General features: G+C 42.8%; 1 protein-coding gene across 4 annotated transcripts; it reads right to left on the reverse strand.

Annotated features, from left to right (window-relative positions):
* Positions 1-249: 249 nt before the first annotated feature.
* LOC132826608 (uncharacterized) lies at positions 250-45,658 on the reverse strand. Of its 4 annotated transcripts, none has more exons than XM_060842589.1 (12): positions 45,588-45,658; positions 38,830-39,222; positions 37,282-37,629; positions 34,838-34,936; positions 30,628-30,667; positions 18,134-18,195; positions 14,041-14,088; positions 13,912-13,947; positions 10,058-10,111; positions 9,914-9,949; positions 6,015-6,034; positions 250-1,355 (listed from the first exon to the last, which is right to left on the reverse strand). In XM_060842589.1, the coding sequence occupies exons 1-12, from the start codon at positions 45,649-45,651 to the stop codon at positions 1,347-1,349; spliced, it is 1,209 nt and encodes a 402-aa protein (XP_060698572.1). In that variant the 5' UTR covers positions 45,652-45,658; the 3' UTR covers positions 250-1,346. The 4 variants fall into 4 exon arrangements, with proteins under 4 accessions (XP_060698572.1, XP_060698564.1, XP_060698557.1 ...); XM_060842581.1 differs by having other exon boundaries at positions 5,985-6,034; XM_060842574.1 differs by having other exon boundaries at positions 9,914-9,970.
* Positions 45,659-72,089: the final 26,431 nt, after the last annotated feature.

The raw sequence follows: 72,089 nt of genomic DNA on the forward strand, positions 1-72,089 counted from the left end.
TGCAGCGGAGGCATTGCATAGATCAGGGTCTCCTGGCTGTGACGTGCCTGAAGCATGGACTCTTCGCAGGGCTGTTGTCGCTGGTCCTGGAGCAGTAACTACCCTGCAAAATCTCTAGATCTGTGTCTGAAGACCCCCACCCCGTTCAGAAGATGAACTCTATTTATTTAATTTCATTTTATTCTTCTTGTAACTGAAAATGGCACATAATTATGGTAACAAAACACTTTTGACTGTATCTTTCCAGATATATATGATGATAAATAACTCAAGTAACTTGCAAAAGTGGTGTTCCCATCCAATTGTTGTCTTTGTTCTCCTAGATGGTAGTGGTCACAAATTTGGAAAGTAATGCCAAAGGAGACTTAGTCTTTCTCATTAAACAGAAGTTTCAGAAGTTCTCACTGACATGAAATGTTAACTCCTTTCCTCCCTTTACAAATTCTACCCTGTTCCTTAAGTATTTCCAGAATTGAGCTTTTGAATACTCAAATTGCAGAGATGGGGTGATACATGCTCAGGTTTTTGCTAAAGGTGACTAAACAGACTGCGAATGTCACAATGGTTGTCATTCATTTACCGAAGCAGGGAGCTGGGGTCAGTCTGTTTTCCAAAATGTTTATTTCCACTTCATAGTTCAACACAAAATTCAGTCTGCTCTTTCCCTTTACTGGGAATACTAAAAAACACAACCTTTAAATATGAGAATCCACTGTGCTCTATTTCCTCTGGAGCATATCCTGATGTATTCTTAAAAAGACCATCAATCACAATATTGTCAGAACTCTTCAAACATTGTTACATTTTTATGAAATATTCAATAGATCCCAGCAGGACACTGGAGATGGTTGTTAAGTAGCAAGGTGGATGGGTATATTGTATATCAACTGTGTTTTATCATATGCAGCAGGAGGGCATTAAGTACCTCTTGAGGACATATGAAGAAATATCTGCTGAAAGTGAATATAGTTGCACTCGGAGGGAAATGCTTGAAATAGTTCACTCTGCAAATAAATTAATAATGACTTATTAAATGTTGGCTCCAGTTTCATCCTTCACCAGTTGGCTTTCTGGAATACGGTACGGTGCACATGAAATTAATGATATCTCTGATTAACCAGGATTGGAATTAATTAGTTATGTGAAGGCACGGTTTCAATAAGCAGTAACAGACTGGTTTGGACCAATTAAAATTTGATTCACTGGTGAAACTGATGGAGTTGGATTGATTTAGTGCTGGCAAACATTGGTTCATTGATATGTTGCAAGCTCCACTGGCACAGGTGATAGTTCAGGTCCTTAAAGAATGTCTCAGGTATTGAAGGCGCCTGTGAATCATTCCTGGCTCAGGTTATCTGTAAAGACATTTAATGGAAAGTAACTGAGATCTGAACAATTAATGAGCATTGGAACATGTTAACCATCCAGCCCCTCAATCCTGCTATATTGTTTAATTATATCCTGCTTGATTTATGCCTCAGCTCCATTTATCAATCACTGCTTCATAAACCTCAATACTGTTAACTCAACTCAAAACCAACTGATCTGTCCTGGAACTTTCAATTAACCCCAACATCCATTTTCGTTTTTTGGGGAGAAGTTTCAGATTTCCATACACCCTCTGAGAAAATTGTGTTTCTTGATTTTCCTTTTGAACGGCCTAGCTCCAATTTCAAGATCGTAGATTCATAGAATTGATGCAGCACAGCAGAAGAACCCAAAAATTTTCATTTTCATCCCTGAACGAGCAACTCCCATAGTCCCACAATGTTACCATTTCCCTGTAGACCTGAAAATCTTTCTCTTCAGGTAGTTATCCAATTCTATTTCAGGATTGAATCTGCCAGAACCACATTCTTGGGTTTGGAGATGCTGGTGTTGGACTGGGGTGTACAAAGTTAACAATCACACAACACCAGGTTATAGTCCAACAGGTTTATTTGGAAGCACTAGCTTTCTGATCTACGCTCCTTCATCAGGTGGTTGGACTATAACCTGGTGTTGTGTGATTTTTAACTTTGTAGACATTCTTGGGCAATGTATTCCAGATTCTGAACATGTGCTGCATATAGAAAGTTTTCCTCACAGCACTGTTGTTACTTTTGTCACGCACCTTAAACCAGTGTCCTCTAATTCTCAACCTTTTCAACAAAGGCAACTGCTTCTCCATATCACTTCTATTCAGGTGGCTCATGATTTGGAACATTGATGTCACAAGGAATTAAGGGCTACAATGAGAATGCTGGTAAGTGGAGTTGAAATGCCCATCAGCCATGATTGAATGGCGGAGTGGACTCAATGGGCCGATTGGCCTTACTTCCACTCCTATGTCTTATGGTCTTATGGTCTTATCCCAATCAAGTCTGCTGTAAATTGTTTCTTGTACAAGGAGAACAGTTCTGGTTTAACCATATATATGTGCATAATTCGAGTTTCTTAGCTCTGGAATCGTTCTTGTGAATTTTTTCTGCAACCTTTTTAATGCCTTCAGCTCCTTCCAAAAAAGTGTATTTCTTGGAACATACAAACAGACAAATTATGGCATCAGGAGACCGATGAGCACTGCAATCCTGCTCACCACTGAATAAGATCACGACTGGTGTGTTACTCCACATTCCCACCAAGCCTTTCACACTCTTCCTTATCAATCTCTGCCCTAAAAATAATCAATGACTTTGATTTCACAGCCTTTAGAGGCAGAGTTCAAATATCCCAATCCCCCTGAGAGAATGCATTTCTCATCTCAAACTTAAATCATAGAAGCGTTACGATGCAGAAGATCATCATTTGTCTCCTGTGTTTTCCGTGGATACCAATGTGATCCGAGCAAACACACCTGAAATAAGTGTTTGCTGCTTGAGGAACTTTGGATCCGAGTTGAGGAGCCAGAGTCTGAACTGTAAATACAGCACCATTTCAGGCTGGGCGAAAGTTAGAAACAAAAACAGAAATTGCTGGAAATGCTTTAGGAGATCTGGCAGCATCAGTGGAGAGAGATCAGAGTAAACGTTTCTGGTCAAGTGACCCTTTCCTCAGAACTGGTAACTAGGGGAAAGTTACCTGGACACTTTGATCCAGAAAACTGTCACATCCCTCAGGTTGGAGCATTCAAATCTGGACTGTGATTGGGGGACAGGGCAGCGTGACTGCTGGTGAGGCAGGTATGAGAACTTAGGGGTTATAATTGAAGATCCTTAGTCCTTAAAATCTGTTGCAAGGTTCTTACAAGCAGTGCAGATAAGAGCAGGACTGCAGGGATGATGAACAAAATGACCATGGCACTGTGGTAAGGGGAGTCACACCAGTTGGAGAAGAAACTAGGAATGTTGTTGGGGTAGGTGACACTATAATTAGAGAACAGACAATGTTTTCTGCAACCCTAAGCAGGAATCCAGAAGCCTGTCTAGTGTTACCTCCAACATTGGTAGCACTAGAAAGGAGATTTAGCTGAAAGACGTGGATCACTTAGGACCGAAATTGAAAAGTTGAATCTGCAATGCAATAAGCTCTGGATTACAAACTGAGCTATGGGCATCGGGTTTTAAAAAAAAGTCAAGGAGTCAAAAGTGTGGCTCAATGATTGGCATTTGGTGGAATGCACTTAGTTCATGAGGCACTGACGAACTGTAACTAGTAGTATGCCACAGAGACCAGTGCTGGGCTCACGTTTATTTGCAATGTATATTAAAGACTTAGATGAAAAAGGTAATGCATCAACGCCATGTTTGTGGATGGCACAACAATAGATGAGAAGGTAAGTGGTAGGCATGACCCAAAGAACCAGGGAGTGCTATAAAAATTTATTCTTGGCATCAAGACTGAAAACTTGAGAATGACAACTTTTGGGGTGGCAACCTTGCATAAACATCCTTATAGTGCAATTATTCATCTCCTTGGATCTAAACATACATACAGAGTGCCATCCTTTGTCAAAACACAAGAAATGGAGCTGCACCAGGCTGCATGATGCTCAAGTTTACAAATGATAATGTTTTGTATCACAGAATCCACATGCTTGGGCGGGGCCCCCTCCCAGCCTCTGATCGCCGGGTCCCAGAACGTGCTTAAGTAGGGCCTGTTCAGAGGCCCCAGTCACCAGATCCCAGAACGTGCTCAAGAAGGGCCTGTCACCAATACCTCACTGAAGCAACACTTTGAACATAAAGTGGAAAAAAAATACCAAAAAGAATGGAAATAAAGAAAAGCAGACAGAAGTGAATGAGGTCCAGAGCTCAAATGCAGCACTGCTACTCTGCTGCCATCTTTCACATGTTGTAAGATGGCATGCATTCCTTTAAGACTATATAACGTGAATTGAGGTAAATTTTTCAATGTTTTTGATAGCATCGATGTGGTGTAGAAAATTAGCCACACGTACTGCCTAATCGGGGTCTCTAAATTCTAATGTTGTTATTACATCTTGGACTTGAACAATACGCTTACTTGGCCTGGGCAGGGTTTGAAAACATCTTTGGCATTGCTGTTTGGATGGCTCATTTTTTACACACACTTGTGGGGAATTGTGTTGCACTTTGGGTGTCTTCGCACACATGGAATTTTTCCACATTTTAGCCTGATGTTCTCTTGGAGAACATAGCTTTTACACGTACCTGTACAAAATACTGGGCACAGTTTTTGTGGAAGAGATAATCCCCACCTTGTGAAAGGTTAGGTGGCATTGATGGAAGAGATAATCCCCACCTTGTCAAAGGTTAGGTGGTATTGATTGAAGAGATAATCCCCACCTTGTCAAAGGTTAGGTGGTATTGATTGAAGAGATATCCCTACCTTGTGAAAGGTTAGGTGGTATTGGTGGAAGAGATCATTCCCATCTTGTGAAAGATTAGGTGGCATTGATAGTCTTGTTGACGGTTACAATTGTTGTACCACAGTCAAGCACCAACATATGCTGATGACCATTCTAACCACTTTCACAACCGAGGCAATGTCCAGTTCCATGAATCTCTCAGTTAAGTTAGCTTCAATGAAGTTTAATTCCATGCTTTTATATCAAAATTGGTCAATTAATTTGTTGATATTTTCATATGGCTGCTGACAGTATGACATGAGCTCAAACCTACAAATCCACAAGTTGACTTGGATCTTAAGCTGATCTTCTGAAATGTTGTCAGAATCTTTACAGTAATCCTCACAAAACAGCTGAGGATTTCATTGTTCATGATCTTGCATTTTCTAAAGTGATAAAAAGTTTGACTGCCTACCTTTCTTTATCAGTTATTAATTGACCCATGAAGTGAAGACTCATTCTTCCTTTGAATAACTTATGTTCTGACAGTGTCACTGGAGTACTGATCCATGTTTTGATGTTTGCTTTCTATCCTTACTGTGCTAACATTTCTGTGTTCTTTCAAAATAGCAAACAAACAATGGTAATGCTTCTCTTTCTTTTTCTCTCTTTTTGTTTCTCTCATTGCCACTGCTTCAAAGGTTGAAGCCTTATTTATTTTATTTTGTCTGTTTTAAAAGAAAACACTGAGCAGAGATTGTACATTGTGGCAACTTGGATGGTGCTTTACGTCATGCACCATTTTCTGCTTTTATAGTATTTGCAAAGAAAAAAATCATAGAAGAACCTGTGAATAGATCATCCTTAACAATACCAACATTTTACTCGAGATGGTTTACATCTCCATGGTTCTAATATCTAGCTGTCCTTAAGGTATGGCAGCTTTCTCGAGGTCATGTAATAATAAACCATCCAATACATCATCTTCAGGTAAATAGGGTGAGCAATGAATGCTGCCCGATTACAGACGTAGGTGCAGACATACAGACGGACAGAACATATTAGATACATTTAAAAAGCTTACACCCATTTGAATTTATATATGTATTAATATATAGTTAAATAGAGATACCTATGAAAACAATTTTGTCAGGTTTAGGAGCTGGTGAATCCCATGATGCTCCTTGAATTTTATCTGGGGAATAATGTAGCCTCAGTTACACAGTTCAGTACTCACTGTAAATGCTCAGTCCTAACATGTACTCACAACAGTTGCATAGGTTACATCTGTAATAAAGGATACTGAAATTAGAGCTGATTATAGATTAGATTAGATTACTTACAGTGTGAAAACAGGCCCTTCGGCCCAACAAGTCCACACCGACCCTCCGAACAGCAACCCACCCAGACCCATTCCTCTACATTTACCCCTTCACCTAACACTATGGGCAACTTAGCACGGCCAACTCACCGAACCTGCACGTTTTTTTTGGACTGTGGGAGGAAACCGGAGCACCCGGAGGAAACCCACGCAGACACGGGGTGAATGTGCAAACTCCACACAGACGTTTGCCTGAGGCGGGAATTGAACCTGGGTCTCTGGCGCTGTGAGGCAGCAGTGCTAACCACTGTATCACTGTGCCGCCCTAACTGTGCTAACATTTCTGTGTTCTTTCGAAATAGCAAACAAACAATGGTAATGGTATAAGTTTGAAGGTAATTACAAGAATTTAGCCCAATATCAGCTCCTTCGGTATGAGGATAATTACAGAAAGGTGCATTATGGTGAGTCCTCTTCTGGATTGCTATCTAGATTAGAGTGGTGCTGGAAAAGCACAGCAGGTCAGGCATCATCTGAGGAGCAGGGAAATCAAGGTTTCAGGCAAAAGCCCTTCATCAGGAATAGAGGCAGGTTGCCTGCAGAGTGGATAGATCAATGAGAGGGGGGTGGGGGCAGGGACAAAGTAGCATAGAGTACAATAGGTGAATGGGGGGTGGGAATGAAGGTGATAGGTCAGAGAAGAGGGTGGGGGAAGGAAGCATAGAGTACAATGGGTGAATGGGGGGCGGGAATGAAGGTGATAGGTCAGAGAGGAGGGTGGAGTGGATAAGTGGAAAAGAAGATAGGCAGGTAGGACATGTCATGAAGGCGGTGCTTAGCTGGAAAGCGGGAGCAGGGGTGAGGTGGGGGAAGGGGAAATGAGGAAACTGGTGAAGTCCACATTGATGCCCTGGAGTTGGAGGGTCCCGAGGTGGAAGATGAAGCGTTCTTCCTCCAGGCGTCGGGTGGTGAGGAAGCAGCAGTGGAGGAGGCCCAGGACCTGCATGTCCTTGGCAGAGTGGGAGGGGGAGTTGAAATGTTGGGCCACAGGGCGGTGGAGTTGATTGGTGCCGGTGTCCCAAAGATGTTCCCTAAAGCGCTCTGCTAGGAGGCGTCCAGTGTCCCCGATGTAGAGGAGGCCGCATCCGGAGCAGGTCCTGGGCCTCCTCCACCACTGCTCCCTCACCACCCTACGCCTGGAGGAAGAAAGCATCATCTTCCGATCATTTATCCTACTCTAAGATCAAACTAACCTTCATTTTACTATCATCCATGTGCCTATCCAAGAGTCGCCTAAATGTCCCTAATATAACTAACTCTACCACCACTGGTGGCAGTGCATTCCATCTACCCACCACTCTGATATCTCGCCTAAATCTTCTCCAATCACCTTAAAAATTATGTCCCCTCATGACAGCCATTTCCGCCCTGGGAAAAAGTCTCTGGCTATCCACTCTATCTATGCCTCTCATCATCTTGTACACCTCTCTCAAGTCACCTCTCATCCTTCATCATTCCAATGAGAAAAGCCCTAGCTCCCTCAACTTCTCTCCATAAGACATACCCTCCAATCTAGGCAGCATCCTGGTAAATCTCCTCTGCACCTCTCTCAAGCTTCTACATCATTTCTATATGAGGTGACCAGAGCTGAACACAATATCCCTCTGTTCCTCCATACTGCCAAAAATCCTGCCTATAATGTGCATTCAAATTCAATCTTCCAAAATGAATCACTTGACACTTTTCTAGGTTGAACTCCATGTGCCACTTAGCACAGTTCTGCATCCTGTCATTGTCCCGTTGCAACCTATAACAGCCCTCCACACTATCCACCACTCCACCAATCTTTGTGTCATCAGCAAACTTACTAACCCACTCTTCCACTTCCTCATCCAAGTCATTTATAAAATTCACAAAGAACAGAGGTCCCAGAACAGATCCCTACAGAACACCACTGGTCACCGAGCTCCAGGCTGAATACTTAGCATCCACTATTGCCCTATCTCTTCCATGGGCCAGCCAATTCTGTATTCAAACAGCAAATTTCCTTGTATCCCATGCCTCCCTACTTTCTTAATGAGCCTACCAAGGGGAACCTTATCAAACACCTCACTAAAATCCATATACATTGCATCCACTGCTCTACCTTCATCAACATGTTTTGTCACATCCTCAAAGAATTCAATAAAGCATGACCTGCCCCTCACAAAGCCATGCTGATTATCTTTAATCAAACTATGCTTTTCCAAATAATCATAAATCCTGCCTCTACAAATCCTCTCCAATAATTTGCCCACTACCGCCATAAGACTGCCTTATTATCCCTATTCCATTTTGTGAACAAAGAAATAACATTTGCCACCCTCCAATCATCTGATAATACTCCACTGGACACTGAGGATGCAAAGATCATTATAAAAGGCACAGCAATCTCTTCCCTCGATTCCTGTAGTTAACTTTGGTCTATCACATCTGGCCCAAAGGACATATCTATCCTCGTGTGTTCAAAATTTCTAGCACATCCCCCTTCTTAACATCAACCTGTTACAGCATATCAGCCTGTTTCATGCTATCTTCACAAACAACAATGTTCCTCGCAGAAGCGAATATTGAAGCAAAATATTCATTAAGGATCTCCCCTATCTCCTCGATCTCCAGGCACAAGTTCCCTCCACTAACTCTGATCTGCCATACCCTCGCTCTGACATCATCTTGTTCCTCACATACATGTAGAATGCCTTGGGATTTTCTGCAATCCTATCTGCCAAGGCTTTTTCAGGTTCCCTTCTAGCTCTCTTAAGTCCATTCTTCAGTTCCTTCCTGGCTACCTTGTAACCCTCTAGAGCCCTGTCTGATCCTTGCTTCCTCAACTTCAAGTAAGCTTCTTTCTTCCTCTTGACTAGATGTTCTATATCCCTTGTCATCCAAGGTTCCTTCACCCTACTATCCCTTCCTTGCTTCATTGGGACAAATCTATCCAGCACACGCAGCAAGTGCTCCCTAAACAACCTCCACATTTCTGTCATGCACTTCCCTGAGAATATCTCTTCCCAATTCATGCTCCACAACTTTGATCTAATAGCATTGTAATTTCCCCCTCCTCCAATTAAATACTTTCCCACACTGTGTGTTCCTGTCCTTCACCAGGACGAAAGTAAAGGTCAGGGAGTTTTGATTACTATTACCGATGTGTTCTCCCACCGAGAGATCTGACATTTGATCTGATTCATTGCCAAGCACGAAATCCAGTATGGCCTCCTCTCTCATTGGCCTATCTATATATTGAGTTAAGCATCTATCCTGGACACACATGACAAAATCTGCTCCATCCCAACTATTTGTACTGAGGAGGTTCCAATCAATATTTAGGAAGTTGAAGTCACCCATGACAACAATCCCGTTACTTCTGCAACTTTTCCAAATCTGCTTCCCAATCTGCTCCTCCGTGTCTCTATTGCGATTAGGGAGGTGGAGACAAAACTCCCAACAAAATGACTCCCTTTCCTGTTTCTGACTTCCACTCCTACTGACTCAATAGACAAATCCTCCTGAAAGAAGTGAATTCAATTGACTTGCGCAGAATGTACAAAGGCAACATAGGACAGATAGAGGAAGGGATCCATGGCAGACGACCAACTGGGAAGAGGACAATTTGAATGAACAAATGACTTATAAAACCTCAGGATATAGCCAGCCGGAGTTGGGGACCCAATACCAGAGAAATGGATCGGCCAGTCTTAACTGGCACTGGTTCACACAGAGAAAAAAATTTCTTCAGGGGATGGGCAATGGGGAGTTGGAGAAAAAAATTTGTAATTGGATTTTTCAAGATCAAACCAACTCACCCCCTTCTGCATCAGTGATTGTGACGTTCCTGCTGCCTGGAACCAATGGAGAAATTTCTGTTAATCAAAAGAATAAATTTTAACATGAAACATCATAAAATGGTGAAAGACATAAGATGTGTTGAACAGTTTCAAGCTGGTTACCTTTTTTGCTGCTGTTGATTACAATGCTGGCATAGGTGAGGGAATCAGGCTGCGCTGTAACCCAAACAATATAGATTTGGAAACTGCGTTATTCCATCGGTCACCTTACTCGAGAATCAACACATTTTACAGCATCGTAGCATCTTGTATTGAGAGCACACGTTTACCACATCATAAAGGTCGCATAGGAATCAGGGAGCCATTTTACATAGGGTCATGAAAAGTGCTATTACAGTTAGTATGTTAACTTAGTGAGTGGTTAAGCAATTAATTGGGATGGATTAATTAGTTAACTATTTAAAAGGTGGCAATGGTCAAAAGAGCGGGGAGATCACCTTGTTAAAAAACACTATCTACAAAGAAAGCTGTTTAGGTTTCTGATTCACTGATTAACTAGGATCCACGTTGACAAAGTGATCAAACAGTGTGAAGCATTGCGAAGATGGACTGTAGCAACTCGCCAAGCACTTTTGACCTTTGACAGCACCTACAACCTTTACCTACTAGAAGGACAACAACAAGAGGGATGGATAAAAGACCAGCTCCCATTTCCCCCAATGTCTCACACCATCATGGTTTTTATCAGATGTCCTTTATTAACTGACCCATTTTCCTACAAAGCTCCACTTGGCTTGGTAAGGTTTGATTAAATCTTACTTCAACTACTCTGTTTGAAGAAGAATAACTCCATTAGCTCTCGTTCTCCCAAACTACTGGCATTCATCTCTGAAATTATTTGACTAAATCTTCTTTCTACTAAGACCTTGACACCCTCCCTAAAATGAGGTGTCAAGATTGGTCATGTGTCTCTAGCTGGATTCCAAAAGATGTTTTATAAAACAATATGTTCTTGCTTTTGAAATCAATCTCAACTAATCCTCTGAGTTTCAAAGTCGTCTGATTGTGAACTACCAGAATCTTTCTGTTCTTGTAACCATTCTAAAATTGTACCAAACACACCAAAAGCTGGAGAAACTCAGCAGCTCTGGCAGCACCTGTGAAGAGAGAAACAGAGTTTATGTTTTAAGTCTGGTATGACTTTTCTTTGTTCCAAATAATTTTTCAGAATTTGTCAGAACAATTATCAGACTTGAAAAATTATTCAAAACAAATAAAAGTAACACTAGACTCAAAACGTTAATGCTTTTTCTCTCTCCATAGATGTTGCTAGACCCATTGAGCTTCTCCAACAATGTGATGCTTGTTTTAGATTTCCATTATTCTCGATATTTTGCCTTCATGTAAAGTTGTACCATTTTGATTATACTGTCTCTTTTCATTCAAATCATTATCAAAATGTATCATTCATCTGGTCATTTCACCAGCACATATCCTCCAAAATTTGTTGGTACTTTACGTACTGTTCATTACATTTTGGAGCTTTGTATGATCTGTCCTGTAATATATCCTGTATACCAGAGTACAAGTCATTCACATAGACCAGGACCTGATCAGGTGTACCCTAGAACTCTGTGGGAAGCTAGAGAAGTGATTGCTGGGCCTCTTGCTGAGTCATTTATATCATCAATAGTCACAGGTGAGGTGCCGGAAGACTGGAGGTTGGCTAATGTGGTGCCACTGTTTAAGAAAGGTAGTAAGGACAAGCCAGGGAACTATAGACCAGTGAGCCTGATGTTGGTGCTGGGCAAGTTGCTGGAGGGAATCCTGAGGGACAGGATGTATATGTATTTGGAAAGGCAAGGACAGATTTGGGATAGTCAACATGGCTTTGTGCATGGGAAATCAAATCACACAAACTTTGATTGAGTTTTGTGAGGAAGTAACAAAGAAGAATGATGAGGGCAGAGTGGTAGATGCGATCTATATGGACTTCAGTAAGGCATTTGACAAGGTTCCCCATGGGATACTGATTGACTGATTAGCAAGGTTAAATCTCATGGAAAACAGGGAGAACTAGCCATTTGGATACAGATTGGCTCAAAGGTAGAAGACAGAGGGTGGTGTGGTGGAGGGTTGTTTTTCAAATTGGAGGTCTGTGACCAGTGGAGTGCCACAAGGATCAGTGCTGGGTCCTCTACTTTTTGTCTTTTAATAAATGATTTGGATGCAAGCATAAGAGGTACAGTTAGTAAGTTTGCAGATTATACCAAAATTGGAGGTGTAGTGGACAGCGAAGGGGGTTACCTCAGATTACAACAGGATCTGGACCAGATGGGCCAATGAGCTGAGAAGTGACAGATGGAGTTTAATTCAGATAAATGCGAGGTGTTGCATTTTGGGAAAGCAAATCTTAGCAGGACTTATACACATAATGGTAAGGTCCTAGGGAGTGTTGCTGAACAAAGAGACCTTGGAGTGCAGGTTCATAGCTCCTTGAAAGTGGAATCGCAGGTAGATGGGATAGTGAAGAAGGCGTTTGGTATGCTTTCCTTTATTGGTGAGAGTATTGAGTACAGGAGTTGATGAGGTCATGTTGTGGCTGTACAGGATACTGGTTAGGCCACTGTTGTAATATTGCATGCAATTCTGGTCTCCTTCCTATCGGAAAGATGTTGTGAAACTTGAAAGGGTTCAGAAAAGATTTACAAGGATGTTGCCAAGGTTGGAGGATTTGAGCTACAGGGAGAGGCTGAACAGGCTGGGGCTGTTTTCCCTGAAGCGTCAGAGGCAAAGGGGTGACCTTATAGCAATGTACAAAACAATGAGGGGCATGGATAGGGTAAATAGGCAAAGTCTTTTCCCTGGGGTCGGGGAGTGCAGAACTAGAGGGCATAGGTTTAGGGTGAGAGGGGAAAGATATAAAAGAGACTTATGGGACAACGTTTTCACACAGAGGGTGGTACGTGTATGGAATCAACTTCCAGAGGAAGTGGTGGAGGCTGGTACAATTGCAACATTTAAGAAGCATTTGGATGGGTATATGAATAGGAAGGGTTTGGAGGGATATGGGCCGGGTGCTGGCAGGTGGGACTGGATTGGGTTGGGACATCTGGCTGGCATGGGCAGGTTGGACCTAAGGGTCTGTTTCCGTGCTGTACATCTCTATGACTCTAAGATCAAAAACAGAATTGTTTCAATAACACTGCACACTTCCCATAAGTCTGAAATACAACTGCGCACTGTCATCTCTGCTTTCTTGTTCTAAGCCAACTTCAAAACTATGCAGCCACAGGTCAATTTTGTGAATAATTTTGTTAACAGGAGTCTTCCAAATGAATCTACCTTCCAGCTTTTGTTCCATATTCATGAAGATTTGTGTGCTTCAAGTGCTTATCCAAGTGGGTTTATAAATTATGTAAATCACTGATGTAACCTAAACAATAAGGGAACTAGTACTGAGCAATATGGGATTTCACATGAGGGACAGCATTCCAGTCACAAAACCACAACACTGAGCTTCCTGCCGCAGAACCAGTTTTGGATCAAACTTGCCACTTTCCCCTGGATCCCATGTATTTTGGTTTTGTGTCCAGTCTGTCATGTGGAACCTCACCAATGACCTTGCTAACATCCATGTTGATGGACAATCCGCAACACCTAATCAGCCATCCTTCAATACACCTCCAGAAAATTCAATCAACTTTGTCAGATACGACTGTCCATTATCAAATTCATACTGAGGGAATGGTACTTGTTGAACTCATGTTTTGAAGCAGCTCCTGAGGGGAGAATTCATGGTCACTTAAAATTGAATTGGGAATTCTAATTTGGGATGAATCTCTAGTGATGGGGCAGTCAAAGACCCTAGGGGTTGAACAGATTCCCAGTGTAACATTAAACACTCTCTACTCAGGAAACCAGACGTGAAATTAAATCAGTTCTTAAAGATAGAGGGCAGTGGGAGTGATCTCAAACTATATAGTTTCTCAATATTGAAGCAGAAAGTGGCTCACGGTCTTCCGACGGACTGATTGTGAATCTCTTGTCACCTTTAACAAAGACAAAAAATTCTGTTGGTTCAAAGACAGAATCTAAATATCAATTAGACAACAGCTTAAAACCATTAAAGTGCAGCCAGTTACCTGTTCTGTTGCTGTCAATCTCAGCATAGGGGCTAGAACTGTCCTGATCTGTAACACAAACAGGAATGATAAGGGGATTTTCATCAGCAGGCTTGTCCATAGGTGTCAGCAGTGACTCAGTGGATACCACATACATCTCTGAGTTAGAAGGTTGGGGGTTCAATCTCCATTTCAGAGGCTACAGCGTATAATCTAGGCTGATACATCAGAGCTATGTTTGTGTAATGAAAGATGTATGGTTTAGATATTTTTATATTCATCAAATGGTTAAGGTTTGGATTTCAAAATAGTGACATATGGGATGGATTTTTTTTGTTAGGTTTTGTCAGGTACTAGAAAGGGTTCAGAAAAGATTTACAAGAACGTTGCCAGGGTTAGAGGATTTGAGCTATAGGGAGAGGCTGAACAGGCTGGGGCTGTTTTCCCTGGAGCGTTGGAGGCTGAGGGGTGACCTTATAGAGGTTTACAAAATTATGAGGGGCATGGATAGGGTAAATTGGTAAAGTCTTTTTCCTGGGGTTGGGTAGTCCAGAACTAGAGGGCATAGGTGAGAGGGGAAAGATATAAAAGAGACCTACGGGGCACCGTTTTCACACAGAGGGTGGTATGTGTATGGAATGAGCTGCCAGAGGAAGTGGTGAAGCTGGTACAATTGCAACATTTAAGAGGCATCTGGATGGGTATATGAATAGGAAGGGTTTGGAGGGATATGAGCCAGGTGCTGACAGGTGGCACTAGATTGAGTTGGGATATCTGGTTGGCATGGATGGGTTGGATCGAAGGGTGTGTTTCCATGTTGTACATCTCTATGACTCTATGACTCTACTCTTTCTGGAGCAGTAATCTAATCCACTATGTGTCAGAGAGCAGAAAAACTTGAAGTGTTCATGGAAAATTGTTTATACCCAGGTAGATTAAACATTGATGGTCATTATGTTGTTTTCAATTTAAAATCATCAAGGATTCATTTTTGGGTTTCAAAACTCAGTGATTGTACATTATTAAGCCAGTATAGAGGAAACCTGACTTGCGTAAGAGCAAGTACATTCTTTCTCTGAGAAGGTTGTTATTTTTCTTTCAGACAAGGAAAGGCTGAGGCACTTGGGGCTGTTCTCATTGGAGAAAAGAAGGTTTAGGGGAGATTTGATAGAGGTGTATAAGATGATTAGGGGTTTAGATAGGGTTGACAGTGAGAACCTTTTTCCGTGTATGGAGTCAGCTGTTACTAGGGGACACAGCTTTAAATTAAGGGGGGGTTGGTATAGGACAGATGTTAGGGGTAGATTCTTTACTCAGCGGGTTGTGAGTTCCTGGAATGCCCTGCCAGTATCAGTGGTGGACTCTCCCTCTTTATGGTCATTCAAGCGGGCATTGGATAAGCATATGGAGGTTATTGGGCTAGTGTAGGTTAGGTAGGCTTTGGTCGGCGCAACATCGAGGGCCGAAGGGCCTGTACTGTGCTGTATTTTTCTATGTTTCTATGTTCTATGTTCTAAGGGAATAGGTTACCTCAGTCGAAAAGATTAGCTTGGATAATTTCCAGACCAGGAGTGGTTGGTTAGAAATTTAAGTCCATAGGATGATTAGACTATAAGACAGAGTAGAAGTAAGTCATTCAGCTCATTGAGTCTGTTCTGCCATTCAATGAGATCACAGTTAATCTGATAATCTTCAACTTCATTTTCTTACCTTTTCCCCATAACCCGTGATTCCCTTACTGACTAAAACTCTGTGTATCTCAGCCCCAAATACATTTACTGACTCTGCCTCAATAGCCCTCTGCAGTAAATAATTCCACAGATTCCTTATCTCTGTTTCCAAATAAGAAAGTCCAAGCTCTCAAATTTGTGCTTAATTATCTAAGACAACTTTACAGTTCATAGAAAAGAAACTGGGTAGAAACAGTGAAGTTAGACTTAATATTTGATGTGAAAATTATAGCTTATCTGGATTTAAATCATTGTAAAAGTGATGGTGTTGTTAAATGAATTGGTATTGCTGCATACTTTAAGTTTTTTTAGATGTATTTAACATTGGATAGTTGATTTGTTTTCTTTTTGTTTTCATCTTTTGTGTAATTGACTTCTATTTTAATAAAGATACTGTGTAACCTTGTGTGACTACGTTCCAGTGGTTGACAATGATGTTTATGAAAAACTAAAAACTCTTTTACCTTTAATACATATAAAAGACATTGCACCACCGTCCATGTCACTCAGGTCCCTACAACATTCTGCCCAATACTTCCATTCCAGTCCATTGTGTAGTATAAGCTTTGCAAAATAAGAACCTGTGGTACTAGGGGCAAAGTACTGGATAGATTGAGGATTGGTTGATTGGCAGGAGACAGAGGCAAGAGTGGACATTAGATGTTGGAAATGAGGCTGAATTAATTATATGGGGAAAAAAAAATAGCAGAGGATCTGAATTGGTACTTTGTATTAGTCTTCAAAATGGAAGATACCAGTAGCATACCAGAACTTCTAGGGAGTCGGGGTCAGAGGTCAGTGCAGTAACTGTCACTGAGGAGAACATGGGACAAAGAACATAGAACAATACAGCTCAGAACAGGCCCTTCGGCCCTCGATGTTGCGCCGATCTGTGAACTATTCTCAGCTCAACCCCCTACATTATCCCAAAATCATCCATGTGCTTATCTAAGATGCTTGTGGAGAAGGTGCTAGGGAAGCTGAAAGATTTGAAAGTGATAAATCATGGGGAGGTAATGGTCTGTGGAATTACTGCTGTGAATCTGGAGATCCAGGTAATGTTCTGGGGCCCCATATTTTCAGCATCTACTGCTCCCTTGAATGCCCAATTGAATCTGCCTTCACCACAAACCAGGGCAAGGGGATCCAGAAGCTAATTGCTAATTACTTGCTGTGTGAAAAAGATTATTCTCACTGGGTTTTTGCTTTCTTTGTAAACTTCCTTATATTTGTGCACTGTATTGATTTTGTTGTAAGTAGTAAAGGTTTCTCCCTATTCACTCTGTCTAGACCATAGAATTTCCTCTTTACCTTCTACTCTCCAAGGAAAACAGTCCAAACATCTCCAATCTATCTTCATCATTGAAATTCCTAAACCCTAGATCCATTTTATAACTTCTTCTGCACTCTCTCTGATGGGTCCAATCCTTCCTAACGTATGGCACCCAAAAGTGAAAATACTCTAGCAGAGTCTAACTCATGTGCTTTTAGAAGTTCAGCCTTACCTTCCTGCCTTTGTTCATTATGCCCCTATTAATAAAACATAGTATATTCTTCCAGTTCTCCTGTCTCCTTTAATGAAAGTATGCATACATACGTTCAGATTTTATCTGCTTCTGTGCATCCTTCTCCTATTGTACACTTTAGTTTGTATTGTCGCTCCATGTTCATTTACCAAAATGTATTGCCTCATACGTCTTTGCATTGTACCTAAGTTTCCAACTATCAGCCCACTCCGCCAATTTGTTATAGTCCTTTTAAAGTTCTATACTATTCTCTTCACTAGTTAGAATTAATCCAAGCTTTGTTGTGTCTGTAAAATTTGAAATTATCCCCTGTATACAAAAGTCTAAAACATTTACACATATTTGCTAAGTCAAGAGTCCCAACACTGCCCCTTGAAACTCTACCACAAACCAACCTCCAGCCCAGAAATATCCATTCCCATTATCCTATCCCTCATCCAATAATACCTCCTTGCTTCTCTTATTTGCTTTCTCACCTCCCTTTTGAAACATCTATATTCTGTTTGAATCTCAACTCTATTTTCTACTTGACACCTATCATAAGAACACTATTTTTCCTTATCTTAATTTCTGTCCCTATTTACATCCAGATGATTTCTCTACCTTTCATTTTTGAGGGTATGTACCTTGACTGTATCCGAACTCTTTCTTACAATGGCCCACTGTTTAATTCGAGATTTTCTCACCAACCTTTGGCTCTAGTCTACTTGACCCAGCTCTGTTCTTACCCCATTGAAGTTGGCTCTCCTCCAGTTAATTATTTCTACACTGGACAGTTCAATGCTTTTGTCCCCCTATGTGTCAATATTCTTTCAATTCTCTCTGTTAGTACCTGAGTGGATATTGATCTATCATTACCTGGTGTTTTCGGCTGAGGGGTTTGATCACTCCCAGGAGTGCTGGATAAACCCTGTTCTTTCCTGAAGAATATACAAGGAACAGAAATGTGTCACTTCTTGTATTATTGTTCAGTAACACAGTTAATAATCTGGATTCTAAACTTGAAAATTTTACGAGAAAATTTCATACAGGTTTATTCAATAGCAACTTGCAGTGACAAATAATTATATACGCATCAGGACTCTAGCTTCTGCTAACTGCACATGGCAGTTGGTCAAGTGGTTTCATCCTGGCCATTGGCTTATTAGCATATCTAGCTCTTCAAGCATCACAGCACTTAAACCCATACCACTGGACAGCTGGGGGGCAAGCTAGCAGCTCACCAACACCTTTTCGGGGTAATTAGGGATGGGCAAAAAAATGCTAGTCAGTCAGCGATATCTGTGTCCCATGAGAGAATAGAAACTAAAGCACAACAACTCTTTTTATACCAAGTTGGAACTGTGTACACAAGTGTACAAAAAGTGAAAATACATTTGGGTTGCTGAAAAACTATTTACACAGAAACAAGAAATGAAAAATTTAAGAGCTCGGTAATGTAAAATTCTATGTATCCTAATGATGGTTTGATAATGCCAACACATCTTGTGCTGGTGTCACGTTCCTGAATGTGTAGTTTTGTTACAATTTTATGTTGTTAACATGTTGTTTGTCGTCCTAATGGAAGATGCAGGAGCAGAAGTAGGACATTTGACCAAATGAGTCTGCTCTACCATTCAGTGAAATCATGGCTGATCTCATAATTGCCCACTTGCTTCCTGCTTTATTCTCATTATCCTTGATTACCTTACTGAGTAAGAGTCTGTCCATCTCAGCCTTGAATTTATTTAGTGACACAGACTTGATAGCCGTCTGCTGTAAATAGTTCCACAGGTTCATTAACTTCTGACAGAAGAAATTTCTCCTAATCTCTGTCTTGAATTTGCAACCCCTTCTTTTGTCGTTATGCTTTCTGGTCCTAATTGCATAGAAAGCTTATTTTTGAGTTTTGCGCGGTTCCCCAAGTTGGATTCTGTTTCTCCTTAATGGTGTTCCAATTAGATGTTGTAGATTCTGAGTATTTAGGGTCACAGGCTACATTTAACATCGCTGCAAGTAAACATGTTCCCTGTGTCAGATGTAGGACTCCAACCTTCTTCCTACATGTAGATTAGGCAGTTTAGCACATGCACATAGGTCATGCAAGATGTTCATTTTCACTTGTTGTTCAAGACTTTTTCTAATATTTGTGAGAAATCAGAGGCACATGCTAGTTTGATAAGGCAATTTTAACTTGCCTTCCAAATATAGCTTTAACATCATTGGCAGAGATCATGTCCAGAAGGGTAGCCATTTTGTTTCCAGATGTGCAGCAGCCACCAACGTCATATCTCTGTGCTTTTGCCAGAAGTTGTTGTGTAGATAGTGCTCTTGTTAGTGGTCTATGCCAAAAATTCCAATATTTATGATTGGTTTCAAAAGTGAATAGATTCCTCATTAAGTACATATATCATCTTGTAATACTGATGCTGGAATCACTGGATTTTGGTCACAATAGGTTTGTGGATCCAAATGCAATTGGTTTACCATCCTGCATGATACATGCAGCATTTGAGATGCATTGACTTCCAGAATTTCTTCTTCCATGTATAATATATGTAATATATACACACATATATATATATATATATATACACACACAGGCAGGAATACCATCAGCACACTTAAATAAGCATTTTATATATATGTATGTGTACTTTTTATATATAATGCTTATTTAAGTGTGCTGATGGTACTCCTGCCATATATATGATGTGCCTTTCCTTAAAATTCTCTTAACCACGATGCTTTCTCAGGATAGTTTGATACTTATGGTGCTAGGAAATTAAAATGGAGACATCTCTGACTGTTCTTTACCTTGGGAGTACTTATGTGTCGTTGTTCATATTTGACCTTGTCAATTTGGGATGGACCCCATAATCTGAACAGATGGTGCCAAGAAAAATTGATCTGTCTGACATTCTCTGGCCACTTTTAGTTGCTGAAGGAAAATCCTTCACCTTGGGTTGCTGCCATTGGGGAGAATTAGAATTAGGATTGGACTTTATTGTCTCATGTACTCAAGGGTAGGAAACAGGAGTACAGAGAAAAATTTACAAGTCACCATTCTCGGCCACCACTTTGGTTTCATACTCAATTACAGAACGGGAATTTTTAAAAGTAGCAGAAATAAAGGAAACAAATCTAAAGGGAGTGAAACATATCCAGAGGTTAGTGTCTTATTTAAATCTTTTTAAGACTTAAGTAGATTTTGGTCATGCTGTTCTTTCATTTTTCTCATCAAAGCAAAGTCATTGACAATATGCAAACATCCAGAATATTTTCATTAACTCTATCAGTGTGCTGCTGGAACAGAACCCAACTGACAAACTTAAAGGTAATTTCTGGAAGCAATATTCTCTAAATGGTACAATAAAACAAAGGATTGCAGATGCTGGAAATCTTAAATAGAAATAGAAATTTCTGGAGGTACTCAGCAGGTCTGACAGAACCTTTGTAAAGAAAGCAAAGTTAACATTTTGGGTTTAGTGATTCTTCTTCAGCTTGTGTTTTGATCATCAAAATGGCGTTCTGAAAATAGTGATTTCCTGAGATACCAAACAGACTGACCAATATTTCTGTTCGGCATCTGGCTTGAGAAGAACTTAGTACTTGGCAATATTAGTTCTGATCTTCAAATGTTGGAATTTTGTGCAGCATCTCTTGAGGGAAAGTTTTCAATGTCTTCTGTCCAAACATACCCTGATCGTGAAATCTTTCTCTAGCACATGTGCAATATAAGTGCACCAGCCTGTGTGCTGACAAACACAATGATAACATCATTGTGTTCTATGTTGTCAAATGTACTCTTAATCTTCTCATGTATGTAAATGCTACATGTTCTGGGAGAGTCGATTAATATAATTGTATCTTCTCTGAGATGCAATACAGCTTTGCTTTCAAAGATTGCTATGGCACAAACTCTGTCTGGATACAATTGTTGTAAGTTGCAGATTGACTCATAGAACATAGAATATAGAATAGGACAGCACGATACAGGTCCTTCTGTCCACGATGTTGTACCGAGCATTTATCTTAATCTAAGGTCAACCTAACTCACACGCCCCTTAATTTACTGCCATCCATGTGCCTATCCAAGTGTCACTTAAATGTCCCTAATGTTTCTGACTCTACCACCACCACTGGCAGTGCATTCCACATATCCACCACTCTCTGTGTAAAGAACCTATCTCTGAAATCTCCCTTATACCTTCCTCCAATCACCTTAACATTATGACCCCTCATGACATTTTTGCCCTGGGGAAAAGTCTCTGGTTATCTCCTCTATCTACGCCTCTCATTATCTTGTACACCTCTATCAAGTCACCTCTCTTCCTGCTTCTCTCCAGTGTGAAAAGCCCTAGCTCACTCAACCTCTCTTCCTAAGACAAGCCCTCCAATCCAGACAGCATCCTGGTAAGTCTCCTCTGCACCCTCTCTAAAGCATCCAGATCCTTCCTACAATGAGGTGACCAGAACAGTACACAATATTCCAAGTATGGTCTAACAAGGGTTTTATTGAGCTGCAGCAAAACCTTGCAGCTATTAAACTCAATCTCACTGTTAATGAAAGCCAAAACATCATATGCCCTCTTAACAACTCTTATCAACTTGGGTGGCAACTTTGAGGGATTTATATATGTGCACTCCAACATTCTGCTGTTCTTCACCCTGCCAAAACTCCTGTCTTTAACCCTGTATTCAGTATTCAAATCCAACCTTTCAAAATGCATCACTTCGCATTTATCCAGGTTAAACTCCACCTGCCACTTCTCAGCCCAGCTCTCTTGGTATCTACAACACCATCAACCTTTGTGTCATCAGCAAACCTACTAGCCCACCCTTCTACATCTTCGTCCAAGTCATTTATAAAAACTACGAAGAGCAGAGGCCCAAGGACAAATCTCTGCAGGCCCCCTTGGTCACCGACTTCCAGGTGAAATACTTTCCATCCACTACCACTCGCTGTCTTCTTTCGGTGAGCCAATTCTATATCCAGATAGCCAAATTTCCCTGTATCCCATACTTCCTAACTTTCTGAATGTGTCTACCGTGGGGAACCATGTCAAATGCCTTACTGAAATTCATATTCACCACATCCACTGTTCAACCTTCATCATCTTGTCACATCCTCAAAGAACTCAATAAGGCTTGTGAGACATGACCTGCCCTTACAAAGGCATGCTGATGATTTATAATCAAACTACATTTTTGCAAATAGTCATAAATCCTGTCTCTCAGAATCCTTTCTAATACCTTGCTTATCACTTACCAATCTCTGGTCTACAATTCTCAGAGATTTCCCTATTCTCTTTCTTGGGCGGCACGGTGGCACAGTGGTTAGCACTACTGTCTCACATCGCCTGAGACCCGGGTTCAATTCCCTACTCAGGCGACTGACAGTGTGGAGTTTGCACATTCTCCCCGTGTCTGCGTGGGTTTCCTCCGGGTGCTCCGGTTTCCTCCCACAGTCCAAAGATGTGCGGGTCAGGTGAATTGGCCATGCTAAATTGCCCGTAGTGTTAGGTAAGGGTAAATGTAGGAGTATGGGTGGGTTGCGCTTCGGCGGGTCGGTGTGGACTTGTTGGGCCGAAGGGCCTGTTTCCACACTGTAAGTAATCTAATCTAATCTAATCTGAATAGAGGAACAACATTTGCCTCTCTCTAATAATCTGGTACCACTCCTGTGGAGAGTGAGGATGCAAAGATCATTGTCTATTAACCTGGTCCACAGTGTTCTCACTATCAACAAGGTTCCTCTCTTGAGTGAATAGTGAAGCAAAATACTCATTTAGAGCCTCCCCTATCTCTTCAGACTCCAGGCACAAACTCCCTCCACTACTCCTGATTGGCCCTATCCTCTCTCTGATCATTCTCTTATTCCTCACGTAGGTGTAGAATGCCTTTGGGTTTTCCTTAAAGCTTCCAACCAAGGCTTTTTCGTGCCCCCTTCTAGCTCTCCTCAGTCCATTTTTGAGTTCTTCGCTAGCTACCCTGTAATCCTATCAAGCTGTGCTAGATCCTTATTTCCTCAACCTTACGTAAGCTTCCTTCTTCCTCTTGATGAGAAGCTCCTCTTCTATTGTCATCCAAGGCTCCTTCACCTTACCATTCCTTGCCTGTCTCAATGGGACAAAGTTATCCAACACTCGCAACAAGTCTCCTTAAACAGCCTCCACATTTCTGTTGTGGGAACAATTTCAATCAGCAGATGTTGGGAATCTGGAATGCAGTGCCTGGAAAGGTAGTAGAGAGTGAAAATCTTACAGCCTTTAAAATTGTCCCCACTCTGTACTCCCCAGCTCCTGTCTAATAGTAGTATCAGACTAAAGGCAAGGATTCTCAGTCTCTTCAGCTGTAGTTTTTCTTCTTATTGATTGGATAGTTACAGATATTTTATGTTATCTTTGTGAGCTCATAACCTTCAGATCCCTGGGGAATATATTCTATCCCAGACAGCTAAGCCCACATCTGATGAACGAACAAAAAGAATTGATTCATCCAGTCATCTGACAATCCAGGTGCAGAGCCCTCAACATTCTGGGAGGTACATTAGCTGGATAAATGTAGCTCCAACATATACTTCGATCTTGAGCATTTGCTGCCCAATTTATTTTTGAGTGGAGGGTGTCTATTTGTTCATACACTTTAAATGTTGATTTCCTTCACATAATGCGTCATACTTATGATGTGTAAGGCCTGCTTCCCATCTTCTTGAAGATTCTTGAATATGGAATATTCACTCTGGTCAGTCTTACTACTAACCTCAATAACATGCTGACTTTAATGCATTTCTCTGGTGTACTCCCTGTTGCTGCTAGCAGTGGATGTCACTCATTGGCGAAGCTGCTGGTGAGCCCTGATGGTGATGATGATGATAGATTCATACAGTGCAGAAAAGGCCCTCCAGCCCAACAAGTCTGCACCAATATAACTACCACTAAAGGCGCACTCATCCCAATTTCCTGCACTATGCCATATCCTTCAACATGATGATATTTGAAGTGCTCATCCAAATATATTTTAAAGGCTCTCTACTACCTTTCCAGGCACTGCATTCCAGATTCCCAGCATCTGCTGATGGGAAAAAAAGTTTTTTTCCCCAAATCTCCTCTGAATCTCCTGGCATTATGCCAAAACTATGCCTTTTTGTAATCGACACCTCAACCAAGGGGAACAGCTGCTCTCCATTCACCCTGTCCACGTCCTTCATAATCTTATACACCTTAATCATGTCTTCCCTGAAGAAAACAATCGAAGCCTGTCTAGTATCCCCTTATAGCTCAGTTTCTCCATCCCAGGCAACATCCTGGTGAACCTCCTCTGTATGCTCTACAGTGTTGTCACATCCGTCCTGTGGTCAGGCAACTAGAATTGCACACAATACTCCAATTGTAGCTGATCAACACTCTGTGCAACTCCAAGATTCTCTTTGCTCTTATACTTTATGCTCCAGCTGGTGAACGTAAGTGTTCCATATGCCTCCCTCACTGTCCTATCCATGTGCTCTGCCAACTTCAGGGATCCATGAATAATTACCACCTAACCCAGGAAAAAAAGACTATATGCATTCATCCTATCCATGCCCCTCATGATTTGATACACTTCAATCGGGTCACCCCTCATTCTCCTGTGTTCCAAGGAATAAAGTCCTACCTTGGCCAACCTCTCCCTATAACTCAGGCCTACTAGTCCTGGCAACATCCTCATAAACCTTCTCTGCACTCTTTCCAGTTTAACTATGTCTTTCCTAAAACAGGGTGACCAAACCTGGACACAATTCTCCAACTGTGGCCTCACCAATGACTTATACAACTATAACATAACATCCCAACTCCTATACACAATGCCTCAACTGATAAAGTAGTCATGATTTGGAGATGCCGGTGTTGGACTGGGGTGCACAAAGTTAAAAATCACACAACACCAGATTATAGTCCAACAGGTGTAATTGGAAGCACTAGCTTTCGGAGCGCCGCTCCTTCATCAGGTGGTTGTGGAGAGCACAATTGTCAGACAGAATTTACAGCAAAAGATTTACAGTGTGATGTAACTGAAATTATACATTGAATAATACCTTAATTGTTTGTTGAAGCTTTCATCTGTTAGAATACTATGATAGTTTCACTTCTTTCATGTGTAAATCACAAAATCGCAAGGATGCCCTGAAACATGGTACATTTGGGAAACCGAGCAAAGGCTACCGCAACGGATGAATGGGCACCGCACAACAATCAACAGACAGGAGGTGTTCCCCTCCCAGTTGGGGAACGCTTCAGTGGTCCAGGACATTCAGCCTCGGACCTTCGGGTAACCATCCTCCAAGGCGGACTTCGGGACAGGTAGCAGAGAAAAGGTGGCCGAGCTGAAGCCAATAGCTAAGTTCCGTACCCATAGGGAGGGCCTCAACCAGGACCTTGCGTTCATGTCACATTACAGGTGACCACCATTGCACTATACACACACACAGATACTCCTACACACACACAGACACACATGTACACAGACACACACACACACCCTTACACATGCATCTTCTCAGAGACTTAGACCACTCTACACTCACATATACACTCTCTCTCAAAGACACTCACAACTCCCAACCCAGACACACACACACACACACACACACACACACACACACACACACACACACACACACACACACACACGTTTGTGGAGTGAATTTGGACTTGCAGAGTTATATTGTACTTTGCTCAAAAACTGCATGAATTAATGTAAAAATCGGTTATCTTACTTTTTAGTTTATAATCAGTCTAAACATTATGGCAAAGACAGAGAACCCATGGAGCTAACACCTTCAACACATAGTCTAGCTTACACCCATTGTTACAGTTAATCGGAGAATGCAACTTTCTAAAAAAAAAGATTTTGTGATTTACACATGAAAGAAGTGAAACTATCATAGTATTCTAACAGATGAAAGCCTCAACAAACAATTAAGGTATTATTCAATGTAGAACTTCAGTTACATCAGGCTGCAAACTTTTGCTATAAATTCTGTGCCTTACAATTGTGTCCTCCACAACCACCTCATGAATGAGCGGCACTCCAAAAGCTAGTGCTTCCAATTAAACCTGTTGGACTATAACCTGGTGTTGTGTGATTTTCAACTGATAAAGGCTAGCACATTAAATGCCTGCTTCGCCAACCTGCTAAAATCCATATAAACGGCATCAACTGAACTTCCCTCACCCACACACTTTATCACATTTTCAAAAAATTCTAACAAATTTGTTAGGCATGACCTCCCTCTGACAAGCAATACTAACTCTCCCTAATTAACCCGTGCTTTTCAAAGCGGTATTAACTCGCTCCTTCAGAATTTTCTTCAATAGTTTCCCTACCATGTGATACTCATTGGTCTGTAATTTCCTGGTTCATCTCTACCACCCTTCTCAAAATGTGGAACCACATTAGCTGCCCTCCAACTCTGACATTTTCACTATAGCCAGGGAGGAATTAAATATTTGTGTCAGATCCCTGCAATTGCCTGTCTCATCTCCCACAGCAGCTTGGGATGCAATTCATCTGGGCCAAGGGACTTGTCTGGTTTTAAGCCTGACAGAGCCTGCAAAACTCCCTGCTTCCCATGTCAAACTGTGCAAGTTCCTCACAGTCCTTCTTCCTGAATTCTATCCTTATGTTTTCCTTTTCCAGAATGAAGAGAAGCATTCACTCAATACCCTGCCAATGTTCTGCAGCCTCACAGGCTGGTCCCTACACCTTCCCTGGTGAACCTCTTTCCTTTAATGTATCAATCCTTATCACAGGTCCTTCCTTATGCCCCCTTTTTGCTCTTCAAATTGCTTTCTTTCAGCGATGAAGTGGATTGCGAGCCCAGATGGTGGTCAGCGGTGAGAGACTCAGCACAGCATGGGGTAGCATGTGCCGTGGTGGGAGTGCAGAACCAGTGCGGGCGAAGAGTGAGCCCTCAATGGGGAAGGCCAACGCAGAACAATAGGCCCTTAACTATAGAAGAACTGTAATGTTGAATTTTGTTTTATTTTGTAACTGGGTACCCTGGTACCTGATGTAGTGCCAGGAATGGCAACGGTTTACACTTTTCACTGTACCCTGTACCCATGTGCACGTGATAATGAACCGAATTCTAATTCTGCTGTCACGTGGTCAAATCTTTGGGACCAGGTTTCTCGTTTAGACAAGACCAGTATCTTTTTGCACTACATGATTTACAGGACCATTTAGCACCGAGTACAATAGGCCATGCCTCTCACAGAGCTTGCATGTTTTCTGTATGTTGGCTATTGCACAAATAACAGTATTCACACCTAATATTTGCAGATGGTGTTGTTCAGCTACAATAGTTTAATCTTCAGTCATCTTTAAGCAATGTATCAAAGTTGTGACATTTTGTCTTTTTCAGAGAGGTCTTTTTCAAAACCTTAGATGGACTTTGAAGCGATACCAGCTCCATTATCTACATAGATGGCTCAGCCTCTGAATCACAGGTTTTTCCCTTAACTCAGCATTTCCTAACAAACTAACCTACTGACTGTTCTCACTATTATCTGGAGGACATTGCCTCTCGATGGTAAATTCCAAAGTTTACTGTTGAAGAATGATGATTTTTTTTCTGCCATTTCCCATTGCTTAGCAGGATCTCTCTGATTTTCTTGAGAAATCACTGAATTGTTGATCCTGATGAAACACTTCACTTCCAACTGACTACGCTTATTTCCATGCTTGCATATATGAACATATGAATTCAGAACTGGCCATGCTCTGTTGATCTGACTGCAACCTCAAATCCATGTTCCCACCTATCCCTGACAATCTTTCAACCCCTTGGATAACTTATGTGATTCTGCAACCTTTAAATTAAGAAAAGCATGATTCATATTTTGATTAAAGAACCTAAATTTGGCCAAGACATCTGCAGCTTTCCAACTCATGGTGGGGAATTTAATACTCATCTTTTTGATGTTCCATGTTTTGCAAATGCTATCACTATCCAGGGAATTAGAGTAGAATTACTTCTTAAGATTACTCTGTCCGCAGATGTACGAGTGCAGCTGCTGTAGTTACTTTGTTTTTGAATTCTTCCCAGTGTTATTTTCAAATATAGCTTGATTTATTTTTTATTACAAATCAAGTATTCACACTTGCTATAACTTTTTCTCTGGAGTCCTGCCATAGATATAACTTCTGCACTGCTTCAAGTCTTCTCTGAGACCCTTTTCAGAAGTTTCCAATTTTCATTTTATATTTTAAAGAAATTCCCCATGGTGCTGATCACCTTGTTGTATTTCTTGTGTTATGTTGTAAGTGACGCAGACATAACATGGAGTCAGTTTACTTAAATGAACCTGAATGAGACTTTCTAACAATGCAGACTATAATTTGCAGTTACAGACAACTATACACGCAGACTCTAGCTTGCTTCTGCTGTTTGTAGTATTTGGTCTTCCTTGTCCTTGACTTGTTAGTATATTCACACTTAAAACAAACAGCTCTTTCAGTAATAACACAAAATATCAAGAGAAATAGTCAGAGGAAGTTAAGGCATAATCCCATGTCATAGGAAGGTGCATTCAATTTACACACCTTTTCAGATGATACAGATAACAGATTCCAAAGGGTGATAAACATAGGTAATCCATTGAACCACAAAAATACCAAAGATGCTTGATTTGGACACAATTAGAAATGTCACCCTTGAATAAATTATCATGAGAAATAGTTTTGCCTTGGCATCAGAACATGGCTGGCACCCATGGAACCCAAGGTGTGGTCAGCAGCTGTAACACAGGGAGGGCTGTGCAGACACAGTCAGGAATCACAGTGACAGATCATTCCAGGTAGGTCTGGGTCAGCTTTGAGCAACAAGGTGGTGGGTCCACTGCTTTTTGTCATTTATATAAATGATTTGGATATGAGGGAAAGTTAATAAGTTTGCAGATGACACCAAAATTGGAGATGTAGTGGACAGCAAAGAAGGTTACCTCAGATTACAACAGGATCTTGATCAGATGGGCCAATGTACCGAGAAGTGGCAGATGGAGTTTCATTTAGATAAATGTGAGGTGCTGTATTTTGGGAAAACAAATCTTAGCAGGGCTTGTACACTTCATGGTAAAGTCCAGAGGAGTGTTGCTGAACAAAGAGACCTTGGAGTGCAGGTTCATAGTTTGATGAAAGTGAAGCTGCAGGTAGATAGGATAGTGAAAAAGGTGTTTGGTATGCTTTCCTTTATTGGTCAGAGAATTTTGTACAGGAGTTGGGAGGTTATGTTGCAGCTGTACAGGACATTGGTTAGGCCACTTTTTGAATATGGCATTCAACTCTGGTGTCCTTCTTATTGGAAGGATGTTGTGAAACTTGAAAGGGTTCAGAAAAGATTGTTGCCAGGGTTGGAAGATTTGAGCTATAGGGAGAAGTTGAACAGGCTAGGGCTATTTTCCCTGGAGCGCCAGAGGCTGAGGTTTATAAACTTTATAGAGGCTTATAAAATAATGAGGAGCATGGATAGAGTAAATAGGCAAAATCTTTTCCCTGGGGTCAGCGAGTCCAGAACTAGAGGGCATAGGTTTAGAGTGAGAGGGGTAAGATATAAAAGAGACCTAAGGGGCAACTTTTTCACGGAGAGGATGGTATGTGTATGGAATGAGCTGTCAGAAGTAGTGGTGGAGGCTAGTACAATTACAACATTTAAAAGGCATCTGGATGGGTACATGAATAGGAAGGGTTTGGAGAGATATGGGCCGGGTGCTGGCAGGTGGGACTAGATTGGGTTGGGATATCAGGTTGGCATGGATGGGTTGGACCGAAGGATCTGTTTCCATGCTGTACATCTCTATGACTCTAGTCACAGGGCAGGGAGGGAGGGTGTTGGAGGTGAGGGGAAAGTTCCTGCAGGGGCTTCCCATTTGCTGTAACTTTGGAGGATGTTACAGGGCATGGAAATCTTGGAAAGTGGGGGATGATCAGGAAATCACATTCCCACCCAATGGAAATTCAGCTGCTTGGAGAGCAAGGGAGAAAATAGGATTCACAAATACAAATATTTCCATTTTATACTCAGCACTGCAAATGAAAACATTTCAATCTTTCCCTCCGTAAAGAATTCATTGCAACTCGAAGTGTCCAAAAGATAACAAAAATGATCAATGATTTCAATGTTACATGAGGGTGAATTGCCTGTTAATTTGGGGAAGGGAGATCACAAGTCAAGTTTTGCACAGAAATGGTTATCCTATCATTTATTTCTCAGTCAAACCACGTTAGCAGATCATCAACAACAGGCTGCACTCTGTGAGCAAGAGATGTTTGATTCAACCCTGAACCACAGCATTTTTACCACCACGTGTATCAATCGCCAATTTTCCTACCTTTTTGAAGATCTGGTGTACTCAATTAGCAGCGAACATACTGAAGAGATAAAAATGATTAGTAAATATTTAGTTAATTTTCGGCCAAATGCGCTAAACTGCCATCATCGATGATATCAACCATCACCTTTATTAATATAAACTACCTACATCCAAATATCACCAAGGTTTATATGATACTAAACCCTTTTAATCAAAATTAAAAATCACACACCAAGTTATAGTCCAACAGGTTTATTTGGAAAAACTAGCTTTTGAAACACTGCTCCTTCATTAGGTAGTTCACCCCATCCCTGGCTTCTCCACATTGTGTCTACCTTTTAATCAAGAGGATCTAAATAGCCAAATCTAAAATCAATTATTGACCAAGTTAGATAAGCAAAAACAGGAATCCAATTTAAACTGTAACAAAGAAAAACTGCCAGAAGCATTGTTCTGTCAGTTTCCCCGTCTTTTCTCTTTTCCATTTCACCGCATCTCCCCCCACCCCTCCCCCACCTCATTTCCCCTCAATAATGCATTCCAGAAGCTGAGGAAGTAAAGAGAAAAAGCGTGTATTAAAGACCTGTCCAATAGTGATGGCAAAGAAAGCACAGGCATTTTTCTGGTTATTTTGGATCTGATAATAATTAGACCTGTAATGTAACAGAAAATAAGAAAAGCAGAAGGATCTGAAGAAGCCTATACAGAAAGGATAAACATATCCTGAGAGAAAACAAGCAAACTGATGAAGTTGTGTGAGGAAAAGGAGCTTAGGACAGGTCAGAGGTGGTGGCACAGAGGCATACAGACAGGATGCATCTGCCCTGGGAGTCCTCAACATTGATTCCAAACAATATGAAGCCTCAAGACTTCAGTTCAAATACTGTAAGGAAACTTTTTCATTATTACCACACAGCATCCTCTATCAGCTGATTATCAGTGAGTGGCAGGGATGCAGAATGTATTCTGGGTGGGGAACTTCAAAGTCCATCTGCTTGATTGGCTCAGCAGCATCATTACTGATTGTGCTGGTCAAATCCGAAAGGACACAGCTGCTAGGGTTGGGTCTGCTGCAGGTGGTGAAGGAACAATGAGAGGGAAGGACATACTTGAACTCATTTTCACTAAATTGCCTGCCACAAATACATATGTCCATGACAGCATTAAAAGGTGCAATCACCACACAATCACCATACAGACAAAGTCCCATGTTCACATTCAGGATAATCTACATCATACATTTCAAACAGATCGATCAACTCAAGACTGAGCATATATGGGGGCACTGTAGGCCACCAACATCTGCAGAATCATGAAGCAACACAATCTGCAAACTCATAGCCATTACCATCAATCCAGGGGATTAATCCTGATGTAAAGAAGAGTGCAGAAGGCTATGCCAGGAACAGCACCAGACATACCGAAAAATAAGGTGCTGATAAGTACATGGATGACAAACAGCATAAACAGCAAGTAATAGATGGATCTAAAGGATCTACAATCAACAGGTCACATATAAACTCTTCACTCATGGCACATTCAGCTGTGGATGATGATGGAAAATTAAACAGCTCATTGGAGGAAGTTCACAAATATATATCCCCATCCTCAATGATAGAAGAGGCCAACACATCAATGCAAAAAAAAGGCTGAAGCATTTGTAGCCATATACAGAGCGATCCCTGTATCAGCGGAATTGTTTTCCACGGTTTCACTTACCCGCAGTTTACCATGGCTGGAACATATTAAAGGGAATGTTTCAGAACCAGGGACCAGGAGTTGCCAAGAAGGTACATTTCATCTTTAAATCAATGGGTTCACTCCTATCCACGGTTTCCGGCTTCTGCAGTACGTCCTGGAACATAATCCCCTTGGGTCCTGGGTGCTACTGTACAGTCACAAGTTCTGAGTGGATACTTTATCTCGGCCTCCTCTAGAGATCCCCAGCATCATAGATGTCAGTCTTCAGGCAATTTGATTCACTCCACGTGATATCAAGAAATGTTTAGAGGCACTGGACACTGCCAATGTTGTGGGCCCCAACAGCATGCAGGCAATAATACTGAGGACTTGTGCTGCAGAATTTGCTGTATCCACAGTGAAGCTGTTCCAGTACAGCTACACTATTGGCATTTATATGACAATGCGAAAAATTTCCCAGATACGCTCTGTACACAAAAAGCAGGACAAATCCAACCTGGTCATTTACTACCTCATTAGTTGATAGCCGGTAATTAGTTTAGTTCAGTTGGCTGGATGGTTGGTTCACAGAGCATTCTGATGCCAACAGCGTGGGTTCAATTCCCATCACCGGTTTGAGGTTACCATGAAGGACTCTCCTCCTCAACCTCCTCCCTTGCTTGAGGTTTGATAGCCCTCAAGTTAAATCACCACCAGTTGCTTCTCACAAATGAGAGTAGCCCCTATAGTCTGGTGAGACTAGGGCGAAGCAGCAACAGTTGACGTCTGATTATTAGGAAAGTGGTGGAAGGTGTTGTTGACAGTGCCAAAAAGCAGTATCCAGTCAGCAATAACCTGTTCAGCAATGCACAGTTTTGGGTTCATCCAGGTCCACCTAGTTGCTGACGTCATTACAAATATGGTTCAAACATAGACAAAAGAGCTGAATTCCAGAGATGAGAAGAGAGTGACGGTCCTTGATTTCAAGAATGCATTTGACCAAAAGTGGCATCAAGACACCTAGCAAAACTGGAATCAATGGGAATCCTGGGGAAAAATCTCCAATGGTTACAGTCATACCTGGCACAAAGGAAGACAGTTTTGGTTGTTGGAGGCCAGTCACCTCAGCTCCAGGACATCTTTGTAAGAGTTCCTCTGGGAAGAGTCCTAGGCCCAACCATCTTCAGCAGTTTCATCATTGACCTTTCCTCCATCATAAGGTCAGAATTGAGGATGTTCACTGATGGTTGCAAATGGTCAGCACCATTTATGACTCCTCAGATCCTGAAATAGTTCATGTCCAAATGCTGAAAGACCTGGACAGTATGCAGATTTGGGCCAAAACGTAGCAAGTAATATTCTTGCCATACAACTGCCAGGCAATGACTATTTCCAACATTCAATCTGCTCCAATCACCAAATTATCCACCATCAACATCCCAAGAGGTATCATTGAACTAGAAACTCAAACTGGACTAGCCATAAAAATACAGTGGCTACAAGAGCAAGTCAGAGACTAGGAATCCAGTGTGAGTAATTTGCCTCCTAACTCCCTAAAACTTGTCAACAATCTGCAAGGCATAAGTCAGGACTGTGATGGAATATTCCCACTTGCCTAGATGGGTGCAGTTCCAACTCTCAAGAAGCTTGACACAATCCAGGACAAAGTGGGCTCACTTGATTGGCACCACATCCACAAATAATCATCCATTCACTCCATCACCTATGCTCAGTCGCACCATCTCCAAGGGGAACTAAGGATGGGCAATGAATGCTGGCCCAACCAGTGACAGCTGAGTCCCATGAATGAATGAAAACAATTTTAAAACTGTCTCAGTTTTGGAAACATGATAAACCTAAAAATTACAACTAGTGATTGTATAGTACCTAAAACAAAGGGACTTCACAGGGGCACATTCAGAAAAAAAAATGAGCTCAAACTACTAAGTAGATGTTAAGACAGGTGATTAAAAATTAGGTGAAAGAGTTTAGTCTTGAGAGTAGGAAATATAGTAATCAGTGGTGGGACAAAGGGAAGCAGTGTAGGAGAGGCCCAAATTGGACAATGTCATTTTGATTGGCTCAAGAGCATAAAAATATGACAGAGATAGGGAGGGTGAGACCATGAAACTCACAGTGAGAATTTCAGAAATTTTAAATCGAGAGAACTGATTTTCTCATGTTTGCTTGCAGCTTCCATTCTGTTCTATTGAGATTCCATACAGTGTGGATGTGTGGAAAGGGGATTGGTACATTAGAGATTTATGGAATTAATTTGAATGGACCTCCTTTGAATCACTGGAAGTTTTAAAGCTTTCTAACATCATGAAAGCTCATGTGAGAGTCAGGTACCAGAGAGTAGCTGATATTTATTAAAAAAGGTTATCATTCCCCCATCCACCAACCCCATCAAAGACAAAGTCAGTGCCTTCAGAAAATGAGTAGAAGAGTGAATCAGAGAGGCAAGATTAATCCAGGGTCATCATTTGCTGTTATTTCAATACAGAATTATACTGCTTTATTAAACCTTACTCTCTACTGAACCCACCTTCTTTCTTCCTGAAGATAACAAATATGATCATGATGAGGATGAGCAGGAGGCTGACCAGGGAAATGACCAGCATGGCAGTGGACACAGTCCTCCTCACTGTCAAAATAGAAAGAACAATGTTGGTTAATAATATCTCAAACCTGGATACGTTTATCTTTCAATCATTCTCCAGATTGTCCCAGATGGCGGTGCTCCTGTCCCTGTCAGAAACCTATAGGTTCAAGCACTACTCTTAACGTAAGCATATAACCAAGCCTGAATAGTCAGTGAAGTAATGGTAGGTAGTGTCACGCTGTCAGAAATGTGATGTTTTGGATGAGTTCTTAACCCTCGCCACAGTTTACATGATCAAGACGATGCCAAAGATGCCAAAATTTTTCACATTTTCCAAATGAGGGTAGGGAATTCTACTGGTGGCCTGCCAGGATTTCCGCTAGCTTACTCAAGCATGTGATCACGCAGAAATCTTCCAGGTGCCAATTACTCATTGTTCCCTTGAACTTACCATGTGTGCGAGTGACTACACAGCACATGCTGTGCATTGGAATAAACAGGCATCTGTAACAAAAACAGTTCAGAGGACTATTGGTTCTGCACAGGTTTCATCTCTCAATCAACTGAAACTGACTGGTGTGTTTCCCCACATAATAAAAAATATTACACTTCCAGAGTTTTTTATTTGACAACGAAGCTCTTTGTGATGTCCTGAGGATATGAGGGATACTATATCTTTGAAAACCCTGTCTTTGATATATGATACTGGACATGTGTGTGGAGAGGATTATCAAGAATATCTAGTGGATACAGTTGCAAATATGGACAAGGCAGAAATTATGGCCCAGGTGCTGTCCCCGACCCAAGTTCACAGTCCACTCCCCACCCTGAAGAGAGTGGGACCCCAATACCCCAGGCCTTGGTTGTTCGTCCCTGAGGTACCTCCTACTCTCTCAAAGCCCTGATTCTCAGAGTACTATTATGTCCTGCCTTCATGCAGTAGAATGTGGGGCAGGACAACAGAGAATTAGGTTGGATTCCCAAAAAAGCCACATGGCCCATACAAGTGTCTATGTTCCACACAAGCTTCTTCCCATTCTAACTCATTCAGTCCTATGTCTGTCTTTCTATTCCGTCGACCATGTGTAGTTCTCTTGTTTACCCTTCAACATATCTATCCTATTTAAACTATTTAATGTGTTAGGAAAGTCCACATTTCATCCAGTGATCAGATAATAATGTTTTATCTGTAACTTTCCTATGGCCTTCGTTATTGTCTCCACACGTGTGGAAGCATCTTCGCCACATCTTCCGATCGAACCTATCAACTTTGTCTTTAAATCTCTGTGGTGCATCTTTTCCAGCCTTGTGAACTGCTTGTGAGGAGATGTTTCAAGTCCAGAGAAGCCGGTTCACAAAGCCAGCCCTGAGGTACTGCACCTATGGCTCTGCCCTCTCCCCTCAGCCCAGCTTCCTTTTTGCTTTGAGGAGATGAACGTTCTCTGAGGTAGTGGGTCTGTGGAACTATCATGTGGAATTATACAACCCTGCAGCAGAAAAGGTGGTCATTCTTAACTGGAGCAGTCCAGTTCATCAGTCTTCCTCTTCACTTCTCACAAACCTTTAATTTGCTTCCCTCCAAATATTTAACCAACTATCTCCTGAAAGTTCCTATTGAATCTCTCTCCACTGCACTTCCAGACAGTACATTGCAGATCAGGACAGTGCCTGAAAGAAGCAGCTGCTTAATTCTATGTCACAAAGTATAAGGTGAGATGGATATTTTAAATCAACTCACAGAGTAGCTAGTGGATCTGGTATTGACTCACCTGGTCTCAGCTGGGAAAACAGGAAGAGTAGCAAGTGGCTCCTGCTCCAGTTTTGAGTAAGAACAGCCAACAGTACCCCCTCCTCACGTTTCCTGCACTCTGCTGATAATCCACATGTGAATGCAGGGCTAGGATAGGTCCCACGTGGCTCTGATGCTTCATACAGTCAGGTGGGCACTGGGGGAATGTACTTGCACTGATGGAACTATTCATTGTAACCAAGAGGGACACATTAGGCTGTAGCACCTTCCTGCTCGAAGAGATGATCTCAGTGTCAGTATAACTTTGGGTCATTTGGAGATTGAACTGAATGTTCTGAGTGTGTCAATGCCTTTCAATACTGACATCAGAATGCACCAAAAGGATCAGCACATCAAATGACATTAAAATGTTTAAAAAGTCAAACTTCAAACACAAAAGCAAAATACTGCAGATGCTGGAAATTTGAAATAAAAATCCAAATGCTTCAAATACTCAGCAGGCCAGCCAAGGTCATGGAGAGAAACAGGGTTAACACTTCAGTTCACCAGAAAAGCAAATTGTAAAAAATTCACAGAATCTGTCACACTCCCACTTTTCACTGTCTACAAGTTGAAGAATGCCTGAACAGTTTCTTACCATGTACCATGAGCCGAGTCTCTTTCTGGATCAGATACTGATAATCAGGTTTTGACCTGTATTCCACCAGACACAGGTAAGTGTGATTGTCCCTCACTCTCAGCTGGTTTATCCTGGTCGAGGCGTTTCCCTCCTCTGGGTTCCCGATGAGCTCGTACCGATTTCCACCGTGTCCAGTTGTCCAAGTTCCCTGTGATTGGGCTGTAAATGTAACGATGTGTTGGTAGGGCTCCTTCCTCATCCAGGTAACAGTGGTCAGGGTGTGGGAGTCCCAGCGACTGAAGATACAGGGTAAAGTAACTGAATCTCCCTCTGTCCCACTCACCACTGAGACATTTCCCTGAGCAGCTGAGGAAAGGACAAACATCAGAATGGGTGAGGTCAGTGTGCAGAAGTTCTCGATTCAATTTGTTACATTTCTTTCAACTTCACAATAAAATGAATATTTAAACATTCCCCTCATGTCTCTCATGGGTCTATCTGAGACATTCTTCGACAAGAGTCAAAGTGATCCAATGGTCTCCCCACCTGTCATTTTGAGATCCTTGGTCACATGATACTTACAGACCAGGAAATTCATTGAACTCAGCGAATCCCATCATTCAGAACCCAACATCTCTCCCTCCATTGCAAAATACTGATATGGCTTTTAAATTAGTTCAAGGAATTGACAGTCTTCCTGATCTCTCTCTGTCCAGGGATCACATTCCTCTGTGTGACCCCACTTTATATGAAGGAGAATCTCCTGATATCATTCCTAATGTGACCTTTCACTAGTTCTAACCTGTGGCATTCACGATCAGCACAGGTTAATTCAAATTTGCATTCCAGATTAATGTTTTTGACATCAATTGTGATTTTCTGGCGAGGGGAAGATCAGCTTCATGGCTGTTTATCATCTTGAAAGGTGAACAACACTGACAGAGGTTCCTCCTCCTCTCCATGTTATTGAGGGACCTCTCAGCATCCACCAAGCCCAATCACAGAATCTAATATGTTTTAATAAAATCAGTTGTCATTCTTCAGGATCTAACTGCCTGATCTTATCCTGAGGCAATAGATTCAATTAGTAACGCAAATGATGTTCTCAGTCAATGGCAGCTGGACAGGTCGAACTCATGTGCTCAACCAATGGAATGGAGCTGTAAATGACATCGATTCCCTCCCCTCAAAACCTAATTCTTTAGAAGCATGCTGATCCAATGCGAGCTCAGATTTATTCTGTCCTCACCCAATGGTGATAGAGCAGTGCTCTCACTGGAGCTTAGACCCTCGGTATGTTTTCTCTGTTCCCTAGCTCAGAACACTGAAACCAGTTTGAACATCGCCAATGAGTGAGTGTGAGAGATCCTGTGGGAAGTTTCAGAGTCAGTTGTGGAAGGGGTCTATAAATCTCAATCTGCTCCCTCTCTCTCCTTCTCACTGCTTTCTGCTTCAGACCAACTGGAAGAGCCCAAGAGAAGGAGCCAACCCGCGAGCTCCCAGACCAGGTGGAGCCTGTCCCCATTGAGCTGTCAGGGCAGTGACACATCAGAACATTGTCCTCACCTTCCACTTCCAGCTGTGTCATAGACATTGTTTGAAAACTATCAATATTGAGCACCACACGACACTGATAGGGATCAGTATCCTCCAGGCTCAGTTCCTCCATCATTAATGAGACATCGTTGTTGCTGAGGTTCCCCGCAAATCTGAATCGATTCCCACCGTCCCGCTGTCTCACATTCTCACACAGCTCACCCTGGGAATGGTCTGGACCAGGATATGTGCAGTTAAAAATGACATTGTAAGCCATTGATTTACGATTGTACCATATGACAGAGCCAGTGAGTGTGAGATTAGTGTCAGGGTGGGTAAAGCTGCAGGGTAAGACAGCGGAGCCTCCTTCCTCAGCCCACACTCCATCCGCGACTGTCATTGACCAACCATTAGAGGAAAAATCTGTAAGGTGGGGGGGAGAGAGAGAGTGTTAATGCAGTATTAACCCAGCACGGACAGCAAATAGTGAGACAGTGTATTGGCCAAGTACAGGCATGCGGGAATGGATATCTCATCTTCAACCTGCATTGACACAATGGGCTGAATGGCCTCCTGTGCTACAAATTTCCAATAATTATATGAATCTTTGGAATTTTCTCCCCCAGAGAGCCATGGATTCACAATTACTGAATATGTTTTGGGGACAAAGGGAATAAAAGGACATGGGATAGTCTCATAAATAGAATTACAGTGGAAGAATAGTCAACTCCAACTCCTATTTTTTTTAAATGGAGATGATGCTTTTTGCAGGAGAAAAAATACAGGGGATACTGGAAGCTTGTAAAAAGTTTAGAAAATGCTGGAATACTGAACAGGTCAGACAGCATCAGTCCAGAAAGAAACAAAGTCAATTGCCAGGATTTTCATCCTTCAGGTAGGTAGTGGGAATCATGGAACATTCCTGGCTCACCTTCCGTGCCTTAAAAGGGAGAGGTGTCAATACTCTGATTTCAGCCTGACCTCGTCAAACACAGTAGTGCAGATGCCCAGTGCTGTGATACTTCATTTCAATTACAATAAAAGCTGAAGACTCTCCAACCCTTACCCTTCACACCCTTCGCATTAACCCTTACCTTCTCCCTATTCATGTCACCTCTTGGAGGTGGCACGATGGTTACAACAAAGAACAAAGAAAATTTACAGCAGAGGAACAGACCCTTTGGCCTTCTAAGCCTGAGCCGATCCAAATCCAATGATTTGGATGTGAGCATAAGAGGTACAGTTAGTAAGTTTGCAGATGACACCAAAATTGGAGGTGTAGTGGACAGCGAAGAGGGTTACCTCAGATTACAACAGGATCTGGGCCAATGGGCTGAGAAGCGGCAGATTGAGTTTAATTCAGAAAAATGTGAGGTGTTGCATTTTGGGAAAGCAAATCTTAGCAGGACTTATACACTTCATGGTAAGGTCCTAGGGATTGGAGTGCAAGTTCATAGCTCCTTGAAAGTGGAGTCACAGGTAGATAGGATAGTGAAGAAGGCGTTTGGTACGCTTTCCTTTATTGGTCAGAGTATTGAGTACAGGGGTTGGGAGGTCATGTTGCGGCTGTACAGGACATTGGTTAGGCCACTGTTGGAATATTGCGTGCAATTCTGGTCTCCTTCCTATCGGAAAGATGTTGCGAAACTTAAAAGGGTTCAGAAAAGATTTAAAAGGATGTTGTCAGGGTTGGAGGATCTGAGCTACAAAAAGCGGCTGAACAGGCTGTGGCTGTTTTCCCTGGAGCATCAGAGGCTGAGGGGTGACCTTATAGAGGTTTACAAAATTATGAGGGGCATGGATAGGATAAATAGGCAAAGTCTTTTCCCTGGGGTTGAGGAGTCCAGAACTAGAGGGCATAGGCTTAGGGTGAGAGAGGAAAGATGTAAACGAGACCTAAGGGGCAACTTTTTCACGCAGAGGGTGGTATGTGTACGGAATGAGCTGCCAGAGGATGTGGTAGAGGCTGGTTAACTTGCAACATTTAAGAGGCATTTGGATGGGTATATGAATAGGAAGGGTTTGGAGGGATATGGGCTGGATGCTGGCAAGTGGGACTAGATTGGGTTGGGATATCTGGTCGGCATGGACGGGTTGGACCGAAGGGTCTGTTTCTATGCTGTACATCTCAATGACTCTTTGACCTTTCTGGCTGCAGTCAATATAATGTCTGAGAGCCAGTTTGCAAGATTGTGTGTCAATATTCACAGACAGAATAGCCTACTTTATAATATATAGATTGTAATTACACAGTCCTGGCGGACACCAAAATTGTGGAGCTGAAAGTTTTGAAAGTGGGTAACAAGACATCTTACCTTAAACTTCTCACCAATGACTTTCATGAGCAAGGTGCAAAGGGACGGTCAAAAGACTAGAACCGTAGACCCATTGAAATGATTCAGCATTAAAGGGGGCTATTCAGCCCATCTTCAGCCAACCGATGCCCTTTCTAATCCCATCTTCCTGCATACGTGCAACAGCTCTGCAGTTTAAAGCACTTAACATGCAGATTCAGGTACTTTTTTGAAAAGAGCTCAGGGTCTCTGCCTCAATGCTGCCTGACCTGCTGTGTTTTCCAGCACCACACTCTCAACTCTCATCTCCAACATCTGTAGTCCTCATTTTCATCTAAAAGCATCCACTGTCAACTCAGTCAGTGAACTCCAGACATTCCCCCACCCTCTGCATATCAGCATTTGTCCTCATGTTCCCTCTAATCTTTCTGTCATTTAGTTTGAATATACAACCCCTGGAGTTTGAACTCTCTTCCCAGGAAAACAGGTTCCTCCTATCTGCTCTAGTTCTATCCTTCACAGTCTTGTATCCCCCTCGGAGCTGCAGTCTTCCCTCACTAACGCCCGGGATGGGGATTTGGAGCAGCCACCTATCCAGGAAACATGGAAGACATCGTGGACTTCAGGTGAAATTGAAGCTTTGAGATTTCAAGAATCCCCCCTCCCCAGGATACCTCTGACAAATGCCCAAACCACTGAGAACAGTATGGGTGAACCTGAAGAGATAGCTGTGTGCTCGGTTTTACATAGTAGACATGGTTCACTCCTGCTACATTTGAATGTGGCTTTCAACCTGAGGGTTTTTCACTGAATGAACCACTCAGCATCCTTGGGCAAAGCAAGCTGCAGTGGCCTCTGCCTCCTAATCAACACCTCCTGGTGCACAGGCGTGGCGGCCCTTGTGAATTACTGTCCCCCAGACCTAGAATATCTTACAGCAAAGTGTCATCCCTACTGCCTCCGCTGTCCTAACAGTAGTCTACATCCCACGCCATGGAGAAGTGGAGAGTGCACTTCACAAAGTATACAAAGCTACAAACACTCTTTATGACAGAATACCCCGTGGCCTTGTTCATCATAGCCAGTGATTCAACCTTAAGAATGTGCTACCAAGATACCATCAACATATCTACTCCCCCACCAGAGTTTGAATGTCTTTAATCGTTGCTACACAACCAAAGGTGCCTACTACTCTGTTCCCCATTTGCATTTTGGAAAATCGGATCACAAGATGCTCTTCCTCTCAGCTTACAAGCAGCAATGGAAGTGTGAGGACCCAGTACAGAAAGCAGTACAGTGCTGCTCTGGGGCAATGGAAGAGCTTCTACGGGACTGCTTAGAGTTGGTGGAGAGATCCATATTCAAGAGATCAGTGGCTACCCTAAACAGGAATGTCCCTGCCATTACAGACTTCATCAGTAAGCATATAGAAGGCATTAGAAATAAAGAAATTACTCCAAATGTTCCACAGCCGGAAACCATGGCTGAACCAAGAGGTCCACTCACTACTGAAGGCCAGGAATGAGGCATACAAGTCGGACAACCCTGACCTATACAGGAAATCCTTCGTAAGATCATCAGAGATGCCAAGAGACAATGCCAAACTAAGATTGAGGGACCCAGAACAATCACAAGGTCTCCTAAAGTTTGTGGCAAGGCTTACACAATATAATAAATAGGCTACAAGGTGAGGTCAAACAGGATCACAGACAACAGTGCACCCCTTCCCAACAAGCTCATTGCATTCCACATTCTTTGAACAGAAGGTCAGTGAAACGATGCCAGCCACCCCAACAGCCTTGGATGCACCTGTGCCTACCGTCACCTCCGCAGACATTACATCAGAATTCTTGTGAGCAAACCCATGGAAAGCAACTGGCCTGGCTGTGCACTCAGATCCTAGGCAGATCAGCTGGTGGGAGTATTTGCAGAGAGCTTTAACTTCTCCTTACTCCAATTTGAGGTCTGCACCTGCTACAAGAAGATCACCATGATCCCAGTACCATAGAAAATCATGTAGCGTGCCTCAAGGACTACCACCCAGTGGCTCTGACCTCGATAGCTATGAATTACTTCAAGAGGTTAGTCATGACTCACATCAACTCCAGCCGACCAAATTGCCTTGATCCTTTGCAATTCACCTACCAAAGCAACAGGTCCACAGCCAATGCTATCTCCCTGGCCCTACACTCATCCCTGGAACATCTGGATAGCTTGTACATCTAGGTCAGGCTCCTACTTATGGACTACAGGTCCACCTTCAACACCAAACAAACCCATCTCTAAACTCCAAGAGTTGGGTCTCAGCACCCTCTTCTATAACTGAATTCTCGAATTCCTAACCCATAGACCACAATCAGTAAGAATAGGCAACAACACAATGGGACACAGTAGCGCAGTGGTTAGCACTGCTGCCTCACGGTGTTAGGGATCTGGGTTCAATTCCAGCCTCAGGTGACTGCATGGAGTTTGCACCTTCTCTCTGCGTCTAATTGGGTTTCCTCCCACAGACCAAACGATGTGCAGGTTGGGTGAATTGGCCATGCTAAATTCCCCATAGTGTTAGGTGTATTAGTCAGAGGGAAAAGAGACTGGGTGGGTTACTCTTCAGAGGGTCGATGTGGATTTTTTGGCCCAAAGGGCCTGTTTCCACACTGTGGGGAATCTAATCTGAAAAAAAACGTCCTCCATCACAATGCTCAACACCGGTGCCCTGCAAGGCTACATACTCAGCCCCCTCCCATACTCCTTATAAACTCACGGGTATGTGGCCAATTCCACCCCAATCCATTTACAAGTTTGCTGATGACTCCATTGTTGTAGGTTGGATCTTAAACAATGATGAGACAGAAAGAGATTGAATGCTTTACAGCATGTTGTAGAGACAGCAGTTCTCTCCATCAATGTCAACAAAATGAAAGAGATGGTCATGGTCATTACTTCAGGAGCAGAGTGAAGGGCACACCCCTGTCTGCATTAATGGTGTTGAGGTAGAGATGGCTGAGTATCCGCTTCCCGACAGTGATGATAACCAATAAACTGTCCTGGTTCAGCCATGTCAACACGATGGTCAAGAAGGGATGACAACAGCTCTACTTCCTCAGAAAGCTAAGGAAGTTTGGCATGTCCACAAGGACTCGCACCAATTTGTAGAGATGCACCTTAGAAAGCATCCCTATTTGGATGTATCATGGCATGACATGGCAACCGCTCTTCCCAAGACCGCAAGAAACTACAGAGAGTCATTAACATAGTCCAATCCATCATGCAAACCAGCCTTCCATCCATTCACTCTGTCTATACTTCCTGCTGTCTTAGGAAAACAACCGACGCAATCAAAGACCCCTTCCATTCTAGTTAGACTGTCTTCCACCCTCTTCCATCAGGCAGAAGATTTGAAATTTGAGTACACATACAATCAGATTCAAGAATAGCTCCTTCCCCACTGTTATCAGACTTTTGAACAGAGCTCTCAAATGTTAATTCTAATCTCTCTCTCTCTACCGTCACTGCAGCTGTAACACTCTTGAATGCATTCTGCTTTGCTCTGCTTCCCTGTTGTACTTTGGATGGTTACAATCTGCCTGTATAGCATGCAAAACAATACTTTTCACTGTATCTTAATATATGTGACAACAATAAATCAACCATGACACCACTCAGCCTTCAAGGAAATCAACCCCAACCTCTACCTTCATTCCTTTACTAAAGTATGTGTGTCTCTATTGTACTTACATTTTCTGTAGCTGTTTAATTTGTATTTGTCTCGTAAAAACAGCACTTCACATCAGTCAGTAAATCTGAATGGTCAGCCTGACAGCAGAATTCAGTTTTGATGAAGCAGATTTTCATGTCCATCCACAGTAACAAGAAACTTAATTAGCTCAGCAAGTTAGCGTCTCTCTGCAATGGCTGTGCCCGAAGCATGATTTTCTCCCCTCGCAGCCTGACAGCTCTCATCACTTTAGGTCACAGTATAAGGATACGGGGTAGATAATTTATAACTGGGCTGAGAAGAAATGTCTTCACCCAGAGAGTGGGGAGCCTATGGAATTCTCTGCCACAGGAAATGGTTGTGGCCAAAACACTGAATGTTTTCAAGAAGCAGATAGATATAGTTCTTTGAGCTAAAGGTTAAGGGGAGAAAGTACTGATTTGGAGGATCAGCCATGATCATATTGAATAATAAAGCAGGCTGAAAGATCGGATTGAACTCCTCCTATTCCTATTCTCTATGTTTCTGCTTCTACTGTCTGACTTGGTGCTCATCTCATATTGCTTTTGGAGCTTTAGTTAATTAATTGTATCCTTCTTTGATATTCTTTAGTAAGGGAAACATTTCTTCCAGTTTAGAAACTGTGGTAAAGGCCACGACACATTGTGCTGGATAATACGAGGCTTTGGACACCATAAATAAGTTAGTAGATCCAGAAAACAGCAATTACATGTTAACAAAATGAGACTAGAGAACAGTTAGTATCAGAAAGCACTTACTGGAACCCTGCACTGAGACCGACAGCAGGACTGTGGAAAGCCAAACGTAGAGAGAACTCATCATCAGTTGTTCGCCTTTCTCACTGGTTGTTTCTCAACTTTTCACACTGATATACAGAAGTTACTTCTACTTCTGTTTCTTCCTCTCAAAACCCCCACAAAATATTAAACAATGTCAATCAATAGAAGAGTAAATGGGAAGTCCATGCTTCTTTAGCAGTAGCAGAGATATTTATAAACCCATCAGAAAACTGAGGCATCAACCACATCATCTGCAGAAGACAGAAAATGCTGCATCAGCTTCACTAGATATTTTTCAGTGGAGGCAACATTTTCTATTTCAGTATCAGTGTCGACATTCCTATATTAATGCACCATGGCATTTCAACACAGAGTAGAGAATGAAAGAAAATATTGCTGTAAATAATTTCACACGTTAACCACCTTCTATGTAAAAAAAAGTATTTCTTCATCTCAATACTAAATGGCCTGCCCCATATTCCCAGACTGTGATCTACAGTATTTCTGATTCTCAGGTGTATTTTCTGCTTTACACCTTTCCTTTCTCATTAATTTCTACTTCTGTGGTCATCCAGGGAATTCTGGATTTGTTTATCCCACCTTTTGCATTAGAGGGAGTATATCTCAACTGTATCTGCATGACCTGATCCTTCAAGGTGGTCAATGTTCAGTTGCTGATCTTCCTGCCAACATTATTCCAATCAATCCTACTCAAGTTTGCTCTAGTCCCAATAAAGGTTCTGGATCAGTGGTGCTGGAAGAGCACAGCAGTTCAGGCAGCATCTAACGAGCAGCGAAATCGACGTTTCGGGCAAAAGCCCTTCATCAGGAATGAAAGGCTTTTGCCCGAAACGCCGATTTCGCTGCTCGTTGGATGCTGCCTGAACTGCTGTGCACTTCCAGCACCACTGATCCAGAATCCGGTTTCCAGCATCTGCAGTCATTTTTTTTAACCTAGCCCCAATAAAGTCTGTTCTCCACCAATTAATTTTTCTTACTCTGAATTGATGCATGTAATTCTCCAAAATCAACTTGAACCTTATGATACAATGATCACCATCTCTAAATGTTGTCCTACTAACTTTAGTTAGGTGACATTTGTAATGATGTGTACTCTTCTGGTTGCCACACTACCAGGTACAGAGACAGTTTACCGGGGTATTGCCTGGTTTGAAGGGCATCAGCTATGAGGAGAGATTGGACAAACTTAACTTTCTTCACTTGAACATTGAAGGATGAGAGGTGAACTGACAACAGTTTACAAAATTAGGAGGTGTGTATAGAATGGATATTCATCATCGTTTTCCCATGGTAGAAAGTTCAATTATTGGGGGACATAGATTTAAGGAAGTTTAAGGGAAATGTGAGAGGCAAGTGGTAAGTGCCTGGAATGCATTGCCAAAGGAGGTATTGGAGGCAGATACAATAGCCACGTTTAAGAGGAATCTTGACAGATATATGAATAAGCAGAGAATAGAGGTATATTGATCGCCTACAGGCTAAGGACTTTTAATTTAGGAAGGCAACATGTGGAAGCGCAGTCTTAGTGAGTTGAAGGTCCCCTTCCTATGCTGTGTTGTTCATTGACACTTGGCCCACCTCAATTCCAAACATCGGGTTTATTGTGAACCATTCGTGGGATGAAAGTGTCACTGGCGAGACAGCATTTATTGCCCATCCCCACTGTCCACAGAGCAATTAACAGTCAACTACATTTCTATGGTTGTGGAGTCATGCGTAAGTCAGACCAGGTAAGGATGGCAGATTCCTCCCCTAAAGGACATTAATGAATCAAATGGATTTTTACGACAATCAGCAATAGATTCATTGTCAGCGTTAGACTCTTAATTGAAGATTTTTATTGAATTCAAATCCTACCATTTGCCATGGCAGGATTTGAACCCAAGTCCCCAGGATTAACAGTCCAGCGATCTGTCCTTATCTATCGATTTCCATTTGACTTTAGGAAATACCAAAATTCCTTGCTGTTAAACGATGGTCCATTATCTGTGACCAACATTTCCCGGAGTCCATGCTTTGAAAAAGATACACACAATTTTTCTATCGTCATCCCCATGTTCGACAAATGGACTCTATGTACATCCAACCAGTCTGAGTGGGTTTCTACAATGACTAAGAACATTGAGCCCATGAAAGAACTTGCATTGTCGACATGCAACCAGGTTCGAGGTTTACCCTGCCATTACCATGGATATGGAGGAGCTGCTGTTGGTACTTTTTGTCCTTGTTTGAACTCTAGGCACTGCACCGCCAACGCAGCCATGTCTGCATCCAAGCCTGGCCACCAGACATAACCCCTCACCAACATCTTCATTTGGAGACCCATGGATGGCCTTGGTAGAGTTCAGCCAGCATTTGGTGGCAATATTTGCTCATGACAATCACTCTTGCTCCCCATAACAATATGCCGTCCTCTACAGTGAACTGGTCTCTCTGGATCAAATTAGGTTTGAATCCTAGCTGTGATGACCCTTAAGTTTCTCCCATCACCACCAGTTGTTTCAATTTTGACAAGACTGGATCTTTCTGTGTCCAAATTCTGATATTGTCAGCTGTGACTGGGAGAAAATTTAATACCATCACAGACTCTTCTATGGGGGTTACCATTTGTGGTGTATCTGCTAATTGGAGGTGGCTCAATGCATCCACATTCACTACTCGGCCTCCCAGATGGTGTTCTAACTGAATCCTACTCTCGTCATCACTGAAATAGCTCCACACAGGCAGGAATCCGTTCACCAAGTGATTCACTCATGAAGAGTTTTTGCCTCTAGTACTGCTTCATTCAGAATCAATCCTTGAAGTATAAAACCTCTGACATTCCTCTTTTTTTTTAGGCTCCTAATAACTGAAAAAGCTGCGGGTCCAGAAGCTGTCAGGAGATTTACCCATTGTTTTACATCTGCCGCAACGACATTTGCCTGGAAAAATTAATGCATTCTTTGACATTCCTCTTTGTATTTGTTAGCCAAGACCCCCTAATTGGACCAGATTAATAACCCGAAACAGGGATCTCAAATTCTGTGAGATCCAGCTAGCAGACTGTGTTATAATCAGTACAACCCAGGTTGAAGTCCCGCCAGTTCCAGAGGTGTGTAACAATATCTCTGGACAGGTTGTTAGAAAAATGGGCATGGAGAGAATAAATAGACAAAGTCTTTTCCCTGGGGTGGGGGAGTTCAGAACTAGAGGGCATAGTTTAGGGTGAGAGGGCAAAGATATAAAAGACACCTAAGGGGCAACTTTTTCACACAGAGGGTGGTACGTGTATGGAATGAGCTGCCAGAGGAAGTGGGGGAGGCTGGTTAACTTGCAACATTTAACAGGCATTTGGATGGGTATATGAATAGGAAGGGTTTGGAGGGATATGGGCTGGGTGCTGGCAGGTCGGACTAGGTTGGGTTGGGGTATCTGGTCGGCATGGACGGGTTGGACTGAAGGTTCTGTTTCCATGCTGTACCTCTCCATGACTCTATGCCTCTAAATAAAAAAGAAGAAATCTGAGGTAATAAAGAATGAGTGCCAACTCAAATCTGTCTTAGCCTTCGTGCTTTTTAAAAATCTATTCATGGAATGTGAGCAACACTGGCTTGTGGAGTGATAGTGTCCCTACCCCTAATACAGGAGATGTAGATTCAAGTCACCCCACTAGTACAGAGTTGTCTAATAATATCTCTGGCCAGGTTGATTATAAAAGATTAAGACCTGCTGGAGCCCAGTCATGCTCGTGTCAAAACCTGAAGGTTCAACATCGGGAACCACAAATCCCGGTGTGAGGAATTGTCATAGAGTCATAGAGATGTACAACATGGAAACAGACCTTTTGGTCCAACTTGTCCATGAATTGTATAGAGAGGGTTGTAATTAAAATGGATCTGCTAAAGGGATATGGTTAGATTCTGTATAGTGTGAAGGACAGTGCCCAACAAGTCCACACTGACCCTCTGAAGACTAACCCATCCAGACCCATCTACCTCTGACTAATGCACCTATCACGATGGGCAATTTAGCATGGCCAATTCACCTGACCTGCACATCTTTGGACTGTGGTAGGAAACCTGAGCAACCGGAGGAAACCCACACAGACACGGGCAAAATGTGCAAACTCCACATTGAACCTGGGACCCTGGTGCTATGAGGCAGCAGTGCTAACCACTGAGCCACTGTGCCACCCCCTTAGCATACAAATCTGCTAAGATTGATAGTTAGCAGTCCCTGCTGTAACTCTATGTTAACAATAATCCAATCCTCTTCTTTTGCAGTACTGCTTGTGTTCCCTTTCCAAGTCTGGCTTATTACACTACAATATTGATCAGTCCTGCCTTGAATTTGTGTTTATTTTAAGCAACAATTAAATACAACTTTATAAAGTCACAAAATGGTTACCAGATGGTGCTTTGGGGAAATGATGACATTGTGGTTTTATCGTTGGACCAATAATCCAGGGGCGAAGGTTATATTCCAATCAAATCCTACCACAGCAAATGGTGAAATTGACATTAACTGGTATGTGAAATTAAAGGTCTAATGACTGTTAGTTGTTCTAAAAACCCATCGGCCCTATAGGGAAGGATAACTGTTGTTCTCATTTGATATGTGACTCAAGACCTGTGACGATGTAAATGACCCTTAGTGCCATCAGAAATGGCATGGCAAGTGATTCAGTTGCATCAAACTACTAAAAAGCCTCAAAAAAATGGAATTGAACTGAGCAGATTACCTAGGCACTGGAAATAACAACAAAATCAACTCTGTCAACACTGCTCATCCTTTTTAACAAAATTTGGGCCAATTCCAAATTGTGTGAGGTGTCTTACAGATTAGGCAAGCAGCAGCCTGACATATTTAGACTCACCAAATCATACCTTACAATGTCCCTGACAACACAATTATCAGCCACGGGCATGTCCTGCACCAGTAGGAGAGTCCCAGCAGAGGTGGTGGCACAAGAAGGGAGTCTCTCTTGGAGCACTCAACATTGACTCTGGACGCTTTGACATTTCATGGCATCAGGTCAAACTATGGCAAAGATACTTCCAGCTGATTACCAATTACCACCCTCTACTCACACCCGCCCCATCCTTAACTGATGGATAGTGTTTCTTATGTCAAACGCCTCTTGAAGAAGCCATCAATGGTGCCAAGGTTGCAGAATGAATTCTGCTGAGAGATTTCATTGTTCATCATTAAGATCACAACGGCATCACAACTGCTGATGGAGTCATAGAGTCGTACAGCACGGGAACAGACCCTTTGGCCCAACTCATCCACGCCAACCAGATATCCCAATCTGATCTAGTCCCATTGACCCGCTAAATCCTTAAAAAAAAACAAAAGAACTGTGAATGCTGAAAATTAGAAATGAAAATAAAAATTGCTGGAAAAAGTCAGCAGATCTGGAAGTATATGGGGAGTAAAACCAGAGTTAATGTTTTGGGTCCAGTGAACTGTTTTGATTAAGGGTTACTGGACCCGAAATATGAACTCTGACTTCTCTCCACAGATGCTGCCAGACCTGTTGACTTTTTCCGGCAATTTCTGTTTTGTCCCTCTAAACCTTTCCAGATGCCTTTTAAATATAAAATATGTACCAAAATCCATGAATCCCTCTGGCAGCTCATTCCATACAATACCCCTCAGGTGCTTTCTCAATATTTCCCTTCTCACCTTAAACCTACACCTGCTAGTTTTTGTCCCACTTACTCCAGGAGAGAGACCTTGGCTATTTATCCTATCCATGTCCCACCATGATTTGATAAACCAATATAAGATCACACCTCAGTTTCTAATGCTCCAGGGAGAAAGTCCCCTGTCTATTCAGCCTCTCCCTAGAACTCAAACCCTCCAATCCTGGCAACATCCTTGCAAATCTTTTCTGCACCTTCTCAATTTTAAAAACATCCTTCCTACAGAGTCCTAAAGGTCATTGCTGCTAGACTGGGTCTGCAAAGTGGTGAGGGAAACAACAAGAGGATGAAACATGCTTAATCTCATCCTCACCAATCTGCCCAATTCAGATGCATCTATCTATGATAGGATCAGTAAGACTGACCACCGCACAAGTCCTTGTGGAGACAAATTATTGTCTTCAAACTGAGTATACAGCGAAATAAGAGTTCATGGCATTAGGGCCGAGGTACTGACATGGATAGATTGGGTAACAGAAGGGTATTTTTCAAGATATCAGCAGTGACCACAGGGGTCAGAGTTGGGACCACAATTATTCACATTATACATTAACAATCTGGACAAAGGGACTGAGGGTATTGTTGCTAAGTTTACAGATCACATAAAGATAGGTGGAGGGACAGGTAGGGTTGAGGAAACTGGGAGACTGCCGAAAAACTTTGATAGGCCAGGAGAGTGGGCAAAGAAATTGCAGAAGAAATTCAATGTGGGACATTGAGAGGTTGCATCGTTCGGTTGGAAGATTTGAGGCGTTAACTATTTTCTAAATTGGGAACAGCATCGGAAATTTGAAGTATAAAAGGACTTGGGAGTCCTAGTTCAAGATTCTCTTCAGGTTAACATATCGGTTCAGATGGCAGTTAGGAAAGCAAAAGCAATGTCAGCATTCATTTCAAGAGGGTGAGAATAAAAGAGCAGAAACATATTGATGAAGCTGTACAAGGACTCTGGTCAGAATTTGGTAAATTGTGAGTAGTTTTGGGCCTCATATCTAAGAAAGATAGAATCATAGAATCCCTACAGTGTGAAAGCAGGACATTTGGCCCATTGTGTTCACATCAATTTGTTGAAGAACATCACCACCCCAAGACTCAACCCCATACACTATCCCTGTAACCCTGCATATCCCATAAGTCACCTAACCTACACATCCTTGGACACTAAGGTGAATTAGCCATGCTAAATTGTCCAAATTTGCACATCTTTGAACTGTGGGAGGAAATCGGAGTTCCCAGATGAAACCCAAGTAGACACGGATGTTGTCGAGAGTGCAGTGCTGGAAAAGCACAGCAGGTCAGGCAGTATGCAAGGAGCAGTAGAATCAAAGTTTCAGGCATAAGCTCTTCATCAGAAATGAGGCTTGTGGGTCAGAGCTTAGAGATAATTGGGAGGGGGAGGTGTTTGGGGGAAGGTAACTAAGAAAGTGATAGGTGGATGAAGGACTTCAATGTTGTGGCCATTTCAGAGACATGGATAGAGCAGGGTCAGGACCAGCAACACATTTGCAGCTTTTTACTCAGGAATGGATGTTGCAGGTTCCAGGGTTTAGATCTTTCATTAAGAACAGGGAAGGTGATAAAAGAGGGGGAGGCCTTATTAGACAAGGACAGTATAACAGTAGCTGAAAGTACTTTTGACGAGGACTCGTCTACTGGGGTGGTATGGGCTGAGCTTAGAAAGAGGAAAGGAGAGGTCACACTGCTGGGAGTTTTTATAGGCCTCTGCAGAGTTCCAGGGATGTGGAGGAGAGGATCGGCAAAATGATTCTGAGTAGGAGTGAAAGGAAACAGGGTGGTCATGATGGGGGACTTTAACTTCCCCACCATTCACTGGAAATGCTATAACTCTAGTACGTCAGATAGATCAGTTTTTGTCCAGTGTGTGCCTGAGGGTTTCCTGAGACAAGGGGGAGGCCACTCTGGATCTGGTGCTGGGTAGTAAACCAGCACAGGTGTTTAATTTAGTGATAGATGAGCACTTTGGAGAAAGTGACCATAATTCGGTTATGTTTAGTTTAGTGATGGAAAGTACATGTACATGCCACAGGGCAAGAGTTATAGATGGGGGAAGGGCAATTATAATGCGATTAGGCAAGACTTAGATGCATAGAATGGGGTAAAGAAATGCAGGGGATGGGGACAGTGGAAATGTGGAACTGGTTTAAGGAACAGATATTGCGTGTCCTTGATAGGTATGTCCTGTAAGGCAGGGAGGAAGTTGTAAGGTAAAGGAACCTTGGTTTAATTATAGAAATTGCATCTCTTGTTAAGCAGAAGAAGGAAGCTTATGGGTTGATGAGGCAAGATGGTTCAGACGAGGCAAGATGGAGAGTTCAGATTAGCTAGGATGGACTTTAAGAGAGAGTTAAGAAGAACAAAGAGAGGACATAAGCAGTCCATAGCAGATAGAATAAAGGAGAACCATAAAGATTTCTTTCAGTACGTGAGGAATAAAAGGATGACTAGGGTAGGAATTGGGCCAGTCAGAGACAGAAGTGGGAAGTTGAGTGTGGACACTGTGGAGATCAGAGAGGCACTAAATGTATACTTCTTATTGGTTTTTACTCAGGAAAATATTTTAGAGGAGAAGAATGAGATACAAGATATTAGACTAGAAACAGTCGAGGTTAGTAAGGAAGAGGTGTTATCAATTCCAGAAGGAGTGAAAGTAGACAAATCCTCTGGACCAGATAGGATTTATCTGAGGATTCTCTGGGAAGATAGGGAGGTGGTAATGGAGTCTTGGCTTTGATCTTTGAGTCATCATTGTCAACAGATTTAGTACTAGAGGACTGGAGGATTGCAAATGTTGTGCGCTTGTTCAAGAAGGGCAGTAGAGATGACCCAGGTAATTATAGACCAGTGAGCCTTACGCCTGTTGTAGGAAAAGTTTTGGAAAAGATTATGACAGGATTTATAACAATCTAGCAAGCAACAATTTGATTGTAGATAGTCAATATGGTTTCATCAAGGGCAGGTTGTGTCTCACAAACTTCATTGAGCTTTTTGAGAAGGTGACCAAGAATGTGGATGAGGATAGGGCAGTCGATGTGGTGTACATGGATTACAGTAAAGCCTTTGATAAGGTTTCACATGGTAGGCTGTTGGAGAAAATACAGAGGCATGTGATGAAGGGTGATTTAGCAGTTTGGATTAGAAACTGGTTTTCTGTAAGAAGGCAGCGAGTGGTGGTTGATGGAAAATATTTAGCCTGGAGTCCAGTAACTAGTGGTGTGCCACAAGGATCTGTTTTGGAACCACTGCTGATTGCCATTTTTATAAATGACTTGGATGCAGGCATAGGTGGATGGGTTAGTAAGTTTGCAGATGACACTAAAGTCGGTTGAGTAGTGGACAGTGTGGAATAAACGTTACAGGTGCAGGGGGACTTGAATAAACTGCAGAATGAACTTGGATAAGTACAGATAAATGTGAGGTGATTCACTTTGGGAAGAATAACAGGAAGGCAGAATACTGGGTCAATAGAAAGATTCTTGTAGTATGGATGTGCAGAGGGATCTTGGAGTCCACGTTCACAGATCCCTGAAAGTTTCCACCCAAGTTGATAGTGCTGTTGAGGAGGTATACGGTGTGTTAGGTTTTATTGGTGGAGGGATTGAGTTCCAGAGTTGTAATGCCATGCTGCAACTATACAAAATGCTAGTGCGGCCGCACCTGGAATATTGTGTATAGTTCTGGTCGTTCCATTGCAGGAAGGATGTGGAAGCATTGGAAAAGGTGCAGAGGAGATTTACCAGGATGTTGCCTGGTCTGGAGGGAAGCTCTCATGAGGAAAGGCTGAGAGACTTGGGTCTGTTCTCATTGGAAAGAAGAAGGCTAAGAGGGGATTTGATAGAGACATACAAGATGTCAGAGGATTAGATAGAGTCAACAGTGAAAGTCTTTTCCATAGGATGATGACGTCAGCTTGTACAATGGGGCATTGCTACAAATTGAGGGGTGATAGATTTAAGACAGATATCAGAGGCAGGTTCTTTACACAGAGAGTGGCAAGGGCCTGGAATGCCCTACCTGCCAATGTAGTTAACTCAGCCACATTAGGGAGACTTAAACAATCCTTGCATAAGTACATGGATGATGTTGGGATAGTATAGAGGGGTGAGCTTAGAATAGTTCACAGGTTGTTTCCGCTGATGGGTGAGTGCCGAACCAGAGGACACAGCTTAAAAACACGGGGTAGACCATTTAGAACAGAGATGAGGAGAAACTTCTTCACCCAGAGAGTGGTGGGTGTGTGAAATGCTCTGCCCCAGAGGGCAGTGGAGGCCCAGTCTCTAGATTCATTTAAGAAAGAGTTGGATAGAGCTCTCAAAGATAGTGGAATTAAGGGTTATGGAGATAAGGCAGGAATCAGATACTAATTAGGAATGATCAGCCATGATCATATTGAATGGCGGTGCAGGCTCGAAGGGCTGAATGGCCTACTCCTGCACCTATTGTCTATTGTTGGTGCAACATCGAGGGCCAAAGGACCTGTTCTGTGCTGTATTGTTCTATGTTCCATAAGGTGAGCGAGAATGTGGTAGATCAGAGGGGGGAGTGATGGACAGGTCCGGAGGGCGGTACCAATTGGAGGCTTGGAACCAGGATAATGTGGGGGGGGGGAGGGGGTGGGAGCAGGCAGGGAAATGTGAAAACTGTTGAAATCCGCATTTATCCCATGTGATTGCAGGGTACAAAGCAGAATATGAGGCGTTCCTCCTCCAGGTGTCGGGTGGTAACTTGGCGGTGGAGGAGACCCTGGACCTGCATGTCCTTGATGGAGTGGGAGGGGGAGTTGAAGTGCTCAGCCATAGGCCGGTGGGGTTGGTGGGTGTGGGTGTCTGAGAGATGTTCTCTGAAATGATCCACAAGAAGGTGTCCTCTCTCCCCGATGTAGAGGAGACCACACCGGGTGCAACAGATGCAGTAGGTGACATTGGTAGAGGTCCAGGTAAATTTCTGATGAATGTGAAAAGATCCTTTGGGCATTGGACAGGGTTAGGGGAGTCGTGTGGGGGCAGGTTTTGCACTTCCTGCAGTGGTAGGGGAAGGTGCCGGGAATGGGGTGTGGGCTGGTGGAGGGTGTGGACCTGAAGAGGGAGTCGCAGAGGGAATGGTCTTTTTGGAACACTGATTGGGGTGGGGAGGGAAATATATCTCTGGTGTGGTGTCCATTTAGAGGTGGTGGAAGTGGCGGAGATTATGCGTTGTATGCAGGGGTCGTGGGGTGGAAGGAGAGGACCATGGTGGTCTGTCCTTGTTGCATTGGGAGGGGTGGGATTCAAGGGTGGCGGTGCGTGAAGTAGAGGAGATATGCTGGAGGACATCGTCAACCAAGTGGGAAGGAAAGCTGCAATCACGGAAGAAGGAGGCCATTTGGGACTTTCTGAGGTGGAATTGGTCATCCTGGGAACAGATGCAGTGGAGGCGGAGGAATTGGGAAAAAGGGATGGCGTTTTTACAGGAGGTAGGGTGAGAGGTGATGTAGTCTATGTAGCTGTGGGAGTCGGTAGGCTTGTAGTATATGTCTGTGATTGGTCGGTCACCAGAGATGGTGATGGAGAGGTCCAGGAAGGGGACAGAGGTGTCTGAGATGGTCCACGTGAATTTGTGGTCAGGGTGGAAGGTGTTGGTAAAATTGATGAACTGTTCAACCTACTTGTGGGAGCACGAGGCAGTGCCAATACAATCATTGATGGAGTGGAAGAACAGGTGGGAGGGGTGGTGCTGGTGTAACTGTGGAATATATCCAACAAAAGTCTGAGACCTTCTTCCCCCATCTTCATCTACCTATTGCATTGTCAGCTACCTTCCATTTATCTCTCAGCCCCCCACTCCTACCCCCAGCCTACAAGCCTCATTCCTAATAAAGGGCTTATGCCCAAAACATGGATTTTCCTGCTCCTCGGATGCTGCCTGGCCTGCTGTGTCTTTCCAGCACCACACACTTGACTCTGATCTCCAGCATCTGCAGTCCTCACTTTGTCCTAGGTGATTTTAACTTCTCCAATATTGACTGGGACTCCCTTAGTGCCAATGGCTTAGATGGGGTAGAATTCATTAGGTGCATCCAGGAGGAATTCTTGAAACAATAAATAGATAGTCCAACTAGGTAACAGGCTGTACTAGACCCTGAATTGGGTTATGAACCTGGCCAGGTGACTGGAATTTCAGTGGTGCGCATTTTGGCAACAGTGATCATAATTCAGTTAAGTTTTCAGATAGTTATGGATAAGGATAAGTTTATTCCTCAGGTGAAAGTGCTAAATTGGGAGAAGGTTAATACAGCATAATGATTCAGGGACTGGAGAAATTGGATTGGGATGGGTGGTGGTCCTTTGAGGGTAAATGCATATCTAACATGAGGGAATCTTTTGAAGACTAGTTGATCAGAATTCAGGACCAGCATGTTCCTTTGAGGATGAAAGCTAAGGATAGGAAGATTCAGAAACCCTGGATGTCAAGAGATATTAAAAGTTTAGTCAAACAAAGAAAAAGGAAGCATTTGTTAAGTTTCGGGAACTGAAGTCAGATATGATCCTCAATGAGTATAAGAGAAACAAAAAGAATGTAAACAGGCATTTAGGAGGTTTTGAAGGGGCCACAAATTGTCCTTGGCAAGAAAGGTTAAGGAGAGTCCAAAGGCATTTTATATGTACATGAATAGGAAAGGTGTCGCTCAGGAAAGGGGAGATCCAATCAAGGACAAAGGAGGAAATTTGAGTGGATCCAGAGAGGAGGACGGGAAAAAGATTGTGGCTGAAAGAGCTGCTCCTTTTTGATTTGAGGTATTTTAGGTGTTGGAGGTGATTTCCACGAATTCCAGGAGCAGCAATTACTGTTTTGTATGCTGTTGCATTGTTTTGGAACTTTGGGAAAAAAATATCAAAAGAGCGGCACTTTTAAAAAGAAAAAGACAGCTGTAAGTCAGCGAGCACATGGACAGTGAGGGAGAAAGAGGAAGAAACCTACATTGCCAACTAACACAGCAGTGAACCTACAGTTACTGCCTTTTCTGTTTGAGTTCATGTATCTCTGGGTATTGGAATGCGCCTAGAAAAAATTAACAAACAGCAAAATTCACAGCTAACCTTGGAGGAATCTGTGTGGGAGAGCTCACAGAGCGGGAACAGATAAGTGCTTAGTTTTTAACGTGTAACCTTGCTGTAAGTCTACAGTAGTAGACAGGATACAGAACTGGCTCAAAGGTAGAAGGCAGAGGGCGATGGTGGAGGATTGTTTTTCAGACTGGAGGCCTGTGGCCAGTGGAGTGCCACAAGGATCGGTGCTGGGTCCACTGCTTTCCATCATTTATATAAATGATTTGGATGTGAGCATAAGAGGAATAGTTAGTAAGTTTGCAGATGAAACCAAAATTGGGGGTGTAGTAGACAGTGAAGAAGGTTACTTCAGATTACAATGTGATCTTGATCAGATGGGCCAATGGGCTGAGGAGTAGCAGATAGAGTTTAATTTAGATAAATTTGAGGTGCTGCATTTGGGAAAGCAGATCTTACCTGGACTTATACACTTCATGGTAAAGTCCGAGGGAAGTATCACTGAACAAAGAGCTGGTGGAGTGCAGGTTCATAGCTCCTTGAAAGTGTAGTTACAGGTAGATAGGATAGCGAAGAAGAAATTTGGTGTGCTTTCTTTATTGGTCAGAGTATTGAGTACAGGAGTTGGAAGGTCATGTTGCAGCTGTACAGGACATTGATTAGGCCAGTTTTGGAATATTGCAAGCAATTCTGGACTCCTTCCTATCAGAAAGATGTTGTTAAACTTGAAAGGGTTCAGAAAATATTGACAAGGATGTTGCCAAGGTGGAGGATTTGAGCTATAGGGAGAGGTTGAATAGGCTAGGGCTGTTTTCCCTGGAGTGTCGGAGGCTGAGGGGTGACCTTATAAAGATTTATAAAATCATGAGGGGCGTGGATAGGATAAAGACAAACTATTTTACCTGGGGTGGGGAAATCGAGAACTAGAGGGCATAGGTTTAGGGTGAGTGGGGAAAGATATAAAAGGGACTCAAGGGCAAACTTTGCATGCAGAGGGTTCTACATGTATGGAATGAGCTGCCAGAGGAAGTGGTCGAGACTAGTACAATTACAACATTTAAAAGGCATGGATGAGTATATGAATAGGAATGTTTTAGAGGGAAATGGGCCAGGTGCAGGCAGGTGGGACTAGATTGGGTTGGGATATCTGGTCGGCCAGGACGAGTTGGACCGAAGGGTCTATTTCTGTGCTGTATGTCTCTATGACTCTATGACTGCAGTGAGTAGAATGAGTTCTTTATTGATTATATGTTTTATTGACATTTGTCCCTTGATTAAATTTTAAAAATATAAACCATAAGTACCAAGTTAATCTGGAGCAGTGTTTACGAGATCAAAAAGACGGTGTTATTTTCCTGGTCAGTAGATCGTGAAGGAGCAGCAATGGCCTTTAGTAGAGTGACATGCTCTTCCTGTCGGATTTGGGAGTTTATGGAGAGTTTGCATGTTATTGATGATTATGTCTGCAAGAAGTGTCTTTGGTTGTGAATTCTAACAGGTCTCATGGATTGGTTGGAGCATAAGTTAGAGGCAATGAAGAATTTACAAGAGCTGGGATGGATGGCAGTTATAGGAAGGGAGAAAAGTCGCAGATGTAGTCAGGTAGATGAGCTAACTCCTGGAAAAGTAGGAGGGGTAGGCAGGTTGTACAGGAGTCTTCTGTGACTATCCACATTTCAAACAAATATGCTGTTTTGGAAAATGTAGGGGGTGATTGTCTCTCAGGGGAATGTAGCACGAACAGCCAAGTTTCTGATATCAAGATAGGCTCTAATGTAATGAGGGGTATGTCAGGTTCCAAGTGATCAATTGCGATAGGGTACTCTCTAGTTCGACACACAAACAGATATTTCCGCACCCAGCAGTGAAAAATCAGAATGTTGCCTCCCTGGCGCCAGTATCAAGGATATCTCAGAGACAGTGCAGAATATTCTCAAAGGGGAGACGGACCAGCAGGAGGTCATTGTACGCAATTGGCTCCAACAACATAGAAAGGGAAAAGGATGAGATTCTGAAGGGAGAATACAGAAAGTTAGGCAGAAATTTAAAAAGGATGTCCTCAAGAGTAGTAATATCTGGATTACGTCTGGTGCTATGAGCTAGTGAGGGTAGGAATAGGAGGATAGAGTAAATTAATGAGTGGCTGAGGAGCTGGTGCAGGGAGAAGGGTTCGCAGTTTTGGATCATTAGAATCTCTTCCGGGTAGATGTGGCCTGAACAAGAAGGACGGATTGTACCTGAATTGGAAGGGGACTAATTTACTGGCAGGGAGATTTGCTAGAGCTGCTCGGGAGGATTTAAACGAGTAAGATGGTAGTGGGGTGTGGGACCCAGATAAATAGTAAGGAAAGAGATCAACCTGAGACTGGTACAGTTGGAAAAGGGAGCGAGTCAAACAGTTAGGGCAGGCAGGAACAAAGCAGGAAACAAGGCAGGACTGATAAATTAAACGGTATTGACTTCAATGCAAGAGGCCTAACAGAGAAGGCAGATGAACTCAGGGCATGGTTCGGAATTTGGAACTGGGATATCATAGCAATTACAGAAGAGTATAAAGGCAGTAGGAGCATACTTAAGAGGGAAATCAGGAGGGCAAAAAGGGGACATGAGATAGCTTTGGTAAATAGGGTTAAGGAGAAGCCAAAGAGTTTTTATAAATACATTAAGGATCAAAAGGGTAACTAGGGAGAGAATAGGGCCCCTAAACGATCAGCAAGGCAACCTTTGTGTGGAGTCACAGAAAATGGGAGAGATACTAAACGAGTATTTTGCTTCAGAATTTACTGTGGAGAAGGACATGGAAGATAGCGACTGTAGGGAAGTAGATAGTGACATCTTGAGAATTGTCCATATTACACAGGAGGTGGTGCTGGATGTCTTGAATTGCATGAAAGTGGATAAATCCCCAGGACCTGATCAGGTGTACCCGAGAACTCTGTGGGAAACTAGAGAAGTGATTGCTGGGCCTCTTGCTGAGATATTTGTAACATTGATAGTCACAGATGAGGTGCCGGAAGACTGGAGGTTGGCTAACGTGGTGCCATTGTTTAAGAAAGATGTTCAGGACAAGCCAGGGAACTATAGATCAGTGAGCCTGACCTCAGTGGTGGACAAGTTGTTGGAGGGAATCCTGAGGGACAGGATGTACATATATTTGGAAAGACAAGGACTGATTAGGAATAGTCAACATGGCTTTGTGCGTGGAAAATCATGTCTCACAAACTTGATTGAGTTTTTTGAAGAAATAACAGAGGATTGAAGAGAGCAGATCAGTAGACGTGATCTATATAGACTTCAGTAAGGCATTCAACAAGGTTCCCAAGGGAGACTGGTGAGCAAGGTTAGATCTCATGGAATACAGGGAGAACTAGCCATTTGAATACAGAACTAGTTCAAAGATAGAAGACAGAGAGTGGTAGTGGAGGGTTGCTTTTCAGACTGGAGGCCTGTGACCAGAGGAGTGCCATAAGGATTGGTGCTGGGTCCACTACTTTTCATCATTTATATAAATGATTTGGATGTGAGCATAAGAGGTACAGTTAGTAAGTTTGCAGATGACACCATAATTGGAGGTGTAGTGGACAGAGAAGAAGGATACTTCAGATTACAACGGGATCTTGAACGGATTGGTCAATGGGGTGAGGAGGGGACGATGGAGTTTAATTTAGATAAATGCGAAATGCTGCATTTTGGCAAAGCAAAACACTGCAGGACTTATACACTTAATGGAAAGGTCCTAGGGAGTGTTGGTGAACAAAGAGGCCTCAGCGTGCAGGTTCATAGCTCCTTGAATGTGGAGTCGCAGGTAGATAGGATAGTGAAGAAGGCATTTGGTATGCTTTCCTTTATGGGTCAGACCATTAAGTATAGGTGTTGAGAGGTCATGTTGCAGCTGTACAGGACATTGGTTAGGCCATTTTTGGAATATTACGGGCAATTCTGATCTCCTTCGTATCGGAAAGATGTGAAACTTAAAAGGGTTCAGAAAAGATTTACAAGAATGTTGCCAGGGTTGGAGTGTTTGAGCTGTAGGGAGAGTTTAATAGGCTAAGGTTGTTTTCTCTGGAGCATCGGAGGCTGAGGGGTGACCTCATACAGGCATGGATAGGGTAAATAAACAAGGTCTTTTCCCCAGGATGGGGGAATCCAGAACTAGAGGGCAGAGGTTTAAGGTGAGAAGGGAAAGGTATGAAAGGGACTTCAGGGATAACTTTTTCATGCAGAGGGTGGTGCATGTATGGAATGAGCTGCCAGAGGAAGTGGTGGAAGCTAGTACAATTGCAGCATTTAAAAGGCATCTGGATGGGTAAATGAATAGGAATGGTTGAGAGAGTTATGGGCCAAGTGCTAGCAAATGGGACTCAGTTAGATTAGGATATCTGGTCAGCATGGACAGTTGACCAAAGGGTCTGTTTCTGTGCCATACATCTCTGCAACTTTATGTCTCCAGTGCTTCGCATTAGTATTCACAAAGAAGGAGACTTGGATGATGGTAAGCTAAGGGAGGAACATGTTGATATTCTAGGGCATGTTGATATTAAGATGTGTTTGGTGTCTTGAAAAACATTAAAATAGATATGTTCCCAGAGCCTAATGGGATCTATCCAAAGATACTGAAGGAGACAAGGGAGGAGATTTCCAGGGTTATGACAGAGAACTTTGTACTTTATTTAGCTTTGGCAAGATCCCATCAGACTGGAGAATAGTCAATGTTGATTATTTGTTTAAGAGGGATAATCAAGGAACTTGTAAGCCAGCAATTGGGATGTTATTGGAGAAGATTCTTAGAACATAGAACATAGTACATTTTAGTGCAGTACAGGCCTTCCGCCTTCAATGTTGTACTGACCTGTGGAACCAATCTGAAGCCCCATCTAACCTACACTATTCCATTCTTGATCATATGCCTATCCATTTAACTGGACCATTTAAATGCCCTTAAAGTTGGCGAGTCTACTACTGTTGCAGGCAGTGCGTTCCACACCCTATTACTGAGTAAAGAAACTACCTCTGACATCTGTCCTGTATCTATCACTCCTCAATTTAAAGCTATGTCCCCTCGTGTGAGCCATCACTATCCAAGGAAAAAGGCTCTCACTGTCCAACCTATCAAACCCTCTGATTATCTTATATGTCTCAATTAAGTCGCCTCTCAGCTGCCTTCTCGCCAACGAAAACAGCTCCACGTCCCTCAGCCTTTCCTCGTAAGACTTTCCCTCAGTAACAGGCAACATCCTAGTAAATCTCCTCTGAGCCCTTTTCAAAGCTTCCATATCCTTCCTATAATGCGGTGACCAGAACTGTACACAATAATCCAAATGTGACCACATCAGAGTTTTGTGCAGCTTCAGCATGACGTCATGTTCCAAAACTCAATCCCTCTACCAATAAAATCTAACACGCCATATGCCTTTTTAACAACCTTATTAACCTGGGTGGCAACTTTCAAGGATCTCTGTACATGGACACCGAGATCTCCATACTCATCTACACTATCAAGAACCTTACCATTAATCCAGTACTTTGCATTCCTGTTACTCCTTCCAAAGTGAATCACCTCACACTTTTCCACATTAAACTCCATTTGCCGCCTCTCAGCCCAGCTCTGCAGCTTATCTCTGTCCGTCTGTAACCTACAACATCCTTCGTCACTATCCACCACTCTACCAACCTTAGTGTCGTCCACAAATTTACGAACCCATCATTCTCTGCCTTCATCCAGATCATTTATAAAAATGACAAACAACAGTGGACCCAAAAACAGATCCTTGTGGTACTCCACCAGTAACTGAACTCCCGGATGAATATTTCCCATCAACCACCACCCTCTGTCTTCTTTCAACTAGCCAATTTATGATCCAAACCGCTAAAATCACCCTCAATCCCAGGTCTCCGTATTTTGTGCAATAACTATCTCATCAAACGCCTTACTGAAATCCATATACACCACATCAATCGCTTTATCCTCATCCATCTGTTTGGTCACCATCTCAAAGAACTCAATAAGGTTTGTGATGCACAACCTACTCTTCACAAAAGCGTGTTATTCATCACTAGATGATTATAAATCCTATCTCTTATAACCTTTTCCAACACTTTACCCACAACTGAAGTAAGGCTCACAGGTCTATAATTTCCAGGATTGTCTCTACTCCCCTTCTTGAACATGGCACAACATTTGCTATCCTGCAGTCTCCTGGCACTATTCCTGTAGACAATGATGATATAAATATCAAACCAAAGGCTCAGCAATCTCCTCCCTGGCTTCCCAGAGAATCCAAGGATAAACCCCATTCAGCCCAGGGAACTTATCTATTTTTACACTTCCCAGAATTGCTAACATCTCCTCCTTCTGCGCCTCAATCCCATCTAGTCGAGTAGCCTGTATCTCAGTAGTCACCTCGACTACATTATTTTTTTCTAGTGTGAATACTGACGAAAAGTATTCATTTAGCCCTTCCCCATCTCTTCTGACTCCACTTTCCATTACTATGCTTAATTGACCCTAATCTTACTCTCGTCATTCTTTTATTCCTGATATACCATAGAAAGCCTTAGGGTTTTCCTTGATCCTATCCACCAACATCTCATGTCCCCCCCCCCAGCTCTCCTTGGCTCTCTCATTCAGTCTTTCCTAGCTAGGAAAGCACCCTAATTGAGCCATCACCTCTCATCCTAACATAAGCCTCTTCCTCCTCTTGACAAAAGACTCAACTTCCTTCATAAACCATGGCTCCTACACTCGACAACTTCCTCCCTGCCTGACAGGTGCATACTTATCAAGACCCGCAGTAGCTGGTCCTTGAATAAGCTCCACATTTCAATGGGACAAGATATAATTGCATTTAGGAAAGAATGGAATTATTTATGGCTTTATGCAGGGGACATTTGTCTAATAAACTTGATTAAACTTTTTAGCCAGGTAACAAAGATGATTGATGAAGCAGTGGATGTTGTCTAAAGCATTTGACAAGATTCCTCATGGAAGGCTGGTCCAGAAGACTGAATAATGAGAATCCATGGTAAATTGGCAAATTGCTTGATTATAGGAGACAAAGGATAGTTGTTAGGGATTTTATTTGACTGAAGGTCTGTGACCAATGGCATTCTGCAAGGATCAGTGCTGGGACCTCTGTTGTTCGTAACATACGCCCACATAAATCATTTTGATGGAAATATCGGTGGTCTGAATCGCAAATGACACAAAGGTTAGTGGAGTTGTGGACAGTGAGGAGGGTTATCAAATGATGCAGCAGGATATAGATCAATTGGAAAGTTGGGCAGGGAAACTGCAGATGGAGTTTAATCCAGACAAGTGCGAGGTCACGCAGTTTGGAGTTTCAATGCAAAAGGAAAGTATACAGTTAACAGCAAGATCCTTAAAAGCATTGATACAGAGGGATCTTCAGGTCTAAGTCCATAGGTCCCTGAAAGTGGCAACACAAGTGAATATGGTGGTAAAGAAAGTATTCAGCACACTTATCTTCATCAGTTGCAGCATTAAATATAAAAGTTGGCAAGTCAAGTTGCAACTGTATAAGGCTTTAGTTTGGCCACATTTGGAGTAATGTGTTCGATTCCAGTTGCCACACTGTAAGAAGAATGTGAAGGGTTTGCAGAGATTTTGCAGCATGTTGCCTAGATTGGAGTGCATTAACTATAAAGAGGGTTTGGACAAATCTGGAGGTTTTCATTTCAGCATCACAGGCTGAGGGGCAACATGATAAAAGTCAATAAAACTATGAGAGGCATGATAGTCAGAGTGTTTTACCCAAAATACAACCATCAAATACTAGGGGGCAAAGGTTTAAGATGACAGTGAAAAGATTTAAGGGAGATGTGCCAGGAAAATATTTTACACAGATATAGGTGCCTGGACCAGGCTGCCAGGGGATGTGGTAGAAACAGATACAATAGAAAGATTTAAGAGGCATTTAGACGGACGCATGAACAGGTAGAGAGCATAGGATTATGGATCAGGAGCGGGCAGATGGAATTAGTTTAGAATGGCATCATGGAGTGCAGATATGGTGAGGTAAAGGGCCTGAAAAGTCCTCCTCACAAATAACTGGGTTGGGGCCTGTGTCAAAATTGCCCACAGCCTGACACAGTTATACCGTTCAAATCATCCCTTAGAGCCAATGGATGGAACAGGGTGAACAATGTATGGTATGGTGAGAAATGCAGGAGAATCACATGAGAAGTCAGGTGATGCCTTTCAATACCAATAAATCACATTCTCCAACTAGGGCCCGCACAGCAAGATGAGATTCTTGCTCACAAGAGTGGTAAAGAACCATTAACAGAGATTATTGCTTTACCTTCAATGGGGTGGCACAGTGGCTCAGCAGTCAGCACTGCTGCCTCACAGCACCAGGGTTCCAGGTTCAATTCCAGCCTTGGGTGACTGCCTGTAGATGGCAGAAATGGTGGTGGATGATGTGTTGTATCTGGGAGGTTGGTGGGGGTGGAATGTGAGGACCAGGAGGGTTCTGTCCTTGTTGCGATTGGAGGGGTGGGACTCAAGGACGGAGGTGCAGGAAGTAGAGGAGATGCACTGGGGGGGGGGGAGCATTTTTGACCGTGTGGGAGGGGAAATTGCAGTCTTTGAAGTAGGAGGTCATCTGGGGTGTTCTGGAGTGGAAGTGGTCCTCCTGGGAGTAGATGCAACAGAGACAGAGGAATTGCATGTAAGGGATAGCGTTTTTACTGGAGGCAGCGTGGGAGGAGTCCAGGTAGCTGTGGGAATTGGTGGATTTGAAGTAGATATTCTAATTGAGTTGATTGCCAGAAATGAAGATGGAGACGTCCCAGAAGAGGAGGGAGGTGTCCAAGATGGTCCAGTGAACTTGATGTCAGGGTGGAAGATGTTCTATCCTATCCATGCCCCTTGTGATTTTATAAACCTCTATAAGGTCACCCCTCAGCAACCAATTCCCCCTCATTAAGCTTGGACCGAAGCCTTTTACCGCAACCAGTGGTAACTGCACTAACTGCTTCTTCTAGCTAGGAGATCAGAATTGGAGATCAGTATTTTTAATCTGTAACATTTCCTGGTATATGATTTCACATACCAAGGTCATGTTCAAAATGAAGGCTTGGAATCCAAAGCGAATCTTGTTAAAGACTGGTTTTGCTCTGGTATTCACCTCCATTAGAACTGGCTGACCATTTCTCCAAACATTTGTTTTAATCGTTTCTGATTTGGATGTTGCTAAGCAATTTAACTGTTCCAAACCACATGTAGGTGCACTCTCCTAGATAGCAGCCAAAGAGTTATCTTATTCAAGTCAGGCTTCATAGGACTCTTTTGTTATCGAGTCCATAACTGGCAGCAATTACAATGGCTTGCCGGGCCAAATCCTGAAGAACATTTTAGCCATTTGACCAAGGCTCAGCTTTGTTTTCGGGTTTTGCTGTGGGCTAACTTAGGGTCCCTTTGCTCAGGAAACGTCCTGTGTGAGGCTGTGCCCAAAGCTCAGATGGACACTTCCATTGGCACATTAGGTCACATGCTCCACTTGCCACATTTTCTAATGATGAAACCAGTGGTCGTGTTTGTTTTAAGTCCAGGAGAAAGTGAGGACTGCAGATGCTGGCGATCAGAGGTGGAAGTGTGGTACTGGTAAAGCACAGTAGGTCAGGCTGCATTTGAGGAGCAGGAGAATCAACATTTCGGGCAAAAGCAACATTGCCTAATGAAGGGCTTTTTCCCAAAACGTCGATTCTCCTGCTCGGATGCTACTTGACCCGCTGTGCTTTTCCAGCAACATACTCTCAACTCTTATTTTAAGTCCAGTTGGGTTTTTGCATGGGGTGTTATATCATTAATCCCACATACCAAACAATCTCTCAGTGTCTCAATCAAGGTTAAACCAAAATTACATGCCTCTACCAGTAATTTTAACCTTGTCAAAAATACCAATATGGATTCTCCTGATTCTTGAACTGCCAAATAAAACCAATAGCGTCTCAGAATGCGAGGAGGCTCATGGTCTTAAAATCTGTCAACTCTTGAGAGGTTTTAGTATCTGGTGCCTCAGGGAAGGCTCCTAATAACAGTTGCTTTTCATCTGCCCCAGTGTCATTTGTCTGGAAAAATTATCGCATTTTCTTTCCACATACTAGGCCCAGTCTTCGATGGCAAGATCAAACAGGTCAAGCTTCCCAAATAAAGGCATGACGCCAGAAATGCTTACCCCATCTGAAAAACGACTACTGCAAGCAAATTTTTTTCAGGAACTAAAATAGCTCCACGGAGGCCAATATCCTGTCACCAAGTCACCCTCGACTTACATATGCACTACATGGACTCTGACCAGCTAGCTCAGAGCTCGTCCCCACAGTGAGGAGAATTCCTCAGACTCCTGCTTATTTTTTTCTCCCCCCACACTACTGCTTAACAGGGGTAGTACTTATTTTTCCCCCGCACCCATGTCACGTGTGTGCAGGTGTTGGACACAGTGAAGAACAAGTGTGGAGATCTTTATTTATATTCCACCACCACGCAGAAAGGAAACACTAGAGTGGCCAGGGACAAGCACTGCCCTTCTCAAAGGGCAATGCTGTGAGACTCCTGTTTACTCATGGGCAAATGCTGGAAACCAGAGTTTAGATCAGAGTGGTGCTGGAAAAGCACAGCAGATCAGGCAGCATCCGAGGAGCAGGAAAATCATTGTTTCGGGCAAAAGCCCTACATCAGAAATAGATTTCTGACCTGGTGTGCTTTTCCAGCACCACTCTGATCTAAACTCCTGTTTATTTATGTCAGCCTGAGTTTCCTGATTGGGTCTGTTAACCTTGGCCAATCAGGGAACTCATATTCAGTGAGAACCACATGACCAACCTCACTCCAATCACTACAGATACACTTCATGGTTAGTGGCTGCATTCAGCTCTGTGCTAGCCTCACTGCACCTTCATGGCATATCTGAGAACCCCTATTTGGATTGCACTGGCATTATTAGAACGTTACTGTAAGGTCTCTACAGGCACAAGGACAGGCACCCAGCTCAAGGATTGGACCAGGCAGTTGCTCAGGTCTGCTTGCTTGCTCTCTTTGCCCTCACCACTTTAGGCCTAACTGGACACTTTCAGAATCCATGCCTTGCGTTTTATGCTTTGCCATCTCAGCCACACGTTAATGGCTCATAATACTTATCTTCTGTTGCAGTTTAGAGCAGAGAAAAGGTTAGGCAGCTGGTCATGCTGGTCAGCAGTCATCAGTAAGACAGGGTGCATGTTATTGTGTGGCACAACACTACATCAATCTCACACATGCACCACATGCCAGCAACATATGCAAGAAACAAATTGGATGTGATGCAAGGAAATGTCATGTTTCAAAGTCTAAGGGGAGTGGTGCTCAGGTAGGCCCATGGACACACCCTTCAGTCAGGGGATCTATGTACATTAAATCAAGGGCAACCTCTCAAGGGAGAGTCCACAGTCAAGGCTGGGGTCTGTACACTAAACGTCAAATGGAGGGATTATCAGGGACCACATCTTGGGAAGTTGGCTGGGGTCAGCCGTAACATCACTACAGGTGGAGATGACCAAATCTGAAAGTTTAAAGCCGCTTGACTAGGTCTGCGGCAGGTCTCAAGGGAACCAAGAGGGAGAAAGCTGACTGACCTCACGAAACTAGCTTTCACACAGAGGCACCTATTGATTGTATAGGTAGACATTGTCATGGAGACAAGGTCCCATCCTCACAGGGAGGGTATCCTCCATTGTTTTGTATGACACCAACACGTTACAGAGTCATAGAGATGTACAGCATGAAAACAGACCTTTTGGTCCAACTCAGCCATGCTAACCAGATTCCTAAATTAATCTAGTCCTCTTTGTCAGCATTTGGCCCATATCCCTCTAAGTAAAAACAATGACTGCAGATGCTGGAAACCAGATTCTGGAGTAGAGTGGTGCTGGAAAAGCACAGCAGTTCAGGCAGCATCCGAGAAGCAGGAAAATCGACGTTTCGGGCAAAAGCAGAGTGCCTGAAGGGTGGAGAGATAAATGAGAGGAGGGTACACTCCCTCTAAATATCCCTCAAATTCCTCTAAACCCTTCCTACTCATATAACTATCCAGATGCTTTTTAAATGTTATAACTGTACCAGCCTCCACCACTTCCTCTGGCAGCTCATTCCATACACGCATCACCCTTTGTGTGAAAAAGCTGCCCCCGAGGTCCCTTCTAAAATCTTTCCTCTCTCACCCTAAATCTATGCCCCCTAGCCCTGGACTCCCCCACCCCAAGGAAAAGACCTTGTCTACTTACCCTATCCATGCCCCTTATAATTTTATAAACCTCTATAAGGTCATCCCCCAACCTCCGATGCTCCAAGGAAAACAGTCCCAGCCTATTCAGCCTCTCCCCACAGCTTCAAAGCCTCCAATCATCCCTGTAAATCTTTTCTAAACCCTTTCAAGTTTCACAGCATCCTTCCTATCGGAGAGAGACCAGAATTGCACACAATATTCCAAAGGTGGCCTCACCCATGTCCCATACAGCCGCAACATGACCTCCCAACTCCGATAGGAGCTGAAAATGTGTTGCTGGAAAAGCGCAGCAGGTCAGGCAGCACCCAAGGAACAGGAGATTCGATGTGTCGGGCATAAGCCCTTCTTCAGGAATGATTCCTGAAGAAGGGCTTATGCCCGAAACGTCAAATCTCCTGTTCCTTGGATGCTGCCTGACCTGCTGCGCTTTTCCAGCAACACATTTTCAGCTTCCAACTCCGATACTCAATACTCTGACCAATAAAAGAAAGCATATGAAACATCTTCTTCTCTATCCTATCTACCTGCGACTCCACTTTTAAGGAACTATGAACTTGGGAATAGATTTTGAACAGATCTAGGAACACTACACTGAGCACCCATGAGATGCTGAGGCAATCGGCAGAATTACATCGAACCACAATTTGTAGCCTAATAGCCCAGCGCACTGGGGAGGCAATGGCATGGTGGTTTTTTTCTGGGCTAGTAATCTAGAGACCCCGGTCATGTTTTGGGATGGCAGACAGTGAAACGTGAATTCAGTAGAAATCTGGAATTTAAAATCTAACAATGATCATGAAATCGATTGTCAACTGCCGTAAAAATCCATCAAGTTCACGAATGTTCTTCAGGGAAGAAGATCTGCCGCTCTCACCTGCACTGGCCTACACGTGACTCCAGACCTATAGCAACGTAGTGGACTCTTAACTGACATTTTAAATAGTCTGGAAGTTGTATCAACCTTGAAGAAATTCTCCAAAATGAATGAAACTGGGCCAATTGCCTGCTATTAACTTAGACATCAAAAACAACAATGACAACACAGCACTGTGGATCCTGCAAAGTGTCCCTTACCAACATCTGACACTTTAAGGCTGTTCAAGGAGCAGCTTAAGGAATAATCACACACAACATCCCAGACAACACCATCACTGTCCCTGTATATCTTCTGTCCCACCACAGGTCAGACACAGCAAGAATTACAGCACAGTGGTGTAGTCGGGAGGGAACTATTCTTAAAACTGCTTCCAGGCCCTATGAAGTTTCATGGCATCAGGTCAAACAGGAGCAAGGAAACCTGCTGACTAGCATGTAAATCGCACCTCCACACCGCCCCCCACCCCCTGCCTAATAAATGTCCACACTAAGTGGCTCAGCAGTATTTCTATTGAGTGAACTGGTCAAGTCAAAAAGGATATTACTGCGAGA

This window comes from Hemiscyllium ocellatum, chromosome 2 (genome assembly GCF_020745735.1).
Source record: "Hemiscyllium ocellatum isolate sHemOce1 chromosome 2, sHemOce1.pat.X.cur, whole genome shotgun sequence".
NCBI classification, from domain to species: Eukaryota; Metazoa; Chordata; class Chondrichthyes; order Orectolobiformes; family Hemiscylliidae; genus Hemiscyllium; species Hemiscyllium ocellatum.

What these genes read in the sequence shown, in the direction of transcription:
- LOC132826608 (XM_060842566.1), bottom strand. Translation starts at nt 45,651, where the DNA reads ATGATGAGTTCTCTCTACGTTTGGCTTTCCACAGTCCTGCTGTCGGTC. An exon ending in GACACAGCTGGAAGTGGAAG is followed by an intron (nt 37,630 to 38,829) that starts GTGAGGACAATG and finishes TCCTTTCCTCAG; the next exon opens with CTGCTCAGGGAAATGTCTCA. An exon ending in AATCACTGATGCAGAAGGGG is followed by an intron (nt 6,035 to 9,913) that starts GTGAGTTGGTTT and finishes CCTTTATTACAG; the next exon opens with ATGTAACCTATGCAACTGTT.